This window comes from Cherax quadricarinatus, unplaced genomic scaffold, assembly GCF_038502225.1.
Source record: "Cherax quadricarinatus isolate ZL_2023a unplaced genomic scaffold, ASM3850222v1 Contig674, whole genome shotgun sequence".
Taxonomy (NCBI): Eukaryota; Metazoa; Arthropoda; class Malacostraca; order Decapoda; family Parastacidae; genus Cherax; species Cherax quadricarinatus.
The window spans coordinates 70,306-142,394 of record NW_027195700.1 but is presented as its reverse complement, the minus strand read 5'-3'; the positions used below and the strand labels follow the sequence as shown (position 1 = coordinate 142,394).

The following is a 72,089-nucleotide window of genomic DNA, read 5'->3' as shown; positions in this document are numbered from 1 at the left end:
GTCTGTATATGTGTGTGTGTGAACTTACCTAGTTAAGATTGCAGGGGTTGAGTCCAAGCTCCTGTGTGTGACAACTCTGACCCCTCTCTGTCCACCTTGTCTATTCCCCCCAGTATCTTGTATGTCGTTATCATGTCTCCCCTGACCCTTCTGTCCTCCAGTGTCGTCAGTCCAATTTCCCTTAACCTTTCCTCATACGACATTCCCTTGAGCTCTGGGACTAGCCTTGTTGCAAACCTTTGTACTTTCTCTAACTTCTTGTGTGTGTGTGTGTGTGTGTGTGTGTGTGTGTGTGTGTGTGTGTGTGTGTGTGTGTGTGTGTGTGTTTCTGTATGAGTGTGTGTGTATGTGTATCCACTCACCTATTTGAGATTGCAGGGGTCGAGTATAAGCTCCTGTGTGTGTGTGTGTGTGTGTGTGTGTGTGTGTGTGTGTGTGTGTGTGTGTGTGTGTGTGTGTCATATCTCTTCTTAAAACTATGTATTGTTCCTGCCTCCACTACTTCACTTGCTAGGCTATTCCACTTGCTGACAACTCTATTACTGAAGAAATACTTCCTAACGTCCCTGTGACTCGTCTGAATCTTCAGCTTGGGACTAGCCTTGTTGAAACCCTTTTTACTTTAACTTCTTGATGTGCTTGACCAGGTATGGCGCCCGTATGCTGCAGCAGTTATTTAGTTAATATGTACCTCCGGTGATGTGCTGGGTGTTATGGTCACACCAAGGTCTTTCTCCCTGAGTGAGGTCTGTAGTTTTTGTCCACCTAATCTATACTCTGTCTGCGGTCTTCTTTGCCCCTGTCCTCAGTACCCCCATGTGGCTCCAGGTTTTCCCAGTCAATCTCCCTGTGGTTGAAATCCCCCATAACCAGCAACTTTGCTCTTCTGAATTGAGCTCTATTTACCACCTCAGCAAGTGTGTCCACCATTACTCTGTTGCTCTCTTCATATTATTCTCTTGGCCTCCTGCAGTTCTGTGGTGGATTATACATCACTTCAATTACTTCTTTGTGTTCACTAGACTTTTCAGCCGTGCTTTCTCCTGCAAGATATGGCCACCACCAGCACCTTCAATATCACCACCACCAGCCAAGATGTGGCCACCAGCAGCACCTTCACCACCACCACCACCAGCCAAGATGTGGTTAGATAGTCAATTTGGCATTACTTTATCATTTGTGATTATTAACAATGATTTTGAGATTGCCAACTAAGGAGGCCCTCGGGAAAATAAATGTAGCTTTTTTATTTACCCTCCGATTTCCTCCAGTTTTGGTGCACAAGACAAAGTGTTTTCACTCTTTTTTAAAAATATTTATCAAAAAATATACCTCAAGCAACAACTGAAAGACTAGGTATTTACAAATTACAGAGGTACGTAATGGGTCCAGGGACTAGGCCCCAAAGTTTTGATGGCTAAACTAGGTACAAGGTAATGAACTCACAAGTTAAAGGTAATGAATACTGTAAGAATGGTTACTTATGTTTATACATGGCTACAATCATGAATAAATTATAGTGTAATGAGCAATTCATACTTCCACACCTGGTCACAACTGTAGTGAGTTATTGGTGCAAATATTGATTGTTGAGACACACACAAGAAGCATAAGGGCCATAACTAGGGAAGGGACTGAAGAAAGGAACACTTCAGAGGATGCAATGGGAGTTCCGTGTTTGTCTATGGGCTAGACGAAGCTAAAGGGGAAACTTATGATGAACAGGAGGAGAAAAAAGCGATTGAAGATATCATGAAGGTGATAGGCGAGGGGGACATGACCCAGGTGGCAAATTTTTGGAGAATTGGGTGGTTCATAAAGAAAAGGAATTGGCCTCTCAAAGTAATTTTCAAGGCAGAATCAACCCAAACCATGGTGATGGTGAAGGTGCTGCTGGTGGCCATTTGGTGGTGGTGGTGGTGAAGGTGCTGTTATTGGCCACATCTGGCTCTGGTGGCAACATCTTGGGTGGTGAAGGTGCTGGTGGTTTGTAACAGGTAGTAGTTATGGTTGTAGTAGCGGTGGAGGTAGGTGTATAAAATGAAAGGAAAAAAGTAACGTTCCAAGGGTAGTACAGGAATGTAGATTGAAAGACGGAGCACCTCCACCAAACTTGCCTGGATATACAGCTTATAGCCTAAGGTCAACCAACTGTTGTGTGATGTATGTCAGAAAGAACTTGCCACTTTCACTCCTTTCCTTGCAGAGTTGAGTTAACATGCAGTATCATGATGTCAAAGTATATGCAAGCAATTTTCCATAAACATTTTTAATTTCTATGCCCAAGCGAACCAACTTCGACCTGATGTTTTACCAACCTACCATCATTCTTGGAGATCTTAATGCCAGACATAAGAATATTTATGGGTCTATAACAAATACAAATGGAACATCATATACGATGCATGATCTTCTATCTTCACTTCCCAAGACTAACAACTGTCAATCTTGATAACATCTCCAGCAATCAAAGAGCTAAATACTGAAGGAGGAAACTTTCTTTACCCTTTGAGGGTTTCGAACGTACTAGTAAGGCTTACGACCCAGGGTTTTTGACGGGTTTTTGACGTACTAGTATGCCTAAATTCTAGCGCCCTCAAATCTAGTGGGAGAAAGCTGGTAGGCCTTCATATGAAAGAATGGGTCTATGTGGTCAGTGTGCACAGTCTAAAAAAAATCCTGCAGCACACAGTGCATAATGAGAAAAAAAAACTGACCATTTTTTTGGAATAAAATGGCGACTTTGCACTGTATTTTCGTATGGTATTTATTGTTGTATTCTAGTTTTCTTGGTCTCATTTTATAGAATGAAAGACATACTATAGAAATTATGATGATTTTGACTGGTTTTACAAAGAAAGGTACCTTGAAATTGAGCTCAAAGTAGCAGAAATGTTCGATTTTTACCAAATTTCAAAAGTAAACAAATCGTGCCAAGCGTGCAATACACGTCAACTGGTGAGTCTAATATTCTTTCAAAAGTGCACGAATAATATTTATACCACTTTTTACACTAATGCAGCAGTCTGCATAACAGTAAATCTTATATTTTTTGTGAGAATAAAAATTCAAAATGGAAAGCAAAAGAATATAAGAGGAGCCTTGAGACGTGGCTAATGACCAGAGGAAATGTCATTTTAGTACCAGGAATGTCTTTCTTGTTTATTCTGGACCCTATTCGGAAATTGGCATCTTTTGAAATTTGTGTGAAATTGGCAAAATTGCTAAATTCTGACCACTGTACTGGATAGTTGAATTTCATAAATGGGTGGTTTCTTGCACCCATTCGATAGAAAAATAGAGTTCTAGCGAAATATTCATGTTTTTTGTCGACTAGTACAGTGGAATTGGCCGAAAATGGGGCTCAAAGTGGGCAAAATCGCCGATGCGTAAACATCGTTGAGACCGCTAACTTTGCGAGAGCATAATTCCGTAAGTTTTCCATCAAATTTCAAACTTTTGGTGTCCTTACGATCAGGAAAAGATTCTCTATCTTTTCATAAGAGAAAATAATTTTTTTTTTAAATTTGGCCGACCCTGAGAACGAGTTTCGGAGAGGACCTGTCGACCCTAAAAGGGTTAAACCAGAACACAGAGATAACTTTATTAACCAGTTGGATAAATGGTATAAGAGTTACGAGCCCATTTGCACACAAAAATTTAATGATGATTTAATTACCACTATTGAGAGTGTTCTCACAGATTAAGTGGGCAGGAATGGGAAACAAAGACCATTCACAGACGGTCAATTTTCTCTAAAACAACTCTGAAGTTTTTTAAATCTAGATTTGACCAATATTCCCATACTCTGATGTTTCAGTCTTACAAGACACACTATAGTTTTTCAAGACACACTATAGTCTTACAAGACACACTACAGTCTTACAAGACAAACTACAGTCTTACAAGACACAGTCTAGTCTTAGAAGACACACTGTAGACTTAAAAGACACACTACAGTCTTAGAAGACACACTACTGTTTCACAAGACACACTAAAATCTTTCAAGACACACTACAATCTTACAAGATACACTATAGACTTTCAGACACAAGACACACTAAAGTCTTACAAGACACACTACAGTCTTAGAAGACACACTACTGTCTCACAAGACACACTAAAATCTTTCAAGATACACTATAGACTTTCAGACACAAGACACAGTGGTCACATCTTGGCTGGTGGAGGTTCTGGTTGTCACATCTTTGCTGGTGGTGGTGATGAAGGTGCTAGTGGTCACGTAGTCACATCTTGGCTAGTGGTCTGGTGGCCACATCTTGGCTGGTGGTGATGGTGCTGGTGGAGGTGCTGGTGGCCACATCTTGGCTGGTGGTGCTGGTGGAGGTGCTGGTGACCAAATCTTGGCTGGTGGTGGTGGTATTGGTGGAGGTGCTGGTGACCACATCTTGGCTGGTGGTGGTACTGGTGGAGGTGCTGATGGCCACATCTTGGCTGGTGGTGGTGATGCAGGTGCTGGTGGCCACATCTTGGCTGGTAGTGGTAATGCTGGTGGAGGTGCTGGTGGTCACATCTTGGCTGGTGGTGGTACTGGTGGAGGTGCTGGTGGCCACATCTTGGCTGGTGGTGGTGATGCAGGTGCTGGTGGCCACATCTTGGCTGGTAGTGGTGATGCTGGTGGAGGTGCTGGTGGCCACATCTTGGCTGGTGGTGGTGATGCTGGTGGAGGTGCTGGTGGCCACATCTTGGCTGGTGGTGGTGATGCTGGTGAAGGTGCTGGTGGTGAAGGTGCTGGTGGCCACATCTTGGCTGGTGGTGGTGATGCTGGTGGAGGTGCTGGTGGCCACATCTTGGCTGGTGGTGGTGATGCTGGTGGAGGTGCTGGTGGCCACATCTTGGCTGGTGGTGGTGATGCTGGTGAAGGTGCTGGTGGCCACATCTTGGCTGGTGGTGGTGATGCTGGTGGAGGTTCTGGTGGCCACATCTTGGCTGGTAGTGATGTTGCTGGTGGAAGTGCTGGTGGCCACATCTTACAGCAGTGGAGTGAATTAGGGAGTACTTAGTCCCACACTTTGATGAGTCTCTTTTAGGCTTCCTCCTCGACAGAGAGACACAGTTCATCAGAACCAATTGAATGATGTCTCTCTTAGGCTGGCTTCCTCTTCATCAGGCACATCAGAACAAATTTCATTATAGGTCTCATTCCAAAGATCATTTTACTGAGAGAAATAATATGCTCAGGGAAGCCTATTCAAATCCCTGCACAGAAGTCCTCCAAACTCTCTACTCCATGGGATATTATCCCTTTCTAAATTACCATTTATCCATTTTTCTCCAAACTATTTCTTAAATTACAACCAAAACTTTGCCTTGAAGCCAAACATAAATGCCTTAAGCTGTATTGATAACTTAAATCACACAACACACTCTGGAGAAGCAATACTCCAACATCCATTCTAGCAAGTTCCGAAGTAATGTTGAAGCAAAGGCTTTATCTAATCACCATAATACATCGTAGTCTGCATAATTATTTAAAGGAATATCAAGTTGATGAATTAATAATTAAAAGTTTATTTTTTTTTTATTTTTTTTTTAAAGATTCAAGCCATACATTCACAGAAAAGAGATGACTTACTGGAGATAGATATATAATATTATCATCTTTTATAAATGAATTTCTAGGTTTAAAAGGTGAAACTTCGATTAACCCACCATCTTCTCAATTTCAGAAACTATTTTTATTTCTTTAATTAGAGATAGGTAATTAATATATCTCCTCCTAATATATCTCTTCCACCTTCATATTCGGAATTTTTTCGAAGACTTCAGAAACTAACTTATATAAATATGAGCATATTACCCCTTCTAAATTTTAAACCACGTCTCTATGTCAAATAATGCAATTACCTTATTTATTGATGTTAAACTTAATTAGGTGAATCAATCATTCAGAAGATATAACATCCTATTTCTCAACTTCTATATTTTGATAATAAACAGTATGTGGCATCCGGTAGTATTATTAAACAGGATACTATATCCTGTGAATCTTCTGTCCTAACACCATATACTATAATTTATTTAGAGTATAGTATATTCATCTTCTGTCCTAACACCATACTATTATATTGAGAGTAGAACTGGTTGTATAGACTGAAGTTCCATAAAGAGATTTCTTCATCCTGAAGCTTCATGAAGATAACTTCACCCTCAACATTTACACCTGGATATGGACTCTCACCATAACAATTACTTTATGTGTATTTCTATCACCATCATACACTGTTTATTGTGGTATTTTTTCAAAGACTTCAGAAGCTAACTTATATACATATGAGCATATTGCTTTCTATTTAAACCATGTCTGAATCATTCAGAAGATATAATATCCTATTTCTAAATTTCTATATTTGATTATAAACAGGATGTGGCATCTGGCGGTTTTATTAAACAGGATACTATATCCGTGAACACAATGTAGTATCCTGTTTTTCCAACTAGTGTCTATCATATTAAGATCACAAGAAATACATTAATCATTATCAACTGAAGTCACTTATAGTATATTCATCTTCTGTCCTAACACCATATACTATAATTTATTGAGAGTAGAAATGGTTGTATAGACTGAAGTTCCATAAAGAGATTTCTTCATCCTGAATTTTCATGAAGATCAAGATCACTTCACCCTTAAGTTCCATTAATATTCAATATCCCTTCTCTGGAAAGAAAGAAATGAATGCTCAAAATCTTATTCCCAGTTATTATTCCCGGTGATTGATTATATGAACAGATGCTGTAATTTCACACATGATATTTATGTATATAAAAATACACCAAAAAAAAAAAAAAAAAAAAACACAAAAATTACCTACATTTGACCAGGTGTAAGTGGATATATGATAATCTAATGTTCATCAGGCTTGTAAGATAGTGTCCTGTCGTTTCCTTTTCCTCTTCTTGCTTTCTTTGGCCTCTACTACCTGCATGCTCTCGTCCATTTTTTCAAAGGGTGTTTGAGTGAATGCTGAACGTCCATAGCCAAGTGGTATACAACAATTCTTTACATACTCACTATTGTACTCTGATACAGCATGGCTAGCTATGAAATCAGCTTGCCTCTTTGTTTGAAATAAGTCTTTATTTAAGTAATTCAATATATGTTGATGAAAACTTTCATTATTTTTTTTCATTCTGCCTTTTACACAATACTGCATAATTTCATCTGTTGTTAGGTCTTTGTAAATATTATGCACTTCCTCCATGTATGCAGGTTTTAACTGGAGTTGTACTTTCATCATTGTGGTGTGAGATGGTGGGGGAAAGTTTTCTGCTATTGCATTCCGGTAGAAACACCAGGAATTATCAGGGCAAAGGTGATGCTGTGGTTTTTCATCAGTTGAGGAACAATGAAAAAAACTTGCCATGATACAATTCCTCATATCTTCAACATCATGGTAGCTGCTCTCTCGCAGATTCTTATAAAAGTAGTGTGTCAACTTATCAATTACAAAGTATGTCAACATGCCCATTTTTTTTCCTCTTTCTCCCATTTTTCAATTCTTTCTGTGACTTTACTAAATTTTGTTCTTTAGACGTTTAGCAAAGTGATTGATACAATCCTCCATTTCAACATTTACACCTGGATATGGACCCTCTCCATCGTTGAGGTCAACAATTGCTTTATGTATATTGCTATCACCATTAAACACAATTGTTTTGTATCTCAATTTATTTTCAATTGATCGCTGCCACATCATTATTGCTGCTTCACTTTCTAACTTTTCAAAGGATCCTTTATGGTTTATGTTCCATTTAAATATGTGTATTTGACAAAATTCTTCATATTCCTCATTAGTTATTTTCTTTTTTTCCAACAACTATTCATATAAGAACACATATTACAGAAATTGTTAAGAATTTGATAATCAACCACTAATTTTGTCAAGGCATCCATAACTACACCAATACCTATATTTGTGTAATGTCCCATTATTTCAATTATGTGCCATATTCCGTCATATGTTACATCAATGTCATGAATTTTTGTGTTATCTGGTACAATACTCAGTTTGCTACGATATTCTCAAACAATAATGTCCTTAGATTCAGCAAGTATTTTCTTACATAACTTAATAGATTTTTCTGTTATCATAGATTCATATTTATTGTATGTCTCCAGACTGATATATGGTAAACCACACACTGCATTTCTACAAATAAATTCACGATATCCACGACCTGCTAACAATTCCCCATACACCATCTTAGCAGTTACAGCATTCGTTTTTTTGTGCTTCTTGAGTGTTTTTTTTCCCAACTTATAGTGACACTTAGTACATTCTAAAACAACAGTGCTCTCTATATGTTGTTCATAATATACAGTCTTCATATTTGAAACACAACACTTAGGGCAAAATACTTTCGATAAGACATTAATAAATAATTTTCTAGAATCAAAAATCATCATCAAATTATTCTTTCCAGTAATACGAGGATTTATAGTCTCAAATAACAACTCCTCTCTCTTTGTGGCACTTGCAAGTGTTGACACTGGAATATTACTCGCAACACTATTATAAATATCAGTGGTGGCCATGGAGCTGTTGGCCACATTTGGGGTGGCAGTAGAAGTACTGTTCACAGGAGATGTGGTAATGGAGATGCTGGCCACAGGAGATGTGACACCTCTTTTAGTCTTCGATCCTTTTGATTGACCACTGGCTTCAGGAGATGTGGTAATGGAGATGTCAGCCTCAATATCAGTGGCCATGAAATTGTTGGCCACATCTGGGGTGGTAGTGGAAGTACTGGCTACAGGAGATGTGGTGATGCTGGTCATATCAATATCACACCTCTCTTGGTCTTCCATGGAAATACTTTCTACAGGAGATGTGATGATGTTGGTCACATATTTGATACCTCATCTGGGGTGGTAGTGGAAGTACTGGCTACAAGAGATGTGGTGATGCTGGTCATATCAATATCACACCTCTTTTGGTCTTCCATGGAAATACTATCTACAGGAGATGTGATGATGTTGGTCAGATATTTGATACCTCATCTGGGGTGGTAGTGGAAGTACACTAATATCTAAGAAGTTAAAATACTCTTTTTTATTCTCCAGTTGTTTTCCTATTTCTTCCAGTCGGTCTTTTAAATGTCTAATCCTCCTATCTTGTAGATCTATGTTGAATTAATTTTCTAAACCTAACTTACCTAGCTTATATACATACTTCTTCATTTACTTCTCCTTCAAGGGGAGGAGTTTAAGTTCTAAGTATAGTTCTAAATTTTTATCTTTGTCCTAAAATTATTAAAATGACTACTTTTGGGATGGAATAAAAGTAACTTTTCCTTCAAGAGGAGGAGCTCATGAAAAAAAAAATTCTAATGTTTGTCAAGTTGAAAAACAGGATGTTACATCCTGTACTGTGGATAATCTAATACAAAAAATACATTGATCATTATCAAGCCACATACATTTTCCTGTACTAGAATATTTTAATATGGAGAGGGACCAATTAGGATAATATAAATTTTTATTTCAAACATATATTTTAACTTCAAAACAACAATCTAATACAAAAAATACATTAATCATTATCATCAAGCCATATATTCACAGGAAAGAGATGACTAAAATCACTTACTGGAGATATAGTATATCCATCTTTTTCAAGAAAAATTCTAAGTATAGTTTTAAAATTTTTCTTTGCCCTAAAATTATGAAAATGACTACTTTTGGGGTCAATTTTCTCTAAACACTCTGAATTTTTTTAACTCTAATTTTGACCAATATTCCTTTTTAAAAAAGCTCAATTTCAGAAACTGTTTTTACTTCTTTAATTAGAGATAAAAACCTTAGTAGAATCTAAAATTCCATTAAATCATCAATCATCAAGCCATATATTCACAGGAAAGAGATGACTATAGAATATTCATCTTCTGTCCATATACTATAATTTACTGAGAGTATAATATATTCATCTTCTGTCCTAACACCATACTATTATAATTTATTGAGAGTAGAACTGGTTTTATAGACTGAAGTTCCATGAAGATATTTTCATCCGATCGGATCGCTTCACCCTTAAGTTCCATTCCCTTCCCTAGAAAGAAAGAAATGAATGCTCAAAATCCTATTTCCAGTTAATATTCCCAATTATTGATTATATAAACAGATGCTGTAATTTCACACATGATATTTATATACACAAAAACTCACAAAAATTACCTACATTTGACCAGGTGTATTTCCACCAGGCTTATAAGATGTGTCCTGTTGTCTCCTTTTCCTCTTCTTGTTTTCTTTGGCCCCTACTACCTGCATACTCTTGTCCATTTTTTCAAGGTTTGTTTGAGTGAATGCTGAACGTCCGTAGCCAAGTGGTATACAACAATTCTTTACATACTCACTATTGTACTCTGATACAGCATGGCTAGCTATGAAATCAGCTTGCCTCTTCGTTTGAAATAAGTCTTTATTGAAGTAATTCAATATACGTTGATGAAAACTTTCATTATTTTTTTTCATTCTACCTTTTACACAATACTGCATAATTTCATCTGTTGTTAGGTCTTTGTAAATATTATGCACTTCCTCCATGTATGCAGGTTTTAACTGGAGTTGTACTTTCATCATTGTGGTGTGAGATGGTGGGGGAAAGTTTTCTGCTATTGCATTCCGGTAGAAACACCAGGAATTAACAGGACAAAGGTGATGCTGTGGTTTTTCATCAGTTGAGGAACAATGAAAAAAACTTGCCATGATACAATTCCTCATATCTTCAACATTATGGTAGCTGTTCTCTCGCAGATTCTTATAAAAGTAGTGTGTCAACTTATCAATTACAAAGTATGTCAACATGCCAATTTTTTTCCTCTTTCTCCCATTTTTCAATTCTTTCTGTGACTTTACTAAATTTGTTAGTCTTCTGTTTAGACGTTTAGCAAAGTGATTGATACAATCCTCCATTTCAACATTTACACCTGGATATGGACCCTCTCCATCGTTGAGGTCAACAATTGCTTTATGTGTATGGCAGTCACCATTAAATACAATTGTTTTGTATCTCAATTTATTTTCAATTGATTGCTGCCACATCATTACCGCTGCTTCACTTTCTAACTTTTCAAAGGATCTTTTATGGTTTATGTTGCATTTAAATATGTGTCTTTGGCAAAATTCTTCATATTCCTCATTAGTTATTTTCTCTTTTTCCCAACAACTATTCATATAAGAACACATATCACAGAAATTGTTAAGAATTTGATAATCGACCAATAATTTTGTCAAGGCATCCATAACTACACTAATGCCTATATTTGAGTTATGTCCCCTTATTTCCCTTAATTTCCATATTCCGTCATATATTACATCAATGTCAAGAATTTTTGTGTTATCTGGTACAATACTCAGTTTGCTGCGATATTCTTGAACAATAATGTCCTTAGATTGAGCAAGTTTTTTCTTACAAAACTCAATTATTATATATTTCCAGACTGATATATGGTAAACCACATATTGCATTTCTACGAATAAATGCACGATATCCACGACCTTCTAATAATTCCCTATACACCATCTTAGCAGTTACAACATTCGTTTTTATGTACTTTTTGAGTGGTTTTTTCCCCAACTTATAGTGACACTTATTACACTCTAAAACAACAGTGCTCTCTAAATGTTGTTCATAATATACAGTCTTCATATTTGCAACACAACACTTAGGGCAAAATACTTTCGATAAGACATTACTAAATAATTTTGTAGGATCAAAAATCATCATCAAATTATTCTTTCCAGCAATATGATAATCTATAGTCTCAAATAATAATTCCCTCTTTTTGGCACTTGTTGACACTGGAATATCGCTCACAACACTATTATAAATATCAGTTGTGGCCATGGAACTGTTGGCCTCATGTGGAGTGGCAGTGGAAGTACTGGCCACAGGAGATGTGGTAATAGAGATGCTGGTCACAGGAGATGTGACACCTCTTTTAGTCTTCGATCCTTTTGATTGGCCAACTGAACGTCATATAATTTTTAATGTTTTTCCCTTATTATCAATATCAGTGGTGGCCATGGCCATGGAGCTGTTGGCCACATCTAGAATGGCAGTGGAGGTACTGGCCACAGGAGATGTGGCAATATCAGTGGTGGCCATGGAATTATTGGCCACATCTATGCTGGCCACAGGATATGTGGTAATGGAGATAACATCAATATCAGTGGTGGCCATGGAATCGTTGGCCACATCAGAGGTGACAGTAGAAGTACTGGCTATAGGAGATTTATGATATTGCCTCTTTTTGGTCTTCCATCCTTTTGATTGGCTAAGAGTTTTTAGACTACTACTTATTAGTATTTCAATATTTGAAACATTAATATCTAAGAAGTTAAAATCATCCAAAAACTCTTTTTCATTCTCTAGTTGTCTTCCTATTTCTTCCAGTTGTCTTCCTATTTCTTCCAGTCGGTCTTTTAAATGTCTAATCCTCCTATCTTGCAGATCCATGTTGAATTAATTTTCTAAACATAACTTACCTAGCTTATATATATATACATCTTCATTTACTCCTACTTCAAGGGGAGGAGCTTGGAGGCCCACTTTTCCTTTTACTTCTCTAGATTAGATAAACAAAAATTTCTTTTATTCTCTTTTTTTCAAGCAGAATTTATTGATGAAGTTATGCTGTTATGGTCAAAGTGGTTTTATTTTTCTTTGTCCTAAAATTATAAAAATGACCACTTTTGGGATGGAATAAAAGTAACTCCTCGTTCAAGATGAAGAGATTGGATAATCTAATATAAAAAATTCATTAATCATTATCAAGCAACATACATTTTTCCTGTACTAGAATATTTTAACCTGGAGAGGGGCCAATTAGGATAATTATATACATTTTTATTTCAAACATATATTTTCACTTCAAAACAACCATCTGATACAAAAAATACGAAGTTATACTGTTATAGTCAAAGTAGTTTTATTCCTTTGTCCTAAAATTATGTCAGCCGTGGCCATTAAACCATTGGCCACATCTCGGGTGACAGTGGAAGTACTGGCTACAGGAGATTGATGTTGGCCACAGATGTCAACCTCTTTTGGTCTTCCATTGAAATACTGTCTACAGGAGATTTATGATACTGGCCACAGATGTCACACCTCTTTTGGTCTTCCATGGAATATTGGCTACAAGAGATTTGGTGATGCTAGTCCATCTTCCAAATTTTGCGGTCCAATCCTCCTATATTGTGGATTAATGTTGAATTAATTTTCTAAACCTAACTTACCTAGCTTATATACATACTTCTCCTTTTACTCTTCCTTCAAGGAGAGGAGTTTGGAGGCCGAGGAGGAGGTATCTGATACAAAAATACATTAGCCACATAAATTTTCCTGTACCAGGCCAACAACAACTTCTGAATATGCTGTTATGGAGGAGCCAACATATATTTTCATTTCAAAAAAAATAATCTAATATAATAATTACATATCATCATCATCATCAAGCCATACATTCACAGGAAAGAGATGACTAAAATCACTTAATGGAGATATAGTATAACCATCTTTTTCAAGAAAATTTTTAAGTATAGTTCTAAAATTTTTCTTTGTCCTAAAAGTATGAAAATGACTACTTTTGGGATGGATGAAAAGTAAATTTTGAGGATTATAGGTAAAACGTATATCTCCTCCAAAGTCAAAATGATCATCATGTCCAATACAAGCTGCTGTCATTTCCACAAAAATATGAGAATTCTTGTAAGCCATACGCACCACTAATTCATAAAAAGATTCATTATCCTTTTCAAGATAAAAGATGTGATACAGACGGTCAATTTTCTCCAAAACCACTTCGAAGTTTTCAAAGTCTAGTTGTGAAAAATAGTCTTCTTCAAAATTTGTAGTATCACGTGTAAATAAACTCTGATTTTCAAGAGCCTTACCCACCATCTTCTCAATTTCAGAAACAGTTTTTACATCTTCAATTAGAGATTCAAAACCTCGTGGTATTTCTTCCACAACCACAAAACCTTCAGAATCTATAATTCCACTATCATCTGAAAAGTTATCAAATTCTTCTTCTCGTTGTCCTTGTAGTAGATTTATTCTTCCTTGTGGGTCCAAATTTTCGAGTTCTTCCAGTCGTCTTTGTACTTGAAATCGTTCAAGTTCAAGTTCTTCCAGTCGTTCTTGTAGATTCATTTTTCCTTGTGAGTTCAAATACTCAACGAATTATCCAATTCTTGCGAGTCCATCCAAATTTTCAAGTTCTTCATCAGTCGTCGTATCAATCATCGTCGTCCTTAGCCAATCATCGTCGTCCTTAGCCTTTCTGTCGTCGTTCTTGCTTCCAAGTGTTCTTCTTGTGGTTATTTATATGGAGTTTTGAATCTCTTCTGACTGAAGCAGCTAACTTTATATACTTTAGCGAGTTTCAAAGGGAAGGAGCTTCAAAGGAGAGTAGTTTAATAAACTACTAATTGTTTCTTCTTCAAGAGATTTTTTCAAAAGCTTCAGTAAATAAAATACATCTTCATCCATCTTTAATTCCTTCAAAGCCTTTATACCCTTTAGTATATGAAATACTGTTTCATTTTCCAAATAATTCATTTGGTACACATAGTCAATTAACTCTGAAAAGGATAAGTTGTTTTGACTTTTTTTTAATTCTACTTCTGACAATAAAAGCTGAGATTGATTTTTTACTGTCTCAATAATTTTTATACTACTACTTAGTTCTTTATCAGGATCTGAAACTTGAAAATTATCCAAAAAGTCTATCAATTCTAGTTCATTCAGACTTCTTATTTGTTCAAATTGTCCTTGTAAATTAATTCTTCCTCCTTGTGGATCTACAAGTTTTTCCAGTCTAATCCTATCTTGTAGATCCATGTTGTGTATTAGGAAGATTACTAACTGAATCTAACTTTGGTATCCATTTATATATACCACATACCGCATTTCCTTTTACTCCTCCTTCAAGGGGAGGAGCTGATACACACACATTTTACTCCTCCTTCAAGGGGAGGAGCTGATACACACACATTTTACTCCTCCTTTAAGGGGAGGAGCTTAAATTAGTATAATTGTCTTGTAAAAGTGATTTTCTAAGCAGAGTTTTATAATTTTTCTTTATCCTGAAATTATTTTCATGATAATAGACTTTATGGATAAGTATATTATTAGGGAAATAAGTAATTGATATTTCACCTACATATTCTTCTTTATAAGAAGCTGCTATCATTTCCACGAAAACATGAGCATTCTTGTAAGCCATACGTACCACTAATTCATAAAAACAGCTTTTATCTTTATTGACAAAGATGTGGTACAGGCGGTCAACTTTATCTAAATCCACCTTGAAGTTTTCTACTTCCTCTAAATTCCAATATTCATTTTCATAAATTGAAACTTCATGTTTAAACATACTCTGATGTTTAAGAGCATTACCCACCATTTTCTCAATTTCAGAAACTGTAGTTACTTCTGCAATTAAAGACTTAATTGGTATTTCTTCAAAACCTTCTTTAGAATTTGAAATACTGCTATCACTATCATCTGAAAAGTGAAGATTATCATTCAAAATCTCCATCTGTTCCAATTCATCCAGTTGTCCTATTTCATCCAATCTTCCTTGTAGATTCATTCTTCCTTGTGGGTCTAAATTTTCTAAATCTTCCAATAATCCTTGTAGATTCATCCTTCTTTGTGGGTCCTTATATTCTAGTTCTTTTAGTATTTCTTGTAAGTTTAAACATTCTATAGAGAGAGGTTCCATTTTAGATAAATGTAAGTTAACCCTTCTAAATCTCTTCTGACAGAATTTAACTTTATGTAGCATATATATTTCCTCACTCCTTCTCCTCCTCCAATTTTTTCTAACTTCAAGGGGAGGAGTTTCAAAAACTTGTGACATTTCCTCACTCCTTCTCCTCCTCCAATTTTTTATAACTTCAAGGGGAGGAGTTTCAAAAACTTGTGACTGGTGTGTCTAGACACAACATCACAGTTTTTTATACCTTACAAAAAATAATTATTTTTTTTATGTAATAGATAATTTTATAGACAGAAATCCATTTTAAAAAGGTTCTTTAAGATGATATAATTACTACTTCTTCCTTTATCCCAGTTTTTGTAATCTTCTTTAGCCATACTAATGTCAATGAATTCATTCAAATTATCTGTTATAATACTAGGAAGAAGAGCCTTTGGATAATAGTTAAGTTTGATTTTGTGGTCTATAATAAACTTATTTTTTTCCTCATATGGTAGTATATTGTACCCGTCTTCTTGAAGCGAATTAAGGATAAGATCTTTATTATTATAATTATTAGTTCCTGTGGTATATAAAAAGATGTTTGGATTGAAAGTAATGTACATATACTGCTGCTCTTGCCCTTCTCTATTTTTACTCATAAAATTGCATCTTGCAGACATCTCGACAAAAACATGACTATGATAGTGTTGTTGTTGTTGACTGTTTTCCTCATACACCATTCGTACCACTAATTCATAGTAAACTATTTCTTCTTCTTCATCTGTATAGATATCAATGTGATACAGGCGATCCACTCTTTCCATATCCACTTTAAAACTTTCCAATTCTCCGTCTTTCCAAAACTTCCTTTCACAAGGAGAAGTTCGACGTTCAAGAAAATACTGATGATGGCAGAGAGCATGACCCATTTCTTCTTCAATGCCAGAAATTGTCTTGAAATAATCTTTGATCATTATCTGATCCATTAATATTATTTTTTGTTATAAAGCTATGCTAAAAAAGCCAATTTTTAACCCACTGGTCTTACTGATTTTCAAACTTATTTGTGGTATGTCTAATAATCCAGTAGAAAGTATTTATACTCTCAGGAAATATAAGGATTAATTCAAACAAAGTTTTTTTTTATTTTTTATTTTATTTTTTAAAATTTATATATTAAGAAAAAATTTACTTAAAGAATTTCAGAGAGAATTTTTTTTGTACTATCAATCAAAATGGAAGGAAACTGAATATCAAAATTAATTATAATGTTCCCTTTCTTATTAAAATCTTTAGAGTAAGGTAATCCATAACCTGGAAGACACTTCGTCATTTGTGGTCGTACAATATCGTTACTTAAATTCAAGGTAACTTTCTCATCGGTTAGGGTAGGAATTTCTACTTGAGTACCACACAAGGCATCACGTAGTGTCAATTTAGCTGTGTACTGCAGGTTAACACCATCACGTTTAAAATACTGATGAGGTTTATCTCTGATTACAAAAATAACATCTTCAGGATTTTTACCAGGAAACTTATTGCCCTCATGTTCAAAAATAATCTTTGTGCCATTTTTCATCCCTGGATTAATATCTATGATTAAAATCTTTTCTTCATAACAGTTATTGTTTCTTTTAATAATCTTGATTTTCTTTGTAACACCCTTGTAAATTTCTTCCAAGGTAACATAAAGGTCTAAATCTTTGGAAGACACAATAATTGACTGTTCTGATATATTACTAGAAGTAGTAGTAATTTCATCAATTTCCATTTTTTCATCCATAGTACTTAAAAATGAATTGACAGAAAAAGGAGCTGGAAGGGATATTAAGTTTCTATCTTTCTTTTTGAATCCAAAGGCTGTTAATGTCTCTTGATAATTAATTTTATTTTGACTTTTGTCTTGAGATTTAAAAATATCAGAAGGGTTACTGCTGTCATTGTTGAAGTTAAAATTTTCTTGGTAATGACTCTTACTGTACTGAGGTTTGGAAAATTCAAAAGACTCATTGAAACTGAAGGAATATCGTCCACTTATTATATGTTTAGAATCTACATCTCCTGTTAAAAAAGTAGAAAAAGGATCACTATTGCCAAAGAATTGTTGAAAAATAATTTTAGGATTTCCCGAAAAAGTATACCTAAAGTGTAGTCCATCTCCAGCACTACTAGGTATTCCTTCTCCTCTCTTAAGTCCTTTCTCGCCGTACATATCATATATTTTTCTCTTCATTTTGTCACTCAATACTTCATAGGCTTCTGCTATATCTTTGAATTTTTCTTCTGCAAAAAAAGACTTGTTTTTGTCGGGATGGTACATAAGTGCCATTTTCCTATAAGCTTTCTTAATATCTTCTTCACTAGCACTTTTCTCGAGACAGAGAATTTTATAATAGTTCTTTTCCATCTTGCCTGGCAACTGTTCTGTTGTTGATTCTGGAATGAAACAAACATAATTTATATGGTTTAACTTCACGTAAACAATTTTTTCATTGAATAATCACCCGTTATATATTTCTTGAGATAATAAATATAGATTGTAATACTCATTAGTGTTATCAACACAATTACTCCCAAAATTACTGGTGTTTGGTCACTTATCTGTATCTTTATAATTGGAAAACTTTGTAATTTACAATTCTTACATTTAATAAACTCCATAGTAGCATTGCTTACAATTTTAATTTTATCTATATATTGAATTTTTTTTATATCATCAATAATATCATAAAGAGAAAGTCTTATATATTCATCTGTATTAGATCCAACATAATTATAGTATATTGAAGAATTTTCAATATTCACTTTATTGCTTGTAAAGTTTTTTGTCCATATGTTAATTGATATAGTTATATTAACCTGGGTATATTCCTTATCCATTTTATACCAAAAGCAAAAATTTTCCTTTTCAAAATGCTGTTTAAATAATAAATCTTTCTGTTTTATTATAGATTCACAATTTTTTGCATATATTGTTTTTAACAGTAGTAAATTAAATATTACTGTCCATAAAAGATCTTTATCACAAATCTTCATTGCTTTATACTTTGATAAATAATAGTCAGTAAGATTCTCTTTTAACGGCTCATTAAGATTTTTTTATATATATTTTGTGCCACATGTTAAAAATATCTTTCTTAAAGTAATTATAGTAAATAAAACAATATTAGATAATATTTATATAACCATATTTTATTTGAAAATATTTTACAATAATAACAATTTCTATTTTTTTTAGTTAGTTAATTCCTTTAAATTATTTCACACATGCCAAATAACCACCGGCGAAAGCACATCCAATTTCTTTTGGAAACTAAAATTTTATTGAAATTTTTAATAACCATTTAATAAGATCAGTAATATACTATAATCTTTCTTTATATCTAATATCAGTACTCTATTTTATTTGACATATTTTACAATAATGACAACAATATTTCTATGATGTTTTTTTAATTCCTTTGAAAAATCATGAATTATTTCAAGATACACATGCCAATCACCACCAGCTGAAGCACATCCAATTTTTTTGGGAAACACAACTTTTTCAATTAAAATTCCATTGGGATCTGTTAATAACCATTTAACAAGATCATTCATGCACTCTTTGAACATAATCTCACGACCTTTCTTTGTATCTAAATATTTGCATGTATTGTAGTAGGTCTTATCAACTTTACAGTTCATATAATACTTATGTGGAGTTCCCATCGCATACTGTGCGAACATATTGGCAATCATTGGGTTGTTTTTTCCATTATTTATAAATTTTATACTCCCAAATTTATCACGAGTGGCTTCATTAGCTAGATTTGCATAAGATCCAGGTATTCTAAATAAATATGGATTACTAAGTGGTAAAACTTGACTTAAAGCATCAGTAAGACTTCCCTCCTTCAATTTAACAGCACAACAATTTACTTGTTGTACTAAAAGTATTTTATCACTGCCACTAAAATCTTTCGTAATATTACCTTTTATTATTGAAAGATATTTTTCTTCATTTTTTGTTTTCTCTGCTTCTTGACCTGTAATTTTAATAAAAAAATATAATATTATATTCCTAAAATTAACTAACTTATTATTAATCATTAAAATTTCTAAAATTATATTTTAAGTGATTCAAAAAACATCATATTAAAAAAAAAACTCACATTCAAAATCTTCCATTGCTATGAGCATTTCCTTATCAGTAAGATATTGTTCAGTCATCTTCATTCGTTTTGGAGGGTTGTGATCAAAGTCTTCTATTGAATTTATCATTTTTCTTTTATCAGAGTAGTAATGTCTAGAACACTTCTTTTCTGTAACAAAAATTTTTCATATATAATTTCTATTTGTTAACAACAAATTAAACAAAAGATCATTTATATCACACACATGAATTTTTTAGTTATTATTATAATAAAATTTTACTTGAAATTAGTTTACCTAGATATGAAGTCTTTCAATAATATTTACCGAGACTGTAGTTCGCCAAGATCGTAGTTCTAACACGGGTTACCCATTTCTGGCTCAAGGGAGAAAGGTTTCTAAAATTATATAATGTATGATGCTTCTTAAATACTCTTCTGGTCTTCAACTAGTTGCTTATTTTTATCTCACAAAATATTTTACCATCGTAGAATATAATTTTAAGAATAATTTTAAAACTATGATCTGATAAAATATTATTTTATTACAGAAAAGATTCACATGATTGACAAAAAATATTTTATCACAGAAAATTTTTTACTATAATAAAATAATTTTAAAAGTATGATAATATTATAATTTTTCATTTTTTTTATATTTACATCACCAAAAGCACTACAATTTCCAATTAGTAGAAACATTTAAACCATTTTGGGTATAGTTAATAACCAACCCTCTCTCTCCTGGATGTTAAAATAAAAATGTATTAAAAGAATATAAACTATTATTACTAGTTACTAGACTATAAAATATGGTAACAACAACATCAAAATTACTCGAAGAAATTTTTGCTCAAATTCCTTATCAAGACTTATTAAACTGTTGTGCTCCAGTATGTAAGCAATGGAGAAATGTAATTGTTGATCAACATTATATGCCACTTCGTCAATTATATCACAGATATTGTAAAGAACCTTATTCAAAATTTAAAAGTCCCTTTGGTAATAATAGTAGTGCTATTGATATTTTACGACCATTTTCTCGAAAAAACAAAAACAAAGATAACTATATATCGCAATTTTTATTACAAATTATTGAATATAAAAATAAAATATATAAAACCTATAATTTTCAAACTGATTTAATCGAATTGCACTCTCATCCAAGCTACGAACATGCCACTGAATTTTTGGTATATCATCAATTGTTCTACAATAATAATGATTGGCATCTTCTTATAATATTTATGATAATACTATCTGAGCAAATAAGTGAAAGCCTGTATTTATTATATTTATTATTAAAAATACCAAATTTTTATCCATTAATAGATATTATTGATTTTTTTTACGGCTTATCTTTGATGCTTTTGAATTGTTACTATAACCACATAAGTTTAGAAACTTACAAAGATGATTTACATTATAATCTCATTAAGATTCATTCTACTCTTTTCATTTGGGAAAATCGAATAAATCCAATAATTAATGGTTGTTCGTTAATGACATGTGAACGAGCACGAGTGGTAAATCATCTCTATTATAATAACGACGACAGAATTATTATTGTTGAATTTCAAAGTAAAGAAATCATCTTTGATATATTTGAGATATTATTATTAATTTTTAATACTCATATTAATAAAAAGTTTTTAATTATTTTATCTGAAGATAATTTAGATATATTGTTAAAAAATTCATTGTTACATTTATTCAAAAATAATGTAACTGTAATCAATCATTATAACTCTTTAAAAAATTATGAAAAACAACACGATTTTTTAATAATTTTTTCTTCAATTTGTTCCTCAGAAACACTAGAAGAGATAAAAAATCTAATCAATTTTCCCATAATTGTTTTTAAATGTATTAATTGGTGTTTTAGTTATAAAATACATTTATTTTATAGAAGAATAAGGAGAAGAAAAAAAATAAAAATTTTTAGATTGTGTAATTATCGAGAGAAAAATAAAAATTATGGTAAATTATTATGCATTAAAAATGAAACTACTAATTTGGAAACTGAAGATTTTCCAAAATTTATTTTAGTCGGAGAATTGCATACAAACAATTATAGATCTCTAAGAAGTCTTATAAACTTACATTTTGTAAATTTTAAATTAATGTTAAAATCAAACATTTTTAAATTTTAAATTGATGTTAAAATCAACATGAAACTTTAATATTTTCCATTATCATCACAATATTCAAAACATTGCTATTATCAATTTTATAACCATCTTCTCTTAGTGAACTAATTAAAAAATCAATATTAAAATCAAAATGTATCATTCTATTCAAAATACTATTACTGGAAATAATATTAATGGGATAGTAGGTAATATTTATATTACCCCTTTCTATAATTTCATCCTCTCCTTTTCTTACTCTTCCATTTTCAAAATCAAAAATATCTTTATTATTTAAACTAGCTATCATCTCAACAAAAATATATTTATTCTTATATTTCATTCTAACCAATAGCTCATAATAACCGTCTCCATCAATATCATTATTTTGATGCTGATAAATATGATACAAACGATCAACTTTTTTTAAATCCACCTTGAATTTTGCCAATTCTTTGTAATTCCATAAAAAACTTTCCCAACAACTAAAATTACGTTTAAACATTGACTGACATTTGAGAGCATTGCCCACCCTGTTATAAATTTCAGAAATTGTTGATACCTCTTTAACAAGAGACTTGAAAAAGATTTTTTTCTGTTTCTGAATAGAACCTGATGCTTCTACATGAGCTGTTTCTTTAATACAATTACCAGTATAATAATTTTTATCTCTTTTTTCTATATTCACATCACCAATTTCAATTCCCGGTACATAACCAACATCCGGTAAAAAATTCATAAAAGAGTATTCACCATAAGCACCATAAGCACTATAACTTCCAATTTCAATTCCCGGTACATAACCAACATCCGGAAAACAATTCATCAAAGAGTAATTTTTTTCAGTCCATTCATTATAACTGTCCAAAGGCTGTAGTTGAATTTCCTTCTGATCCCTCATATTACGATTTATTCTCTTTCTTCTTCTCTTCTTCCTACTACTCCTACTACACTGTGTACTCTTCTGAATAGAACCTGATGCTTCTACATCAGCTGATCTTATTGTTTCTTTAATACAATTATCAGTATAATAATTTTCATAATCTCTCTTTTCTGTACCATAAGCACAATTTTTTTCAGTCCATTCATTATATCTGTCTAAAGGCTGCTGTAGCTTAATTTCCTTCTGTGTACTCGAAGGTGATGGTAATTGTAGTTCTCTCTGGTCATCAAAAAGCTCCATCATGGTACAACAATTCAAGACTTAATTGGTTTTATTGTACATTGTATTAGTTTTCTACAAATTGGACATTTTTCCAATACTGCAGAACATGAAGAACATGAAACCATGTGTTTACATGGTAAAAATACTATCTCTCTCTCTGAATCCATACAAATTTTACAAATATTTTCTTCATCTTCTGTTACAAGTTCTTGATCTGAAAAATAAAAATACTGAATTAATAAAAAAATTAAATTTAACAAATAAATTAAAACAATATAATCAACAAAATTAAAGTAGTTAAAATAAAAATATAAATACAAGATTTTGGTAGTTCTTCATCTATATCAATATGCTGATGAGTTCTTCATCTATATCAATATGCTGATTATCAGGCGTAGTAGTAGTAATCTCATCAGTTTGTAGTTCTTCATCTATATCAATATGCTGATTAGCAGCAGTAGTAGTAGTAGTAGTAGTAGTCTCATCAGTTTGTATTTCTTCATCTATATCAACAATAAGTTGATTAGCAGTAGTAGTAGTAATAGTTTGTAGTAGTTCATCATCAGTTTGTAGTTCTTCATCTATATCAATAAGCTCATCATCGTTAGTTTGTCGTAATTCTTCTTCTGTAATAATTAAAAACTAATAATTAATGATAAGAAATAGCACAAACCTAAGAATAATTCAATAATAGTATGTATCTTCGATATTCTGGTGTATTAATAATTGCACTAAAACGAAATAATAGCACAAACCTAAGGGGAATTCAATAATAGATGTATCTTCGACATTATGGTGTAAATTTCTATTTTCATGTTTTAACTCTTTTTCCATGTACGTTAAAGTTGCTTGAATACAATGTTGAAGATTAAAGAAAGGCTGTCCAGTCTGCTCAAGCTTTTGTTGAAGAATAGCTCTCACTTTATCTTGTGGAAATCCCATGGAAATAACTTCACATATAATATCCAACTCCATTAGAGTATTTAAATCAATTTCACTAATAACATTTTTAACTGCTGATACAGACAAATCATTACTAGGAGCTACAGGAGGTTTTCTTTCTTGTTGAGCCTGTAAAAAAATAAAATAAAAAATAATGGATATTCTCTTTTTTTTCAGTATTAGTATAATCTATAGTTTAGTCAACAAAAATTTCAATTGTATCAAATACACTTTTCTACCTTATCAATGAAATCTTGTCCTTTTGTCAAAAGCAAGAAGTTACACTCTGGATACCAGCGTGCATGTTCAATCCAGGGCAGACCATTAGATTTCCAATTACGTATTCCATTTCCACAATGGAAACATCGCACATGATCACTTAGATCTGAATTAATTAAAATCTAATATGAAGAAATAATAGATAGAAATACTTAGTAACTAATTACATTATAACATTTTTTCAAAGTTATTAAAAAAACCTTATGTCCATAATAAAAATATCATTAATAACTTACCACAGTAAAAGAATCCTGCTTCTGCCAATTCTTCAGGTTTTTGTTTAACACCATTTGGCCATTTAGCAAAACTTTTTATTCTATTCTCATATGTTAAATAGTCTGTTCGCTTAGGACCACTATGTTGAGGTAAACACAATGTATGCTTTACAGATCCATCTTAAATTAAATAAAACATACATTAAAAATATACATTAAGAAAATATAATTATAAGAATTTTTTTCTATTATTTTCAATAAATAGATAAATAATACTTACTGCAATGTGTACCACAGACATCTATTTCCATTATCTTTCTATTTTGCAATTTAGGAATAGATGATAGGGAATCAAATATTTTATCATATTTAATTGGAATATTTCCAACTGGCATTCCCCTTATAAATGGACATCTTGGAAAATGTTTTTCATGCTCTCTTCTAGGTGTATCACCTTCTTCCCACACTCCTACAATACCTCGACAAAAAACACAAGCACAATGATCATCTTTTCTAAGATAGTAAAATCCATCACGTGCTAAATCACTTGGGTTTAACCATTTTATAGGCCAGTCTATAAAAGTATCTAAACGCTCTTTTTCAAATTGCAAACTATCATAGGATGAAAATTTCTTTGATCCATTATTATTCATTTTGTATACAGTTTAAATAAGTAATAATATCTGATGAATATTTATAAAACTATTGGATCTTTTACCACAGATAAGAGGATGTTAACCTTATAGTGTCGTGGGTGTGTGTGTTTTTTCCCACTCCACACTAATATATATATAGTAATGTCAAGAAGTTTTTTACATGTTCTGTCATTATAATTTTAAATGTAAAATAAATGAAGAAAGAAATAAATGGAAATAATTTTTAATAATAAAATATACAGAAACACAAACTAATATATAAAATGTTTGAGACAAACTTTTTTATTTCATACAGCCAGTTTTGTTATTAAAAAAATTATAAAAAATAATTCATATATTCTAGAAATTCAAATACCATAAAACTCATAGTTCATTTAGATTAAAGTATTACTATCATATAATAATCTTTCTTTCACACACAAAAAATTTTACCAACATAGAATTCACTCATCTGACAGTAGTTTAAAGTTTACAGGATGTTACATCCTTTACAGTACAGGATGTAACATTCTGTTATCCATTTTCTGAGAGAATTAATTATTTCGTTTCTGAAATTTTCTTCCCTCATTTAAAATACATCAAAAACTTACACTGTATTCAAATTTTACGTTTAAATATATCCTGATGTTTAGACATCATTACCCACCAAGTAGTAAATGTCAGAAATTTATGATACTTTTTTTATAATAGACTTGAAGCATTTTTTGTTTCTGCATAGTCCAATAAGCTTCTATATTATCTGTTTGTATTTTTTAATACCATTACCAAAATTTTCCAATAAAATTTAAAATATTTTTAACGTAACACACTTTATTTACCAAAATCTTCCAATAAATTTTAAAACATTTTTAATGCAAAAAATAGTTCATTAATATTATTGTACAGATTGAGATGACTAACAGGATGTAGAATTAGAGGGTGTTAGCTGGTTATTAAAAATTTTATATTTATAAAAATTTTTGCTTTTTTATAGTTTACCATTACAAAATATTACAAATATTTTATTATTATAGAATATTTTTTATATATCATAAAATATTTTACCACTATACACAAAAATTTAAAATTTTTACCATAGAAATTTCTTTACTAAATGAAGAAATCAACAATGAAGAAATCAACAATCTCTAACTCTTAGATCAAAATTACTTTTTCAAATCTTCGTATAAATCAATCAAGGATTCATCATGTCTTTTCTTTCTTTTTTGTAAGTCTATCAAACTGTAATGATATTCTGGTTTCACTATATAATAATTTTTCAATTTTATTACCAAATCATTGTAACTCAGTGTTTGTGGTAATTGTGGTGTACACAAATAACCTAAAACGATATAAGTTTCTAAACCTATGCACATTAATAAGATGTTTCTCTTTTCATCATTATTGTCAATTTTCCAATGAATGAAGTGAATTTCTAATAAATTTAGCCATACTTCCAGATGAATTATATCTGGATTAAAAGGCTCTATTCTTTGTAGTAATTCAGTAGTCATATCGATTATTGTCTATTAGGACAAAAAATATATTACCATCATAGAAAAACTTTCTACTGTTTGTTATAAGCCACTGTTAATAAATAGGATGTTATATCCTGTACTGCACAGGTGATCCTAAAAAAAATTATATGATCATAGAAAAATTTTCTACTGTTTTACATTATAAGTTACCAGTTTATGTATTAATACTCTGTCAAAGAATAATTATATATACGTAGTGGCACATATAAGAACCCATAAGGAGACCACGGGACAGATTTGGTGGGAGCCCTGATAACAGCTATCTACCCTTCTCCCTTAAGATCACCTTTTCAATCATTAGAAGACATTGTGATCAAGAATTTATATGAAAATGGCGGCTTCTTCTGATTTACCGGAAAACTTGAAACCTTATGATCCAAAAATAATGTCTATTGAATTATGGCTAAGTTTACTGGAAGTTCATTTCACTCATTTTAAAATCAATGATGATACTGATAAGAGAAACATTTTGTTAGTGTGTAGGCACAAGAACTTATAAAAGTTTAGGATTTTTATGTGCACCAAAATTATCAAACACTTTCAGCTACAATAATCTGATAATAAAACTGAAAAATTATTACGTACTGAAACAAGAATATCATTACAGTTTGATAGACTTATAAACAAGAAAGAAAAGAAGTAATGAATCTTTGATGGATTTATATAAAGATTTCAGAAAGTTAGCCTGGAAATGTGACTTTGGTGAAGAAGATTTTGATCTAAGAGTCAGGGATCAGTTACTGATTGCAGTAAAGGAAGAAGACTATTTCCCTGAATTAATGAATAATATAAAGAATATGAAGAATTTCAAATCTCAGTGGTTATTTGAAAAAATTTCAAACTTTGAAATGAAAATGGTAATAAAAGATATAATAAATTTATTTTAACTGACTATACTTCACACTTATGACTACACACTAACCATGAAGAAAAACCAATTGCTGGCACAATTTAGTTACTGTTTTATTTCACAAAATATAAAATGTTTTTCAATAATTTTATTCATCATACAACTGATGTTCTGAATAAATAATATGTAAAATCTACCTTTTTTGTGTAATATTAAATTGAATTAAACTTGTATTAGTAAAAATATCAAAATTTCTGATTTTGATTTTAAATGTAATTCCTTACATTTATATAAAGTTAAAGAAGGCCTCGATTGACTAATAGGAGATCGAGGAGCATAGGTGAATATTTCATTAGCTTCAATATAATCAATGAACTGAGTTAGACTCTGAGTTAGAATGGGGGGAAGAATTTCTGGGTAGATTAGTTTCAATTGGTCCTGGTTGTCCCTGACGGTTAAGTGACACAGGAATTCTAGTGATGGTGGGCTTTGCCATGAATTATCAGGAGACAGATAGATAGATCTTATAATGTACTTGCATTCTTTTTTAAGTGATATAGTTATATTATTTTGTATATTTTTTTGCATAGTTTCATCTTTGAATAAATTCATAATAATGTAATTTACTAAGAAAGTAGCATTAAAGGTGAGGTACATAGATCCACTTACTCTTTCAGGTAGATATCTTAAAAACCATTCAGATTTTATTGCTACAAAAATATAACGACTATCATCGTAAACCACTCGTAAGATTAATATATATATACCTGAGTGAAAAGTGTAATTTTTGAGAGGACCATTATCATAATGATGAATTTCATCACATTTAATGTAATACAGACGATTCACTTTTTCTTAAAACCACCCTGAATTTCTTCACTACTTCTTCTTTCCACATCTCGCTAGAAAAAGTAATACGATCTAAATAATCTTGATAGTCGAGAGCTTTACCCGCTAGTTTGTAAATGTCCGAGACTGTAGAAACTTCATCTACGTAAGACTTGAATGAAGGGATCGATGACATGATGACTACTGCTGCTGTTGCTACTTCTGCTATAGTCTGAATTGAATTTTTAAATTTTTCCAGATTTAGCAAAAATTTTCAGAGTTAAAAAAAATAAACAACCTGTTATGAAGTAAACCTCTCTGTGCCAGTACAGGATGTTACTATATTTTCTTTTATTACTAACACAGAATTCACTCTCCATGTGGTTATGGTCATATATTTTTTTTTTAGTATCATAAAATATTTTACAAACACAGAATTCACTCTCCCATGTGGTAGTCCGTTGAACCTCCCTGTGCCAGTACAGAATATAACATCCTGTTTCTAAACTTGACAAACATTATAATTTCTTTTTTAATTTTTTATCATTTTGGGAACCTCCCTTGACAAACATTATAATTTTTTTTTACAATCATATTTTTTTTAGTATCTTATGAAATATTTTACCAATACAGAGGATATATAAACAAACAAGTGTATTTGTCCTTTAATTGTTGGTTTACAGGAAATTTTATAAATACAGTTTTAAAGTTTTGCTTATTTGGCATGACATAAATCATAAAGATAATGAAAATAAAAATAATAATTGTAGAACTTCAGAGATAAGAGCTTGTAGATCGTGACATTAGTGTGGCCTGAATCTATTGTCACACACACAAATGTAACGATCTCTAAGTTCTATTCTGATTTTTTTTTGTTTTCTGCACTTATTGTGAGATAAAGAGCATTATGTGTATGTAGACCACCGATGATTTTTGAACCTATTATGAAACAGAGTTTGTAAATGGTAATTTTAGTTTCATCAATCATTTATAATCTCTATAACACAATAGATCCATAAACAAAGGAATATATTTGAAACTGGTTCTTGTAGATTACACATAAACATCCTTTACTTCACTGATATTGATGAATTCAGTCAAACTCTTTTTTAAAATAGGGGGAAAGAAAATATTATTTCCATTTCCATAGATGAGTTTCATCAGTTGGTCCTGGTTATTCCTGACAGTCAAGTGACACAGGAACTCCTACGATGGTGGGTTACGCCATGAACTCATAGGAAAAAAAAAAAGATGGATCAAACTGCAGTATACAGTATTTGTCATCTTGAAGTGATCTGATTATATTTTCTTTAAGTTTTTCATTTTGAATCCACTTCATCATAATAACATTGACAAAAATATTGGCATTATAAGTAAGGTACATGCACCCATTTATTTCATCATTATATACATTTTTGAAAAAACATTTAGAAAATATTGCCACAAAAACATAACTACCATCATCATACGCCACTCAGAGAATTAATTCATATCTACCTCCACTGCTAGAGTAATCTCCATCGTCATCGTCATTTTTACATGTACTCCAATCATGATATTGAATATAGTACAAACGATTCACTCTTTTTTCAGTCACTTTAAAATTTTTCAATTCTTCCTTTTCCCACACTTCCTTAGAAAGAATAATGCGTTTCAGAGAATCCTGATAGTAGAGAGCATTGCCCGCTAGTTTGTAAATGTCTGAGACTGTCGAAACCTCGTTTGCCAAAGACTTGAAGGAAGAAATTGATGATGATGGTGATGGTGGTAATGACTGTTTCTTCTGCTGATGGAAGATTGGCAAAGTCTCGCTTGTAAGAGACTTGATAGAGGAGGTTGATGGCGGTGACTGTTGTTCCTCCTGCTGATGGAAGATTGGCAAAGTCTCGCTTGTAAGAGACTTGATAGAGGAGGTTGATGGCGGTGACTGTTGTTCCTTCTGCTGATGATGATGAGAGATTGTCGAAATCTTCTGCTTTTTCTGATACGAGACTATCGAGACCTTATCTGTGAGAGATTTGAAAGAAGACGAAAAAGAGATATGCTTATGCATTCTGACGATTGCGTGTGTGTTTTGTCTCGGCTACGAGCAGATATGAACTGAGCCATTGTCACCAGCTGTACCCCCAGTGAGCGTAGCGATGAGCAATGACAGGGAAAACCCTAATGCACGCGCATTCCATTGTATTATTTTTCAGACTATTAATACTTAACTCTCTCTCTCTCCTCATTTCCCTTTTTTTTACCCCCTTTTATATACACACCTCTTTACAAACTTTGTCAGAAACTTGCTGAGACTCATCGATTACTCTCTTCTCTTAGAAGAATCTTACAGGTATTTGGAAAAAGAATGGCAGAATCAAAAACCTACAGCAGTTCAGAAAATGACGAAAATTCGATTTATTCTAACAGTTCCAGTTACGACGATTCCGACGACGACGATGTAGTGACAGTAAAAGAATTCCATCGGAAGAAGAAAGAAGAACTTTCAGATACTGATCAAAAAGAAAGTTCGAAAAAAAAGGAAAAAATGTGATAGAAGAGGTTTCAAATGAAGATATTATTCAACTTTTGGTAGAACACAGTGAAGACATTTTTGAAAGCAGTTGTTTGGACAAAAGGATAGAAGAGGAGCCAGATGTGGCCATCAGCAGCACCTTCACCACAACCACCAACACCAGCCAAGATGTGGCCACCAGCAGCACCACCAGCCATGATCAACATTTGTTACAAAATGGACCCCCTGGACCCTCAAATTCAGGAATAATGAAAGGAGGAAGCAGTTCGGCTAATGTGATGACATTAAAGAGAAGGATAAAAGAGCCTTTACAAAGAAAAAGACAAGGAATCAGTTTGGAAACATTCAAAAGAATGATGGAAAAGTTCAACAGGAATAATTTTCAACTTTTTGTAAACTTGTGTAATGTGAATATTGATTACTTAAAAATTGAAAGAAAAGAAGAAGAAAAACAGACTTTTTTTTTAGTTTCACTGAAACTGCAAAATTTCAGTATTTTAGGAAAGTGTTATGATGATGATGACTGTGATAATCTAAAAAAGAATTGGTTGATGGTATTTAAGTTATGTGATGTCCCCTATGCATGGTCCAACAAATGGATACCAAATATGAAAAAATCTAAATTTACCATCAGCATAGAAGGAAACTTTGGAAGTGGAAAATCAACTCTTTTGAAGTACCTGGCTAATAAGAAGTTTTATAATGCTCAAATTTTTTATGAAAAAAATGAAGGTATTCTGATAAATATGGAAAATAATGATCAGTGTTATCTCTTTGAAAGCCAGAGACAATTAAAAATGGCAAATAATCATGCTGAAACCATGTCCTCCTCCTCCTCCTCCTCCACTTCCAATGTCAAACTTATGGAAAGATCCATTCACAGTGCCTATTTTTGTTTAATGGAAAGTTTGTATAATACAGGAAATATAACTGAACCAGCACATATTATTTATCAGGAGTATTACAAGACACTGACTAATTCAATTGATTGTAAAATTGATTTAATAATATATCTCAGAACTGATCCTGAATTGGCTTATGAAAGGACAAAGAATAATTCTTTAAATAAAATAATACCATCATTAAATGTTTTTTATGAGATTAACAAACAATATGAAATTTGACTTAAGAAATCGTAATGACACGATTGCAAATAAACCATACCCCCGGCCGGGATTGAACCCGCGGTCATAGAGTCTCAAAACTCCAGCCCGTCGCGCTAGCCACTAGACCAGCTAGCCACAATAAGATTCATCCAACTAGGTATATTTCTACACCATAGGAAAGTTAGCACAGGCACCTCTGTGACCACAAATGCAAGTTTTTACAGACGAATCTCCAGCTAGCGTGGCCGTGACGAACTCTAGCTCAAGTCCCTTCACTGCCGTCAACATGACTTAAGAAATCGTAATGACACGATTGCAAATAAACCATACCCCCGGCCGGGATTGAACCCGCGGTCATAGAGTCTCAAAACTCCAGCCCGTCGCGCTAGCCACTAGACCAGCTAGCCACAATAAGATTCATCCAACTAGGTATATTTCTACACCATAGGAAAGTTAGCACAGGCACCTCTGTGACCACAAATGCAAGTTTTTACAGACGAATCTCCAGCTAGCGTGGCCGTGACGAACTCTAGCTCAAGTCCCTTCACTGCCGTCAACATGACTTAAGAAATCGTGTCATTACGATTTCTTAAGTCATGTTGACGGCAGTGAAGGGACTTGAGCTAGAGTTCGTCACGGCCACGCTAGCTGGAGATTCGTCTGTAAAAACTTGCATTTGTGGTCACAGAGGTGCCTGTGCTAACTTTCCTATGGTGTAGAAATATACCTAGTTGGATGAATCTTATTGTGGCTAGCTGGTCTAGTGGCTAGCGCGACGGGCTGGAGTTTTGAGACTCTATGACCGCGGGTTCAATCCCGGCCGGGGGTATGGTTTAATATGAAATTTGGATTTGTCAAAATAAATTAACTGCTCCAGTAATAATTCTTAATGCTAATAATAATGATAAAGTTATAATGACTGAAAAATATAAGTTTATTGCAGACTCTCTTATCTATTAGTAGATTTACTTTTGTAACTGAGTGGATAGTAACTAATTGATATACAATATATTATATATATTTTGTCTCTTCCAACAAAAATTGAAGCACCACTATGTCAATAAAAGAATTACCTCCATTGACAAGATTACCACCACCCACTATATTTAGAAGTTTAGATGATTTTACAATACAGTGGAAAGATTCATATAAAATAATCAGTGACCCCATGAAAGATATGATTCCTGTTTCTATTGAAAATTTGCCAAATAAACTAAATAGTGTTGAAAATAGTGTTGTAACTTTAATTTTAAAATATATGAAAGAAGAAGCTGAATGTACTGTTAACTGGAAATATCTATTAAATTGTATGGAAAAAAATGTAGCTCCTGGAGAAATCTCTTTGCATCTTCCCATATTTTGGGAACTTCCAGCTGAAATTACATCATTAATAAATTTGCAATTTTTTAAGAATTACATGAAGATAACTGAATTCATTGCAGGTTTTTTATACTGGAATATTGAAACTATAAAGGACAAAATAAATCACATTAAAGAATTAGCTATACGCCAATTTGGCTTCTACAAAGCTCATGAACTTTATTCTTATTCATTATTAATAAACAAATCAAGAACTGTAGAAACATATTTAAAAAATGAAAGTTTACCATTAAAACCTACAAATGACATCTACCTTGAAAAAGATGTTTTTATAAAAAAAACTAATGTGTTTGAAATTAATGAAGAATGGGTTAAAATTATATCACCATTGGTTGAGCAACCAGAGCTTTTTAAATCACCAGAGGAAGTTGAAAGAAAATCTTTAGATACAGAGGAAAAATATGAAAATCTAGAACAAGAGGAAGATGATGAGACAGATACAGATACAATACTTTTTGATGAGGAAGAATATGAAAATATAAAACAGAAAGAATATGAAAATATAAAACAACAAGAGGCAGATACAACAATTCCAGAAGAAGAGGAATATGAAGGGGAAAAATCTGTAAACAAGCAAGAGGAAGAAGAAAATGAAAAGGAACTTCTAGATACAACAAATACAACACTTTTTGAACCACCAGAGGAAGATTCAGAAAAAGAAGAATATGGAAGTAATTCTTCAGAGAGAATAAGTTCATCAGCTTGGAGTCCAACAGCTACATCTATTGAGTTTTCTGATTGTGTAAGTTCATCAGCTTGGAGTCCAACAGCTACATCTATTGAGTTTTCTGATTGTGTATCATCATCATCTATTGAATTTGATGAGATTGATGATGATTATAATAATGTTAGTGATATAAAAAAGCTAAATGAAAATAAATTAAAACATTCAATAAAATCATCAATAAGGAATCAAAGAAATCCAAGAAAATCATCAATAAGGAATCAAAGAAATCCAAGGAATCTATACATTTTAAAATTAAGAAAATGTAATTCATACATTTTAAAATTAAGGAAATATAGTAATATCAGTTAATTTTTTTTTAAATCTGAAACTGATTATATAAATTTGTATAAATTTAACTGATATATTATTTTTGTATTTTTTTTTGATCTGAAACTTATCTATGAAATTTTGTATTATGAAATTATTTTTATATAAATTTGAATTTTGTATAAACTTAATAACTTCATCAACTTCATCAATAAGGAATCCATATCTGATATATATTAAATTTGAAATCTGAAACTGATCTATGTATATAAATTTGAATTTTATGAAATTATTGAATTTTGTATAAATAAACATTTATTATCAATAGTTTTTTTATAAAGAATAAATTCAAAATTAATAATATAATGTCCACAAATAAATTTAAAAATAATAGTATCATTTTTATTAAGAAAATATAATTCATACATTTTAAAATTAAGGAAATATAGTAATATCAGTTAATTTTTTTTAAAACCTGAAACTGATTATATAAATTTGTATAAATTTAACTGATATATTATTTTTGTATTTTTTTTTTGATCTGAAACTTATCTAAATTTTTTTCAATAAGATTTTGTTTTTTAATCTCAGTTTCCAAATTACGAATTCTTTGCATGATTATCATGCCTGACATTGCCCATATTATACTTAAATAAAAAATCAATACCATTATTAATAGGTAAATATGTTCAACTGATGTACAAATATTTTCTTTCAATATTTCACAACTACCATCTTGAATTTCAGCATCAATAATTACAGGAAAATCTTTAATTTCTTTTATTTTATAACTTTCATTAAAATTTGTTAAACACTCACAATTCTCATGTTCTAAATATTTAATAAATAACAATTTCTGATTCATACTAGGATGAGTTTTATTAGTAATCAAGCACATTTTAATTTTTCTTTCAATTTCATTTTTCATACTACAATAGGCATTATCACAAGGAGTTATATTATCATAACAACGTTTCAAAGGTAATGGTGATCCAATGTAAGAAGAGTTAATACTCATATTGAAGTGTTCATTCAATAATTCTTTAATGTAGGGCCACAATACATAAGTTTTCACCGGTCTACATATATTATTATCATTATCATTTTGCATAGAAGTCCACTCTGTAAAAAAAAAATAAAAAAATTTTTTTATGACAGCCACAATTATTATTATCAAATATAAAATCAAGCAGCAACTAACAAAAAAAAAAAACACTAATCTTTTTATACATACCTCCATTATTATTACCAAATAACAAAATCAAGATGATTAATAGCAACAACGACATAATGAAGAAGTTTATCTCTAAATGGTGGTTAATTCCTGTTACAGCTCTTTATATAACAAAATAGTGGGTAAATACAATTAGAATTTTTATTTACTTTTTTTTTGTAGTTTTACATCATTTTTTTACATATATTGTTTTTGTATCATTTCTTTATATTTTGTTTGTAATTTTACAATATCATTCATCATGGGCATAATAGCTTGAACAGGAATAGGAGTTTTAAATGTACCATTCTCAAGAAATGAAAACACACTCTCAATATTGTCATAACAATGATTATATGTTGCTATATGTAATCCATGAACAAATATTTTATTGTCTTCCCGCCGACGCCGCGCTACTGATGCATGTTGATTATATTTCTTACTAGGTATTAGAAAGAAAGGACACTTTCTATTTTGACAAGCATTGTTTAAAAGACCAACATTAGTTCTATACTTATAGATATCTTCAAAAGTTGAATCTGTGATCATAACCTTGTATTTCAAAGTTTCTTCCACTCCGCATTTCAACGCCTCTTCCAAAATTTCATGTTTAGTCATTGGTTGAACAATTTCCTTATGAACTTCGTCATAGAAATTCAACCATATCTTGTCCAATTCTAATTTAACATCTTTAATTAAATTCTTATAAATTTCTGTTTTAACTTTAAAAGTTATCATATCAATACTATGAGAATAATCAACCAATTCATGTAAGAGTCTCTCTCGAGATGACCTAAATTTCAAACCATGATTAATATATACAAACATGCTTTTCTCATCAAACAAATCTTCAATAACTTCTGTTTCTAGTCCAATTTCTTTAGCAAAAGTCTTTAAAGTATTCCAAGATAAATCACCAGCTAAAGCAACATTACGCAATTTTTCTCCTTTACTTACATCAACTTTTATTGATAAATTTTGTCTTTCTATAAAAGAAAAAAAATTCAGAGTAATTATCTCCTCACTAAACTTTTGCCATTCTTCCAGACTATAAAAATCCTCCAAATGTAGTATCTTAGGAGGAAACTGTATCACTTTTTTCAGACTATAGAAATCCTCAAAAAGATATTTTTCTGCTTTTAAGTTATTCCTAACCTCATTTACAAAATTGTGAATAATATCCATCTTGTGGGAATCATTAAATTCTCCAAAAAAAAAATCCACAAAAGGGGTAGTAGATTCATAATGAGTCAAACAACGACCCATATATTCCACAAGCATAATCTTCATAAGATTATTAATATCTTCACATTTATCAGCAGGATTCTTCTTCTGTTGCTGATTTAAGTGAAGTATAAACATGGGTTTAATCAGTGTCTCACATTTCAAAGTTTTTGTTTCTACCTGAATAAAGCTTTCTGTCATTAGTGCTTGAACAGCAACAATCTTAATATCATTATCATTATCATTTTTCTTAGAACTCTTTTTCAAAAAATTCCAGTAATTTCTGTACATTTTTTTATTTAGATACAAAGCTGCTGTTGCCTCTATACTTCTCATACGAGCATTTACAAACTCAGTTCTAGGCGTATTTGGATATTCAAATAATAGCCTTACCCATGTTACTCCCAATGCTGCCATGTGAATGTGAAAGTCCACAATGTGTGAATTTTTCAAGAGTGCAAAAGTTGCACACATTGCATACAGTTTAGTCTTAACTATGGGTTCCATAACTTTGGCAGCATCAGGTGAAAAAACTGGAACAATAGCATTGAAGAGTACATTTTCATTATTCCAATTTACTTCTACTGTTTTTTTATAATCATTAAATTTTGCAAAGTTCTCTATGGCTATTTGGCTCATAATATTATGAGGAGAGCCTATTATATTACAAATACCATAAGACCAAGGATTAAGGAGTGAAGAATCTCTACTGGGAGCATACACTGGAATTCCAGTAATAGTAAAATTGTTCAAAAATTCGAATTTGTTCAAATCCATCATCATTTTAAAGTCTGGGTCCTGGAGGTCAGACACTGTAGATGCTAAAGTAATCCTACAACAATCTTCAGTCTTATTCGTAATCTTCAAAATTTGAGATTTATGTTTTTCATAAACTTTCATAAATTCTATAAAGTCATTGCAATAATCTATGTCTTTGTGACCTTTTAGTTTTAAAACTTTAGCTTCATATTTTCCTCCACCAACTGTAGTATACAAGATGCTTTTAGCTAGTTCTACTTCATTTTTGAACTTATTAATTGTCAATATTTCTCTGATTTTCTTAAAGAATGTCCTAAATTCCATTTCAGTAGTCTTAAGATCTTTGTTATGTAATCTTTTAATTCGTTCACAAATAGATGTTCCTAATATCTTAACTTTCTTCATTTCTTCAATTTTTGTATCAAATAATCTTTCCATCAATGGTAATGTATCTGGTGGAACTACTAATCCTGTCTTATAATTTTGAATCATTCTAGAATTCCACTGGCAAAATATTTCTTTTAGTGTACATATATTATATATCTCACAAGGCTCTAGTTTAGTATGAAACTTGATTTTATCAGTTTGAAAAGAGAGAGATTTTAATTTCTCTGGTTCAAATGGAAAATATACCCATTCTTGGGTAAAGAAGATATTATTTTCTTCATCTCCGGGTAGAGAAAATCCTGAAATTGATAATTTCAAATATTTAAAAGTTGTAGAATCAGAATTGGATATTACATTTTTCATCTGTTCATCTATTTCTATTACTTCTTTAATCCAAAACAAAGAAGGAATATTTGAATTTCCATTATGTAGACGAGAACGAATACATATGCTATAATTTACAGGAAATTGTTTTCCTATTCCTAAAACAAAAACATTACACACTTTTCCATTAGGAACAGACATTTTTTCAATAACTTCAACTGGATCTGTTTTATCTGTATTATGATGACCATCTGTTATCAGAAATACTCTGATATTCCTTTCTTGACATTCATGAATTTCCATTAAAATAGTTTCTAATGCACCAGTCAAATTAGTTCCACCAAGATCAAAATCTTTCTTTTCAATAGTTGTATTTGATCTTTTAAATTTAATTATAGTTGAAAATGTAAAAAGATTTGATCTACCAATCAAAAAAGGTGCCACATAAGTATTCCACGATTCAATTATTGGATTACTATAAGATGACATTGATCCAGATGTATCTATCATAATGATATTATATGATTCTTCAGATGATTGACTTCTTATTGATATAAAAGAATCAGATGAGTGACTTCTTATTGGTATACACGATGGCATCTTCAGTACTGAGTGTAGTTTTTCTTCTCTCTCATCAATCTAAAAAATAAAAATCTGATATAAAAGATGTAATTTAACTAAATTTTTACTAATTTAGAAACTAATATTATATATTTTAACTAAATTTCTATTAGTTTATAACTTACCTTTTCTTTTAAAATATAGAGAACCGCATCAGTCTCTAGTTGTCCATAGTTTTCAATTTCCGATACCGCATCAGTGTCCAGTTGTTTATGGTTTTCAATTTCCAATAATGAATCATTATCGGATATTTGTAACAATTCTTGTTTTTGAACATTTTCCAATCCATTTTCATCTTCTTCAAATCTTTTATTAGAATTCATCTCAGTAAAATATAACACATTACGTGGTTAAGGTTAAATGTAATAGTCACAGAGAGTCAATAGCACAGGGACTTCAACAATGGTGGTGACTACTGAGACTTAATGAATCCTTTGGATCCTTTATATAGCCCTGTGCAGGAATTAACTTTGTTATTATTTTTTTTCAATTACATTTTTTTTTCCATTTTTTATTTAAATCTGTGTATATAAAATTTATATTTATGTCTGTCATTTTAAAATAATTACACATAAAAGAAAAAGAAACAACATTGTCTAGGTGTAGACTGCATTTTGACTTTCTATGTTTATAATATAGATACCTTTATTTGAAAAATTTTTTTTACATAAAAGGTCAATTTTTTCTAGATTTTTATGGACATTAAATTTATGTCTCTTTAAACTGGATGCAGAAGATAATTGTTTTTTTTAATACAATTAAATATTTTTTATTAGAATGTTCTCTTTTTTTATGAAATTAACTAATTGTAAACAATTATTTACTACAGTGAAGTGTGACTATGGCTAGCTCTAATAGTAGCAGTAGAAAAAACAACAAAAATGATGATAATCCTTCCTACATCACCATAAGCAGTAGTAGCAGCAACAGCAACATCAATAAGAGGAAAAACACTACAAATTTAGAACTTCCTAACACAAGCAAAGGAAAAAATCAAAATAAGAAATTTTGTATTCCCACCAAAGAAGATTGGTTCTTAAATAATCCTAAAAATTTGTTTAAAGATGAATGGGTGAAAATTAATGATGAAGAGGCATATAAAGCATTTCCATTTAAATGGGAACGAAAAAATGAATTATATACTACTTCTAAAGTTATAGATCCAATGCCAGAATTGGAAGATTTGGAAGAACTTCCAAATTTAAATTTACCACATGTGAAAGATCCTCAAGAAGTTAGAGTAATTCAATTACTTATTAAATTCATTATGGAAAAAAAACAATATGAGATAAATAGACAAGATTTATTAGTAGATATCAAACTTAAACACTTGTTTAGTTTTGGTGAACCCATTTGGAAATTTCCAGATCTTCCTTTAAAATGTCAACTTCCAAATTGGATAGTCAAATTTATCAGTCAGGAATATGAAAAAGTAAACATTAAAGTAGCAGGAATAGCTACAGGTGCTTTATATGTAACAATTGAACATATAAAAGATTGTATAAACCATATCAAAATGCTGTGCATTAAATATTTCGGCACTGAAAAAGCTAAAGAGCTTTATTCTCATGCTGTTTTTGAAAGTCAACATAGGTATTTGATACCTAATTTAGAAATTTCTATGAAGAATTTAAGTTCTTCTTCATATCAAGTGCCTACAAGGAAATCAATGGAAGAAATAATATACAAAGCCTTTGTACAGGCTATAACAGGGAATAAGTCTTTAAATTTGGAGATCTCTCATCATCATAAAAACAGCAGCAAAAATGCACCTGTAGATAAACTAAAAATAAAAAAAACAAAAGTAGCTAGAGTTAGACCATTCCCAGAAACTTTTAACAAAAATAAATAAGTTAAAAAAAATATGATTTTTCCCATTTATATAATTCTTGGATATTATTAAAATACAATAATAATTCATTCAATTTTATTTATTCATCAGTATACAAACATTCAATTTTATTCATCAATATATAAACATATACAATAATAATTAATTATCAAATTAAAAAAAAAATCAAATTGTTACATACTTCTTGACTTATTGAACAAAACATACATTATACAAATATACACAAAATTATCAAATTAAAATCAAATTATATTACATACTACTTTTTCAAGGATTCTGAGAACACTCATTTTTCTCTCTTAACTTATTGAACAAAACATATACTTTTTCAAATTTCCAAAATATTGGCTTCTGAGAAAAATTGACTTTTCTTCCTGCTGTTTTTGTTGTTGCTGCTGTTTCATATCATCATGTTCACTTATCATCTTCATTAGATTTTTTATGAATTTTTTGTCATTTTGGGAATAACGCAAAAAAAACTGATCATCTTTTACTGTATCAATGAGTTCTTTATTTGATAGGGATAATTGTCCTCCCTTTCTCATTTCCCATTCCACTCCTACCATATCTAAAAAACTCTCATAAAGAAATACCTTTGCCATATTATTAGAATCAAAATTAATTTTAAATATATCAATTCCATATTTGAATTCATCATTATCATAACCACCACCACTACTACTACTACCACCACCACCACCACTTAGCCAAGAGTTTAAGCATGATTCTTTGTACTCTGGAGAATTAATATTAGACCACATTTCTGGATGGTGTGGTTCTCTGTAAAGGTGAAGTTTAAGAGCTGGAATACAAATGGGAATATGAAGAATTTTATGCACCCAAGTAAGAGTATATCCAATTGTTTGAGAAAAAGTAAATTTTGATAGATCATGGCGTTCTATTATTTCTTCAGGCAATTCAGGCATAAATTTAGCAGCCAATCTATGATAACTATTCATAACCCAATAACGATGATCTTTCATCATAGAAAAATATTTGCGAATATTAAAATCTATCCAAAAAATTTTTATTAAATTGTTGTCTGGCACTAAAATGTTATTAACTAATATATGATCATCATCATCATCATCACCATCATCACCATTTACAGTAGGAACAAATACCCACTGTAAATGTTTCTCTTCAATGAAATGTTCTTTAATAGCTTGCCTCAACATGAGATTTTCTACATATTTCCTTAATTTACCATTCCAATACTTCATTGTTACTACTGCTATCATAATGAAATATGCTCTATTACTTGCTGTTTTTTGTTTCTGTTTTAAGATTTCCTTCTCAATATTCTCATTAAATTCTAGTTCTGGTAATTGGAGTAAGCTTTTTCTTACATTTTCTAACATTTGATCAAATTCTTGACGTTCTTGTGATCTCATCTGGTTAAGAATATCAAAATGATCTTTTTTGTTTATTACTAGAGAGAGAACTCTTTTTTCATTTTTTGTCAGACTTTCTTTTTGTTGTTTCAGATCAAACTCTCTTACTTTTTTTATAAAATCTTTAATGATTTTTTTTTGAGATGAAGTATATCCACATAGTGTTCTATCTTCAATTACTGTAATAAGTTCAGTAATGGTGATATCTAATTTTGGATTTGTTTGCCATCTAACAGCCACCATTTCTACAATACTTTCAAATAAAAAAACTTCAATCAAATTTTCTGAAGTAAAATCATGATCATTTAAATTTATACCATAAGGATAATTATCACTAGTGGCTGTATCACATTTCAACCAAAGATCCAATTTCTTACGTTTTTCTTCTGGTGTAAATTTCTTTGTCAGCCATGTCTGATAATGATGAGGTTCATTAAACAAATGAAATTCATTAGCCTTATTAACAATAGTATGATCAATGTTATGCACAAATTTCAGTGTGTAACCAACAGCCTGACTGAATGCAAATTTAGTTAAATCATGTCTTTCAATGATTTCAGGAGTGAGAAAAGGCATAAAAATTTTCAGTTTCTCATATGTCATTTTAACCCATAAGCGATGTTTTTCTACTGAATCAAAATATGATTTCATATCAAATATATTCCAAATAAGATCAATTATAATATCATCCTTATCTTCAATCACCCAATCATTATCATTGTCATTGTTATCATCTAGGATTGTTACAAAATTGATATCTTGAATATCCAAATACTTTTCATTAATGGCTTTCTTCAATATCAATTTTTCAGCATACTTTCTCATTTTCTGTGACCAATATTTAGTAATCAATTTAGCAATACAAATCAAAATAGTATTTTCTTCTACTTTTTTGAACCATTTATCAAAATAAGAATCTTTTAGTCTATTTATTTCTTTTTCTCTAATTGATTCTAATATAGGAAATATGTCTTTATTATATGGCAAAACTTTGCAAATCATTCCTGTTATATTATCAGTTTCCATTTTTATCCATTTGGAGGAACTCTTCTTCAATAGTTTCTGAAAAAGAAATACATATATAGTTAATAACTCTTTCCCAGTAAATAAGATTAAATATTCAGTAATTATTAAGTGATATATTTCAGTATATATATAGTACATACCAAGCTGTCCAACTTTAAAAACACTTTCTTTCTCTAAGAAATTCAGGAGTATACTGATTTCTCATCATAAATTAGAGAGGTATTTAAATAGTCTCACTTTCTCTCTTCATCTTATACTACTAAAAATGAAAAACATAATACTATTTTTTTTTGTTGTTTCATAAATTATTATTGTTTTTTAATAAGCAAATTTACAAGATAAGCTATAAAAATTTTTATAAAACATTGAATTTTTTCATTTTCTGTTAATTTATTTATAGAGTTAGATAAAGATGAAAATTGTATATCTTTATTAGTAACAGAAACAGTAGTAGCAGCAGCAGTAGTAGCAGCAGCAGAAGTAGTAGTAGTAGCAGCAACAGTAGAAAAAGTATTATTATTATTGTTATTGTTATTATTACAGTTTGGAAATACTTCTGCTCCTTTAATACCTAATAGGAACCATTGCCCAGTACAATCAAAACCTTTATGTTCAACAGTTAAAGATATTAGTGTGTATGGATGATAATTATCATCATAATCTAAAGTTACACTTAGAGTATGGTAATGATTATTATTTCTTTTGTAATTCACTTTTAATATAGAAGTGGGATACTCTATCGAATTTAAAGTGTGTATTCCTTTTAAGTATTCAGGGAAACATTTTGAAAAAACCACTTTAACTTCGATTTTGGCATTTTCTATTCTTTGTGTATGGGCTAGAATTATTGTATCTGAAGTTTGGAGACTTAGATATGTCCAGTTTTTGTTATCAGAACATGTTTTAATTCCTAAACATTGATTATTTTTAATATAATTGTATTTTTTAACATCTAAAAAACGAATTTTTGGTCCTTCTATTGTAATATTAATTATTTTAATACTCCATTCAATTAAAGACTCTTGTTGTTGTTGTTTTTTATCTAAACTTTGATTAGTTATGTTAAAATGGTAATTAATAGTATAATTTTTATTATAGTTAAGATCGATACTCAAACAACTACTATCATTGTCGGCAACATTTACAAATATAGAATATATATTATTCCACAATCCTCTACCAGGATTGAATTCAGGATAGAAAATTCGATGTTGCCACTCATTACTATCATTACAATTTGAAATTTTATAGCGAATTGTAGTATCAGTTTTATTACCATTTATTTCAATACACACTATTGAAGTGTTTTCTTTAGTCACCACCTCCCAATAGCTTTCCCAAGGTTTTTGATTATGATCTTCAACTTGTATAATTATAGGAAGTGGAAATAAAATATTGTTATTCTTTTTCAAAAGATCTCTTGGATACAAAAAGATACACTTTTTTTCATTATCCGATGTAGGCGATACAGGCAATAATATCATCAACATAGTCACAATTGTAAAATTAACATACTTATTTAAAGTATTGTGGTACATTCTTCCGTTTTTTTATATATATATTTCTTGTTTGTGTAAAATAATTTAAATTATGATATAAAAGTTTATATATAGTAAATTGAAAATTTTTATTATTTCTCTTATTACAGAAACGAAAATTAATCATTCAGACGGTACTTAAGAACTTCATTTCGTCTGTCAAGTGTTTAGAAACAAATATAATGACATCATCTTTTCAAAACACTTTGGATACAATATGGTATAACTACACAAATTCATTAATAATGGATATGATAATATCAAACTACACAAACTCATTAATACAAGAAAATTTATTAGGAGGGTTAACTGCCAATCAAGAGAGTGAGCCACAGTATTTAGAGAAAACAAATTCACTTCAAACTACACTACCCCTCCAAAATAAGATGATAGTAAATTATAATTCAAAACAGCCCCAACTTTCAAATCTATCAAAACCTCACATTAAACCAAAGAGTAAACGAGTACAATGTAAAATATGTAATAAAACATTGTGCAGTAATTCTTATTTACGACAACATTTAAAAATTCACACTGGTGAAAAATTCATTTGTAATTATTGTCATATGAGTTTTACTCGTCAATATGCTTTGAGGAAACATATAAATGTAGTACATTTGGGTTTAAAACCACTTACACTTGTAGAAAAACTTTGTAAATGGTGTCAGAAACCATTTACTTCAAAGTATTTGAGAAAGCATGAACGTATACACACAGTAGATGCAGATGGAAAACTTTTTTTATGTAATTATTGTAATATTCCTTATAAAAATATTATCACATTATCAAAACATATAAGAGAGAGTCATTAAACAAAATTTGCAAATCAAAAAATAATGAAAGATTTGTAATGCCTTAAAAAAATATACAATGAAAAATATTCAATCATGTATAATGGAAAAAATGTTAATATTTATAATTATTGTTGATATTATATAATAAAGTATATCTTTTTTATGTTGATTTTCTTTTCCTTGTTCTATTTTTTCTTCTAGACTTATTAGAAATTGAATTGTTTTTGTTATCTAATTTAATTTTCTTTTTTTCACTATTTTTTTTTACTTCATCATACATTTTATTTATTTTAATTACCATTTTTTTATCAAGTCTTGCCCTGTCATTATAATCTTTACTAAAATAGTAATCAAACCATTGTTTAGTACAAATTAAAAACAATTTAATTGATAAGATAAAATTACTGATAACTTTTTTATTTGTATTGAGAGACATTTTAGTGTCTTCCATTTGGTTCTCCATATTTATAATAAAATTAAAAACATATAAATAATTTATATATAAATGGTTAGTAAAAAAAAATAAAAAAAATATTCAAATTACAGAACAAATTTTATTTTAAATAATTGAGTATTTCAAAAATATTTCAATCATATATAATGAAAAAATGTTAATATTTATCCATATTACATAATGAAGCATGTATCTTTTATTTCTATCTTCTTTTTCTTGTTCTTGTTTATTTTCTGTAAAACATTCTAGATTATTATTAAAAACTGAATTATTTTTTAATTCATTACACATTTTATCTAATTTATTTCTCTAATTTTTTTTTTATTTCATCATCAAACATTTTTTCTAATTTAATTCTAAGTCTAGATCTGTCATTATAATCTTTACTAAAATAGTAATTAAACCATTGTTTAGTACAAATTAAAAACAATTTAATTGATAAGATAAAATTATTAATAACTTTTTTTTCTGTATTTACTACAATATTGAGAGAGTTTTTAGTATTTTTCAATTGGTTCTCCATGTTTCTAATAGAGTTTAAAAATATTAATGATTTATATATAAATGCTAAAAAATATTAATGATTTATTTATATATAAATGAGTAATAAAAAAAATAAAATCATAAAAAAAAATATTCAAATATATATATTTCAATAATTAGTCTTTAAAAGATTTAATTATGTATGCAGTCTTTAATAATGTCCATAAAAAATATTTCAAAAATATTCACACAAAGGATTTTCATATTAATAATATAATATTTTCTCTTCATTATAAAATAACAATAATATTTTTACTTATATTTTGTATATTAATAACACAGAAACAATATTTTGGTGATCCAATTGACTGTGTAGTAAATGATATCGATTCTAAAGTCATGAACCTGTATTGTTGGATTCTTTCTACCTATACTACTTCAAAGGATGGAAAAATCAAATTTTATCATAAATATTACCAATGGGTTGCCTTATTTCTCTATTTTCAGGTTAGTTAATTTTTTTATTATATATATAATTAATAGAATAATAAAAATATTATTTTTTTTTTAAGTAAAACATAATTTAATTATTTTTTTCTAATTTACACAGATTATGATGTTTTACTTTCCTCATTACTTATGGAAAATATTAGAAGGAGGAAAGATTAAGATGTTAGTCTCTCATCTCAATAATTCTATTGTAGATGATACAATTAAACAGAATAGAATTAAATACTTAATAAACTATTTTACACTCAACTTACATTCTCAAAATATTTATGTTTACAAATTTTTTGGCTGCGAAATTCTTAATTTCGTAAATGTTATAGGACAAATATACTTGACTAATAGGTACGTTACATTAATATTATTTTTTTAAATTAATAATATATGATGACATTACTAACTATATTTAAACAATAATAATACAATATAATACAATAATAATGATTTTTTTTTTTTAGATTTTTAGGATACAAATTTTTAACTTATGGTACTCAAGTAATAGCTTCCAGTACACATATGAATGAATTATTCCCAAAAGTAGCAACGTGTACTTTATACAAACATGGTTCATCTGGATCTACAGAAAAAATTGATAGTCTTTGTGTTCTTTCTCTGAATATAGTTAATGAAAAAATATTTCTTTTTTTATATTTTTGGTAAGTTAATAATTATTAGTTATATTACATAATAATAATATCATTTCAAATAGGCTAATGAAAATAATATATCTTTAAGAGAAAATTCCAAAAATAACTTAATTTTAAATGAGTTCTTGCTAATTGACCAGTTTTACATATTCGGCACAACAATAATAATAATAATTGATATTTGCTATAGTTAAACTTTTTTTATTATTTTAGGTTTATCATATTGGCAGTGTGTTCAGTATTGGGTATAATATACCGACTAGCAACTTTTGTACCCATTATTAGAAATACCATTCTAGTTATGAAAGTTCATCGTCGCCATCGTCTTTCAATTAAAAAAATTTCCAAAAAATGTAAAATAGGCGACTGGTTCTTTTTATATCAATTAGGTTAGTTTATTAAAGATTAACTAAATATTTAAATATTGAAAAATATTTCATAAAAAAATATAAAAAAATTTAAACGTTAATTGATTTTATATCTTTTCAGCCAAAAATATGGATTCACTGATCTACGAAGAATTTATTCAAAAATTAGATTTAAGTCTTCAAAGATAATAATCTTATGGCCAATACAAGCACAAGATATAACATTCTCTTTATTTCCAAGTGATGGAACGAAATAAACAAAGTATAATAAAATGAAATAATTCTTTCATTTATTTTATTTTTAATATCCAAAATTTCATTCATATATTTCACAATATTTTATTTAATGTTCAAACTTCAAACATTTCCAAAATTTCATTCATATATTTCACAATATTTTATTTAATGTTCAAACTTCAAACATTTTTTTTAACACATAATAGTATAAACAAAATTATTGCTAAAAAAATCATGAGAAAAACAGTATGATGTAAAGAGATGATGAATTTGAATCTTTCATTTTAGATTTATTATTTTTTTTTTTTACAATTTTTATAAAGTGCAACATTAATAAGTATCATATGATAATTATCATTTTGTGAAGTAGTAATCTTATCATTAATATAAAAAGACAAAATATAAAACATTTATACATAAATTTTAAATATTCAAATCAAAATATTAAACAATTACATATTTTAAATATTCAAGAGACTTTAAAATATTTATAGTCATATTTGTAGTAATATAAATGTTAAGATCAGCTTCAAAAATTGAATTACAGCAAATGAATTAGTCTTTTGCTAAAAGAAAGTAGTAGTTTTTTATTTGCAAATACTTTTCGAAATGTTTCCATGTGTTTTTTAAGATCATCATTTTCTTTTTTGAGCATTTCAAAATCTTTTAATAGTTCAAACACATCTATATGATTTACACCACCAGTTTTAATGGGAATTTTAATAGGCATTAAAATTACTGGTTGGGTACATGGACTAATGGGATATAATGATGAAGAAGACATTTGTTCCTCCTCAAGCTTTTGTTTTTGAGATGATGATGGTGGTGGTTTATCATCTACAGAATTGTTTCTAGGTTCTGCTGACTTCCTATTCTGTGTTAAAACTGAATTTTTTAATAGTTCAGACACATCTACAGCACCATTTTTAATGGGAATTTTAATAGGCATTAAAATTACTGGTTGGGTACATGGACGCTTCTGTGATGGTAATGATGAAGAAGACATTTGTTCTTCAATCTTTCGTTTTTGAGATGATGGTGGTGGTGGTTTATCATCTTCAGAATTGTTTTTAGGTTTTGTTGACCTTCTATTCTGTGTTAAAGATGGAGGTAATCTTGAAGGTACATTAACTCTTGCAGCTAAATCAGATGTTCGGCCCAAATTTAAAAGAACTGCTGAATTATCATTGTTACCACTACCTGGAACACGTACCAAAGATTGTACTAGGATACCACTATTATGTGAAGCAACCATTTCTAACCTGAAAATAATTAATAATAAAAATATAAGTTTGATAAATAAATCCATTAAAGAATCAAGCCTTTTATTAATATATATAACATTAAGTTTATTTATAGAAAATGTCTGACTACTATAACACCTGTTGACACTCCAGTCAAGCCTCCTACTAACACACATTATTGTTAAGAGCAATTAACAATGAGACTTACTTAACACGTGTTGACACTCCCCAGTCAAGTCTCCTACTAACACACATTGCAGTTAAGAGTTCAACTTATATATATAAAATGGACAAAACGTTTTGTTTTAAGTTTATTTATAGAAAATGTAACATGGACAAAACGTTTTGTTTTAAGTTTATTTATAGAAAATGTGTTTTGTTGTTTGTTAACTGCTGTGTCATGTCACCCTTCTTCCTGTACAAGTCCAACTGACCCAGACCGTTAGTCCCGTAAATACTTTAATTAGCAAGAGAGATTCTAAATCCGTTGTCGGTAGGTTTTAAGCAGTGATATTATTTGAGTTGTTGTAATCTGTGGTTGAGGTTGCTGAAGGTTGTATTTCTTCACTGTGTGCATTATTTTTTTTGCTGTGTACTAAGTTGTGTACCTGGTATCTGTTGGTGAGATGCAGACACAGAAGTCTGTATAGTGGCTTTGCCTGGAAAAAAGGCTGATGGGGACTTGTGGAGTACAGATGAATGCCACTTTTTTTCATATTTCTTCGTTGTCTTTTGTTTTTGTTTCTAGTTTTTTGTTTCCTCTTTTTGTTTCTTCGTTGTTGTAATTTGGAAAAATGCTCCTGATTCTCTTGTTCGTTATGCCTTGTTAAGTGGGCACTGAGTTGCAGTATAGCTGGATTCTCTATACCCATTTTCTGATAAGGGTGATGATGCTCTGCTGCTATAGCATCCTGTCTCATCATTGACATTTTCCAGGCTATCTCTCGAATTCTAGCGAGTCTCTTTGGACATTTAGGGTTCCAGACATGATGTTTCTGCTTGCAATTCGGACATCGTGGAGTAGGTGGTGATGCATTTTTTAACTTGAGAATGCATTCTTTTGTAGAATGGGGCAGGCTGCAGACACCGCAAATTTCTCTGTTCAGACAACGTGCACGTATGTGTCCATAACGCTGGCACTTGAAACAGCGAATTGGTTCTTCCATGAAAATCTCGACATTGTACCGACCCCAAAAACCAAAATCCAGCTGGAATGGTAGTGGTCCTATATGCTGAATAAAGACTTGCTGAGTTTGTACGTTACCTGCCGCCAACTCTTCTACTTTGAAATGTTGAGCTAATACAATATTGGGGTGAGTTGCTATTGCTTCGATGGGAAACATCAGTGGGTATTGCATCACTACACCCTTATTAACCTTTTTCCGAGAATCCAGTTCTTCCAAAGTGAAAGAATGGTCCGTTTCCATAACTTCCTTTAAGTTATATACATTTTCCTGTTGATAGGAGTTATTATTATTTGTTCTCCCCTCAAGTTAAACCATATCTTGAACCTTAGTTTATACTGTGTTGTTAGGTGTTTAATCATGCCATAGTTAGTTTTATGTTCCCCATAAGCCTTTATCTTGAATTTAGAAGGTGATGATGATTCTTCCGTATTAGCTGGCTGCATAATTAGGTGTGGCATTGAGACTATGATACAGAATGATGCTAGGATTGTGTTCTATGTTGGAGGTTAAAGAAGATTTGAAGTTTAAAGAACATTTTTTATTTTTTATTTATAATTTCCAAGATTTAACTCATACAATTTTAATCAGTCAATTTTTTATAAACATCCTTTCAGTTAGACAAACAATTTCATTTAGCATAATTATTTCAGTTACTTACATATAGTAGTATAACTATGGAAATTGCCAAAAAAAATAATGATAATTAGAGTATAATGTAAAGAGATTGTGATGTAGTCCAGCTGGGCTTGTGAGGTCTCTGGGGAGACCTAATTTAACCAATTATATGGTCACACCTTGCCTTGGCAAACATCTGTAGCCATGCCCACGTCTGAGGGCTTTTGTTCTTGACGCCTCAGACCTAGGCGTCAGGTCGTACACGTAGTTGTGGAGGGTGCTTGGACCACCATAAAAGCCCAAGGAAGAGCATGATCATGAGATTCGAGCGGAGCTACTGCTGGGGCGCAGAGCTCCTGAGCAGAAGATTCGGGCAGAGCTCTGGCCTGGGTGCAGAGCTCTGAGCAGAGAGAGATTCGAGCGGAGCTACTGCTGGGGTGCAGAGCTCCTGAGCAGAGATTCGAGCGGAGCTACTGCTGGGGTGCAGAGCTCCTGAGCAGAGAGTCGAGCGGAGCTGCTGCTGGGGTGCAGGGCTCGGGAGAAGGCTGCTGAAGTCTCTGGAGGAGACTGTTGGAGGCAGTGGGCAGAGTACTGGCTTGGCGCATTACTCGTGCTGTGTAGGTCTTGGGACCTGTGGCTTAGTTCCTGTGGTGAACTGTCCTCTGTGCTATATTGTAAGTTATATTCATTTTGGTCAAGTTGATTGTATTCCCTGTCTCACTGAATATGTGTACCACCCCATTTATCTAAACCACAATAATGTTCTGTTCCCAAATATATTATGGTACAAAGACGTAATAATAAACTGTGTTTGAGTAGAATAGTAATATTCACTTTCCCCGTTATTTTCTCCATTTATTTATGTTTAGTTAAAGTAGTGAGAGGGTGAGTAGTGTAGTGTGGCGGGTAGAGTAATGAGAGGTGAAGGTGTAGTCACCAGTGACCTCACATTACCTACCTACCTCTGCATACCTCACTCCTACCACCTCGCCTGCCTGTCCCCTACCTACTGACTCCCCCCGCTTACCCCCATATTCCCCTAATCATTACCCCCCTACATGACAAGATGAATATAAATTTTCAAACTCACATTCACAATTTTTATAAAGTGTAGCATTAATAACCATCATAGAGTTATTTTCATAATAATTTTGTACAGCTTTATCATTAGTGTAAAAAGACTCAAAATTTAAACAATCATATAAATATTTTAAATACATAAGAACCTTTAAAACATTCATTGTCATATTAGTGGTAATACATATATCAATTTCTTCTTCAATCTTTGAATTACTATCATTGCAAGGTATAGTAATTTCATAATAATGACATGTTTTTAGTACAAGTGGTAATGATGTATGATTTAAATAATGATCATAAAGATATACATTTACATTAGGCCATGATATGTGAATTTTAGCTGGTATACAGTTTTTTTCTCTAAAAATCCAATGAAAGATCGAATCATTAAAGTAGGAATCATCATCTGTAAAAAAAAAAAAAAAAAAAAAAAAAAAGGAAAAATTTAGATAAATAAATAAATATATTTTCAAAAAATTTTATTCAGTAATTTAAATATTATACATTTAAATCTATACTTACTTTTAATTCCATTAGTTATACCTAATAAAAAGATGAATAACAGTAACATTGAATTTAAAAATTTTCAGTATGGAAATGAATGGAAAACTCTTATATATATAGTGGAGGATTGATTACTCACAGGATTATTGTTTACTTCAATTTTATTTTTTTAATTACATAAATTCTGAGAATAATTTTCTCAATACAATTTACATGGGTCCAGTCCCTGGACCCATTACGTACCTCTGTAATCTGTAAATACCTTTGTAACTTGTCATGATTGTGACCAGACTTACCTGGAGTTCATTACCTTTGTAAATTGTGAGTTCATTACCTTTGTAAATTGTGAGTTCATTACCTTTGTAAATTGTGAGTTCATTACCTTTGTAAATTGTGAGTTCATTACCTCTGTAACTTGCTCAGCTATCAAAACTTTGGAGTCCACTCCCTGGACCAATTATGTACCTCTGTAATCTTTTGACTACCGCCCACAGGATGGGTATGGGGTGCATAATAAACATATTAAACTAACTATTGTAACATTATTATTATCATTCTTCAAGTTTACGTCTTAATGAATTTGATACTTTTTCTAAAGAAAAATTTTCAAGTTTAATATCTGGAATATTAACAACAGTTTTATCTTCTTTCATTTTATCCTCTTTATCTTCTTCTGATGACACATAGTTTTCTTCTTCTTCTTCTTCTTCTTCTTCTTCTTCTTCTTCTTCTTCTTCTTCTTCTTCTTCTTCTTCTTCTTCTTCTTCTTCTTCTTCTTCACTTTGAAATATATAGTCATTTTTTTTGTCTTCAACGAAATCACTGGTGGCATCTAACATGACATAGTCTTCGGAAAAATCACTGGTAGCATCTAACGTTGCACTAACACCATCTTTTTCATTTTTATCAGAAACTACTACATTTTCATTACTGCTAGCAGCATTTATAAAAGATTCTACTTCAACAATGACATTATCTTTTTTATTGTCCAAAACTTCTACTTTTTCTTTTTCATCACTTTCCTTGTTGCAGTCTTCTTCTTCTTCTTTGTTATAGTCTTCGGCAAAATCACTGGTAGCATCTAACGTTGCAATAACACCATCTTTTTCATTTTTATCAGAAACTACTACATTTTCATTACTGCTAGTAACATTTATAAAAGATTCTACTTCAACAATGACATTAACTTCTTTATTGTCCAAATCTTCTACTTTTTCTTTTTCATCACTTTCCTTGTTGCAGTTTTGTACTTCTTCTTCTTCTTCTTATTCTATATTATCCATTTTATTATCATTATCAATAATATTATTAGTATTACTATTTAATGAATTGTTATTGTCCAGTAGTTTTCGAAGTTCAGATTCAAGACTATCATTTGATAAAATCATTTCATCTTTTAAATAATAATTTATAAGATTTTTTGAACAAAACAATAATAATTTTATTGACGTAATAAAATTATTTATAATTTGTTCTTCTTTTTCATTATTAGACTGTTCCATGTTGTTTTGCACCTGTTGTTCTTCCATTTTTATAATGAAAAATTTTACTATGTCAATAGTTTATATAGGTGATTAATTTAATAAAAAAAATAAAAAAAATATTGTTCATTTAATTATTTACATTTTGATTATGTTCAATTATATTATCGTTTGTTAGTCGATTAGATTCTGAAATTCCTTGAATTACAACGGTTGTAAATTCATCTAAATGTGATTCAGGGAGTCCTTCTAATAAATTATGGGAATTTAATAGAGATAATGTTGGATATGTGTTTTCTACAAATTTATGAGCATCAGAAATAGTGATATTTTTTAATGCTTTGGAATTTTTTTTTTAAAAGAGTTGATAGTCGTTTCAAAGTAACAATACCAAATTTATTTTCAACTAAGTTACATGCTTCCATAATTCTCCAGGCTATTCCTCGTTCAGGAGAATAAAATTCTGTTGATTCTCTAATATTTGTTGGAATATTTCCCACAAAATAATTACTATGCACATCAACAAACCACGGCGAATCAAGATTACGATGACAATTTGCATGAATAAAAAGAGCCATCATACCTTAATTAAGTCGTAGTTTTTTTCGTTCATTGGTTATAAGAGGAAATTGAGGAAAAATTGAAAACTCAAATGATGTAGGAATATCCAAATCAAAACGTGATCGAAATGAAATGAATCGAAGCCTTTGTATAAGAGCCGAATCATATTCAGTAAATGAAGGATAATTATTACCGAATAAAAAAATGGAGGTGGCTAATTAGTAGGTCTCTCCATCAGCATAATTTTGACGAATCCATGCTGGAGAATTGCCACTCAGTTGTTTTAAAAAGAGAGCATTTAATGGTTTAGTTGTACTCATTTCATCCATATACCATATTTTCACTGCTTTCCCACCTCGACCTAAATCGTGGGTTCGTTCTTGGAGACCTTTATGAGCCATATGAGTTGATAAAATTCCCGCTGAATCACCTAGAATCATTGTTATAATATTTAATAAAACCGTTTTGCCTGAATTAGAATCACCAATACAAATTGTAATTTTTTTATCAGTTTGACGATGACATGCTCTAACTATGAGTGTAAAAAAGTATAACATAGTAGCTGCATCATAACTAAAGATTTGAGAAAGGGTTAATAAAATATCCACAAGAGGACAAGAACATACAGGCTGGATAGGTTCACCCACTTGATCTGTTTTTATATGACGACCATTTAATTTAAGATTATCTTTTAAAATTTCATCTAACATTTGAATTTTTTCTTCAATATTAATATTTTTTTTATTTACACAATACTCATATTCTCTAATCATATTATTTATAAGGGAAACGTATTTAGAATGTTTTGACATATTTTCAGCTAATTTTGTTAAAGATTCTATTGAAGTGACCATATTTTGTAAAACATAGTATTTAACTAAATGAGCCAATTCATTAACATCTTCCGACCAAAGTCGCTTAGTTAAATCAATATGATATTGTTCACGACTCATTGATTAAAAATTAAGATTAATGTTTTTCAAAATTAAATCTTTGTTTTCATATTCTGTATTAATAATTCTTTTTATTATTGGATTAAATTGTTGTTTAAGAAAATTGCACTGTGGAATATGTTGAAGTAAATTTTCAACTTTTGACCAATTATATGCTATGGGTCTAGTATCTGATGAATTGGCTGATTTGTACATGGGTAATGGTAAAATATCAAAAACATTATAATTTTTGTTACAACTTCCACTTAAAAAATAACAAGACGGTGAAGATATAAAAAATTGTGGCATATCTAATATATCCATATTAGTGTAAAAACTTTTAATTGAATTTACCATACACAATAATGTATTATTTTTATTGTTTGTATATTAACTGTACTGTAACAACTATTGGAACTACTCTCTTTTTTCCTTTTATTTTTATGGGATTTTCTATAGGGTAAAAGGAGGATATTGTAGAAGAGGATTTTAACGATTGATCTTTTTGTTGTATTATTTGTTGTTGTTGTTGAAATTCTTGTTGTTTTATTTTTTGTTTTTGTGTTGTTGTTTTTTATTCTTCTTTGGGTTCTGTCTGTTTTTGTATTGTTCAATTTGTTGTAATTGTTCTAAATATGTACATAATAAACTCTCAGTTTGTAAAATGAGACGGGATATATATGTCAGTTCTGGAACTAGAACTGAAGTACTTACTTGTCTATGAGCCTTGGTCCATTTTCTTTTATTATTATCCCAAACATAAATGTAACAAGAATTTTTTTCACATTTAATAGGCTTAAAAATTGCTAATAAATTATTATAATCTGATGTATTAAAATTCTGTAATATTGTATAACCAATTATAATACGAGGAATTCTCGATGGATTAGTAATGCTATTAGCAGAAGGAACAATTCGATATTCATCATTATCTAACATAGTCAGTTCCATTTGATTAGCAAAATTTGATCTTAGAGGTTCAATTCGAGGAATCATCTTAAATGCTTCGTGAATAGAAACAACATTATCATTTATGATAAGTAAATTTAAAAGGCATAATATAATCCAATCTTCTAAAACATTTTTTAATTGTTCCGAAGCTTTGTGTTTGGTGAGAATATAAATCATTTCATAGAGAGATTCTATATCCATTTGGTTTTCTCGGTAAACTTCCACTACATTAGAAATAAAATGATGATAATCTTTATATTCAATTAGACTAGCTTTTTTGTTTGCTTTTCGGTACACATAAAGAAGAGACAAAAGAAAATTAACTGTGTGATAATGTCGAGAATACTTAGAACATAAACGAACAATATGTAAAATATTGTATGGTTGCAATTTCTGTAGAAAAAAAGGTTCTGTATCCTCTATTTCATCACATCCTATAATTGATGATGATCTCAAAGGTTTAATAGTGAAAATCTGTTCAATATAAATTGGTAACATTCTGATGTTTCCAATTACATTATTATTATTATTATTATTATTATTATTATTATTATTATTATTATTATTATTATTATTATCTACAGTATTTTCTATAAATCGAAGATAGTGAGGAATTTCACGAATTAAAATTTTACTTTCTGGAAATTGTATTAATGCTTCTATTAAATTTCCATCATCATTATTACTATTATTATTATTTAAATAATTTGGAAATAAATTTATTAATTTATATATTGGTAGTTTTAATACCTTTAATTTTGTAGAGGGAATAAGAAAATATCCAACCAAAAGCTTATGATGTGAATTAGTCACTTTTAGTGACCGTGTTACAATATTAATAGAATTGTGTTGTTGTTCTTAAGATTGGTGATTTTCATCATAATCACTATTAGAACTACTATTACTATTACTTTTTAAATAATTTTCTGAATAATTATCATTTTTATTTCTAATAAATGCTTTTAAACTATTTGAAAAGTAATCAGTAGATAATTCATTTTTACAAATAAAAGTATCAAATCCAATAATAATATTTTTTTCTTGATTTTTACAAATACTAAAAATATTAAAAGTAGTTTCAATATTTGGAAATATCAAATTATTATGTAATTCTGGAGGAGTAGTATATATATCATATACATAATTATTAAAAAATACTGTATAAGGTAAATAAGTGCAATCCATTTCTCGTACAGAATCTAACAAAAAACTCGAATTTATCTTTTGAGAACCAAAAATACTATAATTAGTATTACTGTCAACAAAATCTTCTAATAATTGCTTACATGAATTTACCAATAGGGCAAAATCATAATAACATAATGAAATATAAGGAATTTCAATATGAAATCCAAAAGCAAAAGTTTCTGTTTTACCGATAATATATACTGGAGTCCAGTATAATCCTACAGAATTAGTCAAATGATAAATAAGTTCATAAACAATATAATTTGGATAAATATTTTGTTTATTATTTTTGTCTAAAATTTTAATTGCAGAAGAAGTGGATGACTGCTTTCTAACTTTATATTCTAGGTATTCAATACTAGATAATCGAGGACAATTAACTATTACTTCTTTATATTGTTTTAAATCGACATCTAAAACAAAATGAAAATTCTTTATACTGGGTAATTTAACTACGTGAGATCCACTTATCATATTCCTTAAGAAAAGCGAACGATATAAATTATGAATTTCTCCATTTTCTAATTGATTAACAAAAACTGTAGATTTGCCTTTCATTTTTTCTGAAACACCAAATCCATATATTTGTGTCGTCATTGTATTAGTGTTATTAGTATTATTAGTATTAAGATATTTTACTATATTAGTAAAAGTTCCTTCATCAGAATCACAATAAATTCATTCACTAGGATTATACTCTTTTGTCATTGGTAGAGCATATCCAATTCTTTGTCTTCCTCTCTCAACTACTTCTGTCATTATTTATATTTTTTTTTTCTAATTTTATATTTATATTTTTAAAAATATTTTTTTTTTCTAATTTTACATTTATATTTTTAAAAATATTTTTTCTTTATCTGGTTTTATCATTGTATTTTCATATTCACAATGAATTCCAACATAATTTTGGGGGCAAGAACATAAAATAAATAGGAAATTATTATCATATACCGGAGAACCATTATTAAGACAATAATTTTCCTTTTCTTCTTTTTGTATATATTTAATTATATGAGAATTTTTAGTATTTCTTATTGAATTTATCATTAATGGAGGAGGATTATTATATTCTAACTTCAAAGTTTTTTTTATAGTAAACCAGTTTATAATAATTAAAATACTTGGATATATTATTAAAAGAATAATTAATTCTATTTTAATCATTTTTATTATTCATTAAACAGAACTACTGATACAGTTATAAAGCAAAGTACATAGGAGCTATTCATTATTACTTGGTGAATAATAAACAATGCTGACACTTTACACAAATCACAATACAAAACTGAGTCACCTAGCTACAAAAACACAATAAAAATATTAACTGGTACAGTTAAGTGGGGATACATACCTAAAATTAAAATTACAACTCTATAATCTTTTAGCACCTAGTGCCTATTCACAAAAAATTGATATTATGAAATGGCTCCTAATCAAAATGAAAGTTTTATGATAAGGAAAACTGGTCAATTATGAACTAGCCCAAGTTATGACACCTAGCCACAATTAAATTATTAACTGGCACCTAGCCACAATGAAATGAAAACTGGTTGGTCAATTATGGAATGACCCCCAAGTTTGAACTGGCACCTAGCCACAATGAAATGAAAACTGGTTGGTCAATTATGGAATGACCCCAAGTTTGAACTGGCACCTAGCCACAATGAAATTAAAACTGGTTGGTCAATTATGGAATGACCCCAAGTTTGAACTGGCACCTAGCCACAATGAAATGAAAACTGGTTGGTCAATTATGGAATGACCCAAAGTTTGAACTGGCACCTAGCCACAATGAAATTAAAAACTGGTTGGTCAATTATGGAATTTACCCCAAGTTTGAACTGGCACCTAGCCACAATGAAATGAAAACTGGTTGGTCAATTATGGAATGACCCCAAAGGTCAATTATGGAATGACCCCAAGTTTTAACTGGCACCTAGCCACAATGAAATTAAAACTGGTTGGTCAATTATGGAATTTACCCCAAGTTTGAACTGGCACCTAGCCACAATGGAGTGAAAACTGGTTGGTCAATTATGGAATGACCCCAAAGGTCAATTATGGAATGACCCCAAGTTTTAACTGGCACCTAGCCACAATGAAATGAAAACTGGTTGGTCAATTATGGAATGACCCCAAGTTTGAACTGGCACCTAGCCACAATGAAATGAAAACTGGTTAGTCAATTACGGAATGACCCCAAGTTTGAACTGCCACCTAGCCTGGTCAATTATGGAATGACCCCAAGTTTGAACTGGCACCTAGCCACAATGAAATGAAAACTGGTTAGTCAATTATAGAATGACCCCAAGTTTGAACTGGCACCTACCCAAGTTTGAACTGGCACCTAGCCACAATGAAATTAAAACTGGTTGGCCAAGTTTGGACTGGCACCTAAACAATTACACTTTTTTCCTCTTATATTTTTATTAATAAAATTAATACACTCAGATGTTAAGTCTCTCTTATTATTTATTTTTTTAATTACTTCTTTTGTTTTTTTAATAGTTTCTTTTGCTTCTTTAACTATTTCTTTTGATTCTTTCATTTTCTTTAAAGTTAAATTCAAACCTTCATGAATTTGACTTCCTTTTTTTCTTTTTAAAATACACCACCTAGTATCTTCATCATTAATTGTTTCAGTAATAGTATCATCCTCTTTTGTTTTTGTTGTAGTATATTCATCATTGTTTGTTTTTTCTGCTGTTTTTCTTGTAGCATCATCCTCTTCTGTTTTTGTTGTAGTATGTTCATCACTATCTGTTTCTTCTGCTGTTTTTCTTATAGCATCATCCTCTTCTGTTTTTGTTGTAGTAGTGTCTGTTTCTTCTGCTGTTTTTCTTTTAGTACTTTCATCATTAATTGTTTCAGTAATAGCATCATCATCTGTTGTTGTAGTAGTAGTTTCTCTTGTAGTAGTTTCATAAACTATGTAATATTCATCTTCTGTTGTTTTTGTTGTAGTACTTTCATTATTAATTGTTTCAGAAATAGCATAGTCGTACATTTCAAATTGCTCATCCTCTTCTGTTCTTGACGTAGTAGTAGCTTTTCTTGTAGTTTCAGAAACTACCTCTTCTGTTGTTTTTGTTGTAGTACTTTCATCATTAATTGTTTCAGAAATAGCATAGTCGTACATTTCAGATTGCTTATCGTCATCATTAGTAAACACATTCTTAACACACTGCTCTACATCATCAGCAATCAGATCTATTGTTTTTGGAGTATCCATTTCTTTAATTATTTTTCTGGGAGAGGAATAGGAGACACTATTTCTGAGAAAGGAATAGGAGATGAAGGCCGAGAAAGAGAAAGAGGAGTAGAAATAGGAGAAGTAGGAGATAAAGGCTGAGAAAGAGAAGGAGGTGTAGAAATATAAGAAGAAGTAGGAGATAAAGGCCGAGAAATAGAAAAAGGAGTAGAAAGGGGGGTAGTAGTAGGAGATAAAGACCGAGGAGTAGAAAGAGAAAGTAAAGTTGCTAGAAGTATAAGATTATCACAAGAGCAATAGGTACATTGAGAAGGAGAATAAGGAGGAGGGGGAGTATAAGGAGGGAAATAGTGGGGAGAAGAAGAAGAAGAAGAAGAAGAAAAAGAAGAAGAAGAAGAAGAAGAAGAAGAAGAAGGAGGAGGAGGAGGAGATGGTGGTGGGGGAGAATAAGGAGGATCAGGTGTTTGAAGATTGGACAGAAGAGGGTTTTTTTTTTCAAGAATTTTAGAAGTTGATGGCCTTTTCATTTATTAGAAAATTATTGTAATATCCATTCCACACCTGAAATAAAACAAATAAAAATTAATATTTCATATTTTTTTTTAGTTCAGTTTTAAATTACAAATTAATATTTAATATTTTCAGTTCAGTTTTAAATTACACTTGCTTTTTTTAAATAAAATATAGTCTTTTTAATTTTATGTACCTAAGGGTAATAATATGCCACAGTTTTATATACTCTAAGTAAATAAATTAAATAAAATGTACATAAAATTTATAAAATATATATAAAATTAACAATTCTTTTTTTTAGGTTTAAAATTATTTCATAGTTTATTAAGACTAATCAACCTATGGCAGTTATAATCAATACTCTTAAAATATATATATAAGAATTGAAAATCACTGCCACAGGCTAATTTATCAACAATATCTTTCCATTTCCGAAGAGTATGAAGAATCTTCTTTCTAACTTTGAACGAAAAATACTAGGTCAGTATTTAATTAATTAACTAACCTATTATTTTCCGTGCTAAAGTTAGTAAGGATATAAGGCAAATATCTAGGTATTTTTATCTAGGTATTTTTTTCTGACTTGAGTGTGGTTCTATTAATTTATTATAGTTTTCCCTCTTCTTAAATATATATATAAGAATGAGAGGATATGATAAACTAATTTTCACTGGTCAATATCTAGGTATTCTGACTTACGTAATGAATTTATTGTAGAGTTGATGGTGAGTGTGGTTCAATTAATTTATTACAGCTTTCCCTCTTCTCAAATATATATATAAGAATGAGAGGATACAGTAACAAACTAATTTACCAATATTTTTTTTAAATATTCCATTTTTGAAGAATAGTATAATTTAACTTTAAAAACAAAAAATGATAGAGTAAATTAAATTAATTACTAAACTACCATTTTTCGTGAATAAAGTTAAATTTTCTATGTTCCTTATTTTCTTTTAGCAGCAAAGAGTATCAGAGTAATAAAACTTAAAAAACGAGGTTATATTATAAAAAAAATAAATAACTTTACTTACCATTTAAGGAGAAAAAGATATGTATAGAGATGATGGCAAGAGAGAGAGAGAGTGTGTGTGTGAGATGCAAGGATCCACTTATATATACTTACACGAGTTACCAACTGTTGCTATGTTCACAAACTAAAATCTTATTTTTATATTTATATTTTTAATGTTGGGAAATTCAGTACCAAATTCCATGTATTAAATATAACTGAAATTTAATATATTGTATATTAAATAAAAATATTGTATTTCTGATTTTAATGTATGTGCTTTTGACCAGCAATAATTTTTTTACTATTTTTATTATTGTTGTATTCATAATTTGATTAGTTTCTAAAGTATAATTATCGAATGTTTGATAAAATCCAAAAATTTTAAAAAACATATATTCTATGCTATATGTTCATTCTCTTTCAACGCAAATCATTTTGGAAAATTTAGTATCAAATTTCATATATCTAATAAAACAGGGACTAGATACATTGTATATTAAACGAGAATATCGTAGTATTTCTAATTTTAATATGCTTTTATTTGGCAGAAAATTTTTCCAGTGGTAACCTACCAATCAATCTAATGATTCAAAAATAATTAGAGTGACATTGGTTAGTTTCTTTATCTTTTCAATTGTTTTTTCCACAGTATTATTAACTTTATTTTTCATTGAAAGGTTTATTTTGTCTACATCATTATCAATACTATTTTTTAAAACAATTATGAAATCATATTTTTTCTAAAGATATTTTTGACAAATAATAATAATTTGTAATAGTTACATTTTTGAAAATATAATTTAATAATAATAAGTTTAAAATGACTTAAACCTTTTTTCATATTACTAATTAAAAATGTCTTGTTATTATATTTAGTAAAGAGTAGAATTAACAACTTGGAAATATTTGAGCCTTGAAAGTATTCCATTTTAATAATCTTATTTTTATTTCGATAAAAATGATTGACTATTCGCGCTCGTTCAAATAGTAACATTTGATAACTCGTATAACTAGTTATATATAAGAGGATACTTTACACCACACACACCACCATCATCTTTATCCATATTCTTTTCTCCTTACCGGTAAGTTATTTAATATGTATTTATTATAATATAACTTAGTTTTGTTAATATTTATTTTTTTTATTTTTATTTCATAAGACTATTAATTAGGTTACCCTTGAAAATATATTTTAAGAGTATTGATCATAACTATTATAGGGAAATATAATTTTAAACTTAAAAACATTTAAAACTTACTAAAAATATATAAAATATTAATTTTAATGTAATTGTTTTATTTCAGGTGTTTTGAATGGATATTCATTCTACCTTTACCATTACTATTTTACTTTCTTTCTCGTTATTTTAATTTTTCTCTACTTCTATTCCTTCTCTTTCTCGGCCTTTATCTCAAAAAAAAAAAAATGGATATTGATATTGATATAATAAATAAGATTGCTGATGATTTTGAGGAAGATATTGCATTAATAAATAACATTGCTAATAATGTGGAGCTAAATATTAATCATTTATATTTTAATGTAAGTTGTGCTGTTCGTAATGTGAAACTCACTGTTAATAAAATGGTTAAGGAAGACCTAACTATTGCTAAAATGAATATTACTACAACAAAAACAGAAGAGAATGAAACTACTATAACAAAAACAGAATGGGATGAAACTACTACTAAAACAGAAAAGACTCAAACAGCAAAAACAGAAGTGGATGAAACTACAATAAAAGGAGACACTGGAAATAAAACTACAAGTGGTGTCTTTTAAAAAGAAAATATGAAAGTGACTTGGAACGTAGCATCCTTAACAAGAAACTGAATTTTAATTTAAAGAAAATGAAACACTCAAAAGAGTTAATTAAAAAACTAAATAAAAATATAGATTCAATGTTTAAGTGTCTTGAATTTGTTAAGGCAAAGTTTGAAAAAGGACTAGAATGTGATTGCTCATATTGTAAAGACATAAAGGCTATCTAGGTTTCAAGTGTAACTAACTAGTTCTTCATGACTAGTTTTGTATTGTGGAGTGTAATAATGTCTAGGATAATAAATAAATGATTGTGTCAGTACAGTTTTTTAACTAGTTGTTTTTATTTTGGTTAGGAGTCAATTAAGACCGAGAGGGTAGCACTTATCCTTGAAAGTGTGGTGAGATCCTCAGATATTGCTACTCCCACTTCCAGTACTGAAGAGGTCTTAATATTTTCTTGTTATTTTCGTATTTATAAATGGGATTGAAAATTCTTTCTAAAGTATACTCATCCAATGTTGTCATTGTTGAAATCTAATAAAATTTTAAAATTTTGGAAACAAAACATTTCTTGCTACCTGTAGAACCAAATTCTTTTCCTCCAACACAAATAATTTTGGGAAATTCAGTATCAAATTTCATATTATAAATAAAATCGTCTCTAGATATATTGTATATTAAACGAAAATATTGTATTTCTGATTTTAATGTAATTACATTTGGCCAATAAAATGATTTAAAAACGATTAAAGTTACATTAGTTAGTTTCTTTATCTTTTCGATTATTTCTTCCACAGTATTATTAACTTTAGTTTTCATTGACCTTTCAGTTCTTTCGTCCATATCATTATCAATACTATTTTTTAAAACAATTATAAAATCATATTCTTCTAAATTTTCTTCTGACAAATAATAATAATTTGTAATAGTTACATTTTGGAAAATATGATGTAATAACGATGAATTTAAATGGTTTAAATGGCCTAAACCTTCTTTTATATTACTAACTAAAAATGTCTTGTTATTGTATTCAGTAAAGAGTAGAATTAACAACTCGAAAATACTCGAGCCTCGAAAGTAATCCACTTTAATAATCTTACTTTTGTTTCGATGAAGATGATTGACCACTCGCGCTCGTTCGCACGTCATTAAATGATAAAAATCATCTGTAATTCGATTTTCGTATAAAAAAAGAGTATAATAAATTTTTATAAATATTGACTCACCAAATCCATCAGTGAACAAATTACAAGCCAAAAAAATAAAACATAATCCATACAGAAAATCTATAATTTCAAACAATGAAGAAAATTTTGATATTTTCAATAATAAATATAATAAATATTGAACTTCACTTTTGTATTGACATAAACTTATTATTAAAATTATAAGCTGATGACAACCATTAATGTAATGTGGAAAAATGTAATGTGGAAAAAAATTGTAAAATTTTGGAAACTTTTTCTTTCTGTTAAAGATGACAATTTCTCATTTACATAATGATGTACTTCATGATGCTGCAAGTTAAAAAAAATAAACATAATCCATAAAATGAAAAAAAAAAAATATATTTTATTAAATATATTAATTTATTTAAAATATTATTCTAAACAAACATAATTAATAATATGAATATAAAAAATATCATTATAAGTAAATTTACATCTAGACACCATTGTTTTAAATAAAATGTTTCTTCAAAAATAATTTTTGTAATTGTTGATTTATACCCAAAATTTTCTTTTTCATCTATTACTGTTTGTTCAAAAGTAATAATACAATCATATATTTTCAATGTATTATTATTAGAAATTTCTATTTCTTTAGTTTTCACTAATATTACATTATTAAATGATGATAAGAATTCATCATAATCTATGCTCCAAACAAAAAATTTTCTTGGAGTAAATATCTAAATTAATACTTCATCAACATTTATTCTCTTCATATACTCCATTTTAATTACAGTGGACCCCCGCATAACGATGGCATCACATAGCGATTTTTCCGCATACCGATTACTTTTATCGCAAAATTTTTTCCGCGCATACCGATTAAAAACCCGCTCACCGATTTTTGTCCGAGACGCGTCCAATGTGCCCTCAGCCAGCCTCACATGTGCCGCCCGTCCCATTGTTTACCAGCCAGCCTCCGCGGTAACATCCAAGCATACACTCGGAAAATTTCGTATTATTACAGTATTTTCGGTGCTGTTTCTGGAAAATAAGTGACCATGGGCCCCAAGAAAGCTTCTAGTGCCAACCCTACACCTCAAAGGGTAAGAATTACTATAGAAATGAAGAAAGAGATAATTGATAAGTATGAAAGTGGAGTGCGTATAGCCGACCTAGTCAAGCTGTACAAGAAACCCCAATCAACCATCGCTACTATTGTGGGCACCAGAAAGACAATCAAGGAAGCTGTTCTTGCCAAAGGTTCAACTGTGTTTTCGAAACAAAGATCGCAAGTGATGGAAGATGTTGAGAGACTCTTATTGGTGTGGATAAATGAAAAACAGCTAGCAGGAGATAGCATCTCTCAAGCGATCATATGTGAAAAGGCTAGGAAGTTGCATGAGGATTTAATTAAAAAAATGCCTGCAACTAGTGATGATGTGAGTGAATTTAAGGCCAGCAAAGGTTGGTTTGAGAGATTTAAGAAGCGTAGTGGCATCCATAGTGTGATAAGGCATGGTGAGGCTGCCAGTTCGGACCACAAAGCGGCTGAAAAATATGTGCAGGAATTCAAGGAGTACATAGAAACTGAAGGACTGAAACCTGAACAAGTGTTTAATTGTGATGAAACAGGCCTGTTCTGGAAGAAAATGCCAAGCAGGACCTACATTACTCAGGAGGAAAAGGCACTCCCAGGACATAAGCCTATGAAAGACAGGCTTACTTTGTTGATGTGTGCCAATGCTACTGGTGATTGCAAAGTGAAGCCTTTATTAGTGTATCACTCTGAAACTCCCAGAGCATTCAGGCAAAAGAATGTCCTCAAGGATAATTTGTGTGTGCTGTGGAGGGCAAACAGTAAGGCATGGGTCACTAGGGAATTTTTCTATAACTGGTTACACCATGCATTTGCCCCCAATGTGAAAAATTACCTAACTGAAAAGAAATTAGAACTTAAGTGCCTCCTGGTGTTAGACAATGCCCCTGGTCATCCTACAGACGTGGCAGAGCGACTTTATGGGGACATGAGCTTCATTAAGGTGAAGTTTTTGCCTCCTAATACCACGCCTCTCCTGCAGCCCATGGACCAGCAGGTTATTTCCAACTTCAAGAAACTGTACACAAAAGCTCTGTTTGAAAGGTGCTTTGTAATGACCTCAGAAACTCAACTGACTCTAAGAGAGTTTTGGAGAGATCACTTTAATATCCTCAATTGTGTAAACCTTATAGGTAAGGCTTGGGAGGAAGTGACTAAGAGGACCTTGAACTCTGCTTGGAAGAAACTGTGGCCAGAATGTGTAGACAAAAGGGATTTTGAAGGGTTTGAGGCTAACCCTGAGAATCCTGTGCCAGTTGAGGAATCCATTGTGGCATTGGGAAAGTCCTTGGGGTTGGAGGTTAGTGGGGAGGATGTGGAAGAGTTGGTGGAGGAGGACAATGAAGAACTAACCACTGATGAGCTGATAGATCAACTTCAAGAGCAAGAGGCCAGACCTGGGGAAACTGGTTCAGAGGAGGGGAGAGAGAAATTGAAGAAGTTGCCTACTACAAAGATAAAGGAAATCTGTGCTAAGTGGCTTGAAGTGCAAACCTTCATGGATGAAAATCACCCTCACACAGCTATTGCAAGCCGTGCTGGTGATTATTACACTGACAATGTTGTGAAACACTTTAGGCAAGTCATAAAGGAACGAGAGGTACAGGCCACTATGGACAGATATCTTGTGCGAAAGAAGTCCAGTGACTCTGAAGCTGGCCCTAGTGGCATTAAAAAAAGAAGGGAAGTAACCCCAGAAAAGGACTTACTACCTCAAGTCCTAATGGAAGGGGATTCCCCTTCTAAACAGTAAGAAGATAATGCTCTCCCCTCCTCCCATCCCATCAATCATCACCAGATCTTCAATAAAAGTAAGTGTCATGTAATTGTGCATGCCTTTTTCAGTTTGTGTGTATTAAAATTAACATTTCATGTGGTAAAAAAAAATTTTTTTCATACTTTTGGGCGTCTTGCACGGATTAATTTTATTTCCATTATTTCTTATGGGGAAAATTCATTCGCATAACGATTATTTCGCATAACAATTATCCCTCTTGCACGGATTAAAATTGTTAACCGGGGATCCACTGTATGTCTTCAGTATTATTATTACTATTATTAATCACTCGTACTTCATTACACGTATGTTCACCATCATAAATTTTACTTTCCCAAAGAAAAAGAGCAGAGTAAACTTTACAATTATCAATAAAATCATTGTTATATAGAAATATCATACATAATTCATAGAAAAAATCTATGATTTTAACGAAAGAAAAAATATTTTATATTTTTAATATTAAATATATTAAATACTTAATTTCACTTACATCTCGAGATAATCTTACTGTCAGGGCTACAATACGCCAGCCACTGATTATTAGTGATGGTGGTTGTTGTTGTTGTTTAATTAATTCAACAACTGACAAATACATTGGGTGATTATGCAATTCTAATAAGTCGGTTGTTAAATTATAGATTTTACGAAATTTCGTACATTTAATTATTTTTAAACGTGGAGAAAATGTACTCAATGTTTTTATATAATTAATATTATAACTATTGCCAATGGGACTTTGAAATAATGAATAATATTTTTTGCAATATTGATAATAGAGTTGACGAAATGGCATATAATGCTGATTAATAATCACATTTTGCCATTGTTTACAAACCAGAACACAACAGTTTAATAAGTCTTCATAAGGGATTTGAGCAAAAATTTCTTGGAGGATTATTTCTGGTATTGTTATCATTGTTATATAAAGTTAGTTTTAATGCGTTGCAAACATGTAATAAAATTAAATTATTTAACTTATTTTAAATGTGAAACAGGTAAAATATTTAAAAAAAATAAAATAATTAATAAAAATATTAGATATATAAATTGATGAGAGGTTCAATTACAGTTTACAAAATAATGGCAGCAACAACAGTAGAAGAAATCCTCCAAGAAATTTTTGCTCAACTTCCATATGAAGATTTATTGAACTGTTGTGCACCAGTTTGTAAGCAATGGCAAAATGTGATTGTTGATAATCCATTTTATATGCCATTTCATCAGTTATATTATCGATATTGTAAAAATTCTTATTCAAAATTTCAAAGTCCTATAGGTAATAATGGTGGTATTAATTCTACTAATTCTATAAAAATTTTGAAAGAAATCATCTTAAAATATCCTTTTCCTGTCATTACTGAATTTTTAAAATTGATTGAATATAAAAAATCCTGTAAAATTTATAATTTTAATGAAGACTTATTAGAATTACACAATCATCCAATGTATTTATCAGCTACTAATTATTATATTAAATTTCTTAAAAAATATACTATCAGTAGCTGGTGTATTATAACCTTGATGGCAGTGATATCTCAAGATGTGAGTGAAATTCAATATTTAATGTATTTAATATTAAAAAAAATCCAAGTTTTTATCTTTGGTTGATATTATAGATTTCTTTTATGGATTATGTATGATGTTTTTGCTTCATTATTATGTTTACAATTTATTTTATGTTCAACATTACAAAATTCACTCTGCTCTCTTTCTTTGGTAAAACCGTATATACACAGGTGATGATTATTCAATGACGTGTGAACGAGAACGAGTGATAAATCATCATTTCAGTAATGGTACTGAAGATATTATTAAAGTAGAGTATGTAGCTGGAGTAGACATTAATGATGTTTTAATGCAAATATTTACCCGCTATAATAATAAAAAGTTTTTGATAATAAATATAGGTGGTGATGTATCAATAATTCATCAATTTAAAAATGTAACATTGATAACTACTAGAGACATTTTTAATAATTCGTTAAAAATAATATATGATTGTATTATAGTTTTAAATACCAAAATGCAAAAAATAAATGAAAAAGACATTATTCAGCTTAAACCTAACACTACTAAAATAATGATTTTTGAAAATTCATTTTATTCTAAAAAATGGCATTCTAATAATAAAAACATAGAAATACCTTTTTGGTTTGATAAAAAAAATACTGGAAGACCTCAACCCCTCTTTATCATCATTAGAATCAAGTCTTTTTCGTCTAGTACAAAGTACTAAATCCCAAGACTTATGTTGGCTAATGAATAGCACATTACAGTTTTTAGATTTAGAAAGTAAGTTTCCAAGAGTATTTGCTATTGGTGAAAGACCTTCAACTATGAGAATTAAACTTTTTAAACAAGAAAATAATATAAAAATTATTCTAGTTAATAGTTATATTTGTTTATATTATTATTGTGACAAATATCTAAAAAATAAAACTATCACCATTATAACAAATAAAAAAAATTTAAAAAAAGATTTAAATTGGCTTGATAAATCTCAGAGAAAGTGGTTTCAAGCTCAACAATATATAGATATATCTAATATTGTTAATTATAAAAATTTTGATCCTGGGTCTAATTATATTAGTTTATTTTCAGATATTGATGAAATTGATGATATTGATGAAATTGATGATTTTAGTGTTCAGTTATGCAAAAATAATCCTGAATACTACTTGTATTCTTCCATTGCAATTGCTAATAATGTAAAATGTATTGGATGGAATACAAGTTTTCGACATTATACAATATCTTCATATATGTTTACTCAATTAGTCACAAAAAAAGAATTTAAGAATAAAAAATGTTTTGTATGTGATAAATCATTAGAAGATGAAATTCTCGCTTTTAGAATACAATTTTCTAAATTTAAAACACCTAGATTTACATATAATAATATTTTTAATGATGATGTTGTTAATTACAAGTGTTTACCATGTGATAAATTTAAATATGTAAAATGTTTTGGTAGATCCTACACTTATGAGGAATTGATACATTCTGTTATTAATATGGGACATGAGGACTTATGAATATTATAAATTACTAGTAAGTATGAAAAATGCAATTTCTTAAGTTCATATAAGATCTTTACAATATTTTTTTTTATAAAATCATGATGTGAATAAAATGCATAAAATAAAATGCATTCATATAATCTTACTATGATTTAATGAAAATATTTTATATTTATAGGTCGAACAATAATAATGTTATAAAGAAACTTGAAAACTATTTAGTTTCTCATCCCTTCTCTTTAAAAGAGGTTGTACTTCCTTAACTAAAAATATAATGGAGAAGATGACACCAAAGTTTTTGAACATTTCTACAGCTGAAAAATTGATTGAAATAAATAATGAGCTCATTAAGTTGAGTAGACAAATAATAAAAGAAAATGAAGAACTAAAAAAAGAAATTAAATATATTACAGAATTTATGGAAAAAAAATGAAGGAATTTGAGAAAATTGAAAATATAATAGTAAGTAACATTTATTAAAAATGTTTTAACA

The 72,089-nt window shown here is 30.1% G+C and overlaps 2 protein-coding genes across 2 annotated transcripts; one reads left to right on the top strand and one right to left on the bottom strand.

The window, feature by feature from the left end:
• Positions 1-16,927: 16,927 nt before the first annotated feature.
• Positions 16,928-18,257, bottom strand: LOC128703360 (dnaJ protein homolog 1-like). The gene has a single exon (XM_070080608.1). The coding sequence runs from the start codon at positions 18,140-18,142 to the stop codon at positions 16,928-16,930; it is 1,215 nt and encodes a 404-aa protein (XP_069936709.1). The 5' UTR covers positions 18,143-18,257.
• Positions 18,258-46,714: 28,457 nt separating this feature from the next.
• LOC128705988 (innexin inx2-like) lies at positions 46,715-48,227 on the top strand. The gene is made up of 5 exons (XM_070080609.1): positions 46,715-47,023; positions 47,127-47,368; positions 47,482-47,679; positions 47,884-48,059; positions 48,160-48,227. Exons 1-5 carry the CDS (start codon positions 46,715-46,717, stop codon positions 48,225-48,227), a joined length of 993 nt encoding a protein of 330 aa, XP_069936710.1.
• Positions 48,228-72,089: the final 23,862 nt, after the last annotated feature.

Coding starts and splice junctions, on each gene's coding strand:
- LOC128703360 (XM_070080608.1), bottom strand. CDS start 18,142: ATGGAAAAGAACTATTATAAAATTCTCTGTCTCGAGAAAAGTGCTAGT.
- LOC128705988 (XM_070080609.1), top strand. CDS start 46,715: ATGTATGCAGTCTTTAATAATGTCCATAAAAAATATTTCAAAAATATT. Junction 47,024..47,126: donor CCTTATTTCTCTATTTTCAG/GTTAGTTAATTT, acceptor TAATTTACACAG/ATTATGATGTTTTACTTTCC. Junction 47,369..47,481: donor CAAATATACTTGACTAATAG/GTACGTTACATT, acceptor TTTTTTTTTTAG/ATTTTTAGGATACAAATTTT.